The sequence below is a fragment of the Lethenteron reissneri genome, chromosome 35 (assembly GCF_015708825.2).
Source record: "Lethenteron reissneri isolate LAM-NWPU_2019-01 chromosome 35, ASM1570882v1, whole genome shotgun sequence".
NCBI classification, from domain to species: Eukaryota; Metazoa; Chordata; class Hyperoartia; order Petromyzontiformes; family Petromyzontidae; genus Lethenteron; species Lethenteron reissneri.
This window is the reverse complement of record NC_083813.1, coordinates 11,120,287-11,192,375: the sequence shown is the minus strand read 5'-3', so window position 1 is coordinate 11,192,375 and position 72,089 is coordinate 11,120,287.

Sequence of the window (72,089 nt, the reverse complement as noted above, 5' to 3'; positions counted from 1 at the left end):
TTTAATAAACCAAATTGACTGCACTGTGAATATCAAACCTGCCTAAACACACAAACAATAAACCCCACAATCATTGCGTTGCTCCTTCATCGGGTCAACGTTTCAGGTCAAGTTAATCTGTTGATTCAGGCGAGAGAATTTAGAAGGGCCATTGCCCGAAACGTCGCCGATTATCTTTTGTCCCCCTTTAAGGCTGCAGTCTTTATTATTCTTATTCATAATCTTCTTCTTATTCATATTCTTCTTACTATTATTATTACTATTCATATTTTTCTTATTCACGTTCTTCTCATTATTATTCTTATTCATATTCGTCTTCTTATTCTTCTTCTTTATGACGTTTGAAAAAAGCAAAGAGGCTGCAATTATATTTGAAACATTTGTGCGAATCATTTCACGGCGTCCTGGGGTGGTAGCTGAGTGGGGTTAGCACAGTCGCTCCACAGGAACAATAAGTCCGCGAGAATTGTCGACAATCAGAGACATCGTCTTGACTGCTCTCAGAAGTAAGTGGCAGTGGCGCTGTAAGTACATTATCAGCCCTAGGGGGTGCGGCAATCGGTCACGTGGGGCCCCAACATTTTGATTTGTCTCGCACGGTCGCACCTAGAGGCTATTATACATCCCGGCTCCTCTTGCCTCATCACGTCGTTACGCTCACGGTCTCGAACATGTAACGCTGTTGGGGCGCTCCGTTTTAAATACTTGATTTCCACACTGTTGTTGTTATTGTTGAAAACAAATCTCATGGTGGTAGTAGGTTTTTACCCTTTAAACTGGTACAAAAACTGACACCTATATACAAGGCATCATGTTTGCAATAACCACAACACAAGCAGTCAAAATGCAAACAAAAAGAAAAGAACAATGATAATGATATGCATTGTCATTGAAGTTGATTGGTCCACACCCGAGACAGCTTTTCTTAGAGCCTAGTCTCCATTGGTGTTGGACCAGATGACGCCAAAAGGCGTACAACTCAAAAACAGCGCACTATCAGAGTATTGAGAGCTCGGGGTAAACTTCAAGGACAGTGCATATCATTATCAGAGTTGTTTTCTTTTCGTTTGCATTTTGACTGCTTGTGTTGTGGTTATTGCAAACATGATGCCTTGTATAAAGGTGTCAGTTTTTGTACCAGTTTAAAGGGTAAAAACTACTACTATATTTTGCCACTGGTAAAGGAGATGTCTCATAGTGTAAATCTCATGGTGGTTGTCAAGAAGGCCCCAACTCGTAGCTTTGGTCACAAGGGGGTGGGGGGGGGGGGCAAGGCACCCCCTGGCTCCACGCTCGTTACGCAGCTGATAAGTGGGGCTTGTGCAGGACTAAGCCATGGCTAGAAGGTTCCACGATGGTCGAAACTTATAACGGAGGGATGGCTCCGAGGAGTGGAACGCGTACACCAGAGTGTAAGGGCACTCCGAAGGGAGAGACGGAGCTGTGAAATTAAGTTCGTGCGCAGGTGCTGCTGCTGCGTGGATCGTGACATTGTGTGGTGGATTGACCATGGCTGCTGCTGCTGATGATGATGACGATGATCATGATGATGATTCGTTCGCATTGAATAATTTATGCGGAATCTTACAACCTAAAATCCAACAGCGATTATTTCCCTAGTGGGACATTACAACATCCCTTCGCGAGATTCGAGGTGCATGGTGGTGGGGGGGCGGTGAGGGGGGGGGGGGTGAGCAACATAAATAATGCGAAAGCAAATCAATGATAACTTTGAGCTTTGCGAATATTATTATTTTTACTTGTTCCACCCTCGCCATCTGAGTGACTGCGGCTCCTTCTGTAAGCGAGCACGTGGGCTCCTGCGCTCGCCCGCTCGCCCGCCCGCCTCTCTCCGCGAGCCGGAGTCACCACGGAGGCTGCTGCTGCTGCGGGGAGGGGGGGGCACGAATCGTCGTCGTGTTGATTTTGTGCCGCGGCCTCGGGTTTGGCTGGGACTTGAGTACAAACTTCTGTCCGATGTCTAAAGCGGGGGGGGGGGGGGGGGGAGTCTCCGGGGACATTCCTTGTGTAACTGAGAACATGTGTGCGCGTGTCCACACTCGTGGGTGTATGCGTGCGTGCACTCTGGAGACGGTGTGTGTGTGTGTGCGTGTGTACGCTGGGTGGGGGGAGCGGTAGCGCAGCGGTTAGCGCTACGCTGCGCTACGAACCCGGCGACCCGGGCTAAATTCCCGCTTGCGGCCAAAACCGGTGACGATGATTTGAACCGGTCCTGGGCCTCCCCGAGGTCGACTCATCCTCAAATGAGTACCTGGTGTGGTGCGTAAACATCGCCACTGGGGAGACAAAGGCGGGTCGGGCGTGGTGTTGGCCACCCACCCCCTCGTGTGCCGTGCCGGACTTCATCAGTGCTCGCTAACAGCATTTGTCCCTTCAGTCTGTTCAAGGTTTTTGGGGGACATTTGCCTTTGTGTGTGTGTATACTGGGTTGTTGTGTACGTGGGTGTGTGTACACTGGTCTATGTGTATGCTGTGGGGTGTATGCGTGTGTACATATAGGGCTTGTGTAACTGTGGGGGAGCGGTGGCGCAATGGTTAGCGCACTCCGCTACGGTTCATAAAAGTGACGATTAGGCAAACCGGTCCTGGGCCTCCCCGGGGTGGACTCAGCCTCAAATAAAAACCCAGTGCAATGTGTAAACATCGCCACCGGGGAGACAAAGGTGGCCGGGCGTGGTGTTGGCTGTCCACGGCACCCGCTCGTGCACCATGTCGGCCTTCATGGATAGGTGCTGCTCGCTAGCAGCACTTGTCCCAGAACTCTGTTAAAAGGCTATACGGGGGTATTTCTTCGTGGTTTTTTTGTGAGGATCGAGGGAGTGTGGGTAAGTGGTTAGTGTGTGTGAGCGGTGGGGGTTGGGGTTGTACAACCGAACAAATCACCGTATCTGGTCCGTCTGCTGGATTTACTGACTTTTTTTCGTGCCAATTCCGGCTCCAAATACGAAACTGGTCCGCTCCGGTTCACTCCACTGACCGCAAGGGCGTGATGTATTTATTGGCCGGAGGATGATCGCGTTAAACATCCCCCCCAACCCCCCCCTGTCCACTCTTCCCGCCCCACCACTCCTCCTACCCTGCCCCCCCTCCTCATCTCAACCCCTCACCGTGACCGATTCGAATAACCCTGCAAGTGTGAGAGGCTATCGCACACAAACAGCGTGCGCACGTTGCACACGTTGACGTACAATGAGTTGTACGTTGCGGCGAGCGTCGTTGGCCACGTCGGTGCTTTTGATCCGAGAGCTTTAAGTTGAGAGTCGTGGGCGCATTTCTTTCGTGACATCGATATTACAGGTACTTTAGAGTGATGAAAATTACTCTTTGATTCTTTCGGTAAAGTCACGTAGGTATAACATAAAATACGTGACTTTACCGAAAGAACCAAAGAGTATGGATTCCGGCATTCACGAAAGCTTCAAATCAAGAATGATGACAATTGACAATCTATATACTCTACATCTAAATCAGCTCAAGCCTCCCGTAAACCACGTGACCTCTGTGCGTGGCCACTCCCACTGAACCCCTCCCTCGCCCCGCCCACTGCGATAACAGACGCCGCTCCGTGCAGCAGTAGCAGCGGCAGCAGCGTGGAGACCCTGACGCAGCCTCTCCCTCTCCACCTTCTCCCGTTTCTCCGCTCATCCACCATCCTCTACCTTTCGACTCCCATTCCCTCTCCCCTTCCTTTTTCTTTCCATCCACGCATTGAGTATATGGTGCAGTGCTGTGGCTGTGGTGCAGTGTTGAGTCTATGGTGCAGTCTTGAGTCTATGGGCAGTGTTGTGTCTATGGTGCAGTGTTGAGTCTATAGTGCAGTGCTGAGTCTATAGTACAGTGTGAGTATATGCTGCAGTGTTGTATCTACGGGCAGTGTTGAGTTTACGGTGCACTGTTGAGTCTATGGGCAGTGCTGAGTCTATGGGCACCGTTGAGTCTATGGGCAGTGCTGAGTCTATGGGCAGTTTTGAGTCTATGGTCAGTGCTGAGTCGATGGACAGTGTTGAGTCTATGGGCAGTTTTCAGTTTATGGGCAGTGCTGAGTCTGTGGGCAGCGCTGCGTAATGTACAAGGGAAGTTGATTCCAGTGAGGGGTGCAAGGGGAAAGAAGAACCGAACACGGGGATTGGGCACAGAGACATCGAGAAGATTGGGAACGAAGAGGACGAGAGGGAACGTGGGTCTCTGGGCCCTGTGATCGGCAATTTGTGTTTGAAAGAGACAATTTCGGAGTAGAAGCGGCGCTCATCCTGCTGTGTCAGATGTCACGTCTGTGCTGCGTACCTCTCTGCTGTAGCTCGTAGTCGGTTCAAGATCATGCCAATCAACATCTTACAATCCGGTGCATCGGTTGTGGTACGATGCTGGTGATGATGATGATTACGACGATTTGGATTTAAACATATTTTTATTCATAACGATTATTATTCGCAAAGCGCCCTTTTTAAACAATGTGTCTCAGAACGTTGTCAGTCAGTGGAGTGACGATGCATTTTCAAACACTCCAATTCTACTCGGTGGTCAATAGGCGTGTAGCAAACAATCTAAACTGAAGAATTACACCGCTCTCCAGGTCAGGTCACGTCCTCTCAAAGAGCAAAACAAAAACAATCGTTGTCTATATATGTTTGGTGTAACATCTTATCCACCCGTACTACTAGGAATCGTGGCACCGTGAGTTATACCATGGGGTCGGAAACCGACGTAACAAGAGAGACATTTTTTGTTCAAATTTGTAAAAAAAAATATATAAGAGCAGCAATGTTACACCTGAATAACGTCGCGACGACCCTTAATAAATAACGTCACGAAGCAGTCCTTGAAGAGACTCGTGCGGCTCCATAGCCGCATGTTTTGCCAAACCCCCCAATCCCACCCCGCAACGCCGAGTTATACGCTTGAAGACGAGTGAGCATCCCTCAATAAATCAATAACTGCAGGAGGGATGACAAGGGGGAGATATTGGAGATGTTTTTGTGTGATGCTGGATGAGCCTGGCCCAGCCAGATGCTGCAGCAGCAGCAGCAGCAGCCTTGTGTTGTGAGCACGCGCTCTGACAGATGACTGCAAAATGTAGCCGCGAATCTGGAGCGCGCAATGCCCTCCTACGCAGGACAGAGCCGTGATTTAGCTGCCCCTCTACCCCTCCAACCCTCCCTCGCCCGCCTCCACCATCCAAAATCCAGAGCGAGGGACGCTGTGATTATGATAACATCTCTCTTGAACTGTGAAACTTTTTGTCGATGTCCCATTGCGGTTTCAAGAATCATAAGTATCTCTAACCTTTTCACCTACAGTTCCCCTCCGAATTTCGTAGAAAAAAAAATTGCGTGGTTATACTCCCACATTTTGACAATAAACTTTGCTTCTGCGATGACAAATGTTCGTGGCGCTCATCCCCGCCAACATTTTTTATTGTTATTTTGGAGCCCTCGTTCTATCGTCTTACGGTCTTAACATCTCTAGCGGGCGGAACAAGGGCATCATTCACTCTCCCCACTCAGCCGAGAGCGGGTTTCTGTTGCTCCGGGTGAGAGGCGTTTGCCGTTAAATTAGCCAGGAATTCTTTGAGCTAGACATTTGTCTTGGAGGGTGGTGGGTTTCGTTGTAGTTGTTGTTGAGTTCCTCTCCCTTGCCCTCCACTAATTCCAAAAAAGTTTCTGTTGGCGTTGTCCTGTGAAGGAAGCAGGCCTGTTGAAATATTTGCTTTCGTGTCTCGTTAACAAGACACCGAAATGGGGAAAGGAAAACAAAATCGGTAAAAACACAGTCACAATTTATTTTTGTTATAAAAAAATATCTCTCAAACAGGTTTAACATTTTGTTTGTTAACCACGCAGTGGTTGCGTGCAGTCGTCAGCAGCTCACCGCGATTTGCAATTCAGAGACCGGTCGACGGTTCGATTTTCTATCTCCCATCGCGGCAGTCGCAACAATGGGGAACGTTTCTTAAATCCCAACCCCCCCCCTCCCAACCGCCCCCGGCACCACCTCGGCCCCAGGCAGCAGCAACAGCAATGGGTTTCCCACAGGTAGCAGCGTGGTGGGGTAAAGTGTGGGTACGCCCCACATCTTCCAAGACTTTTGGTCAGTATGGTAAGAGAGTAAGACCCAATGACTCACTAGCACTCCTACTTGTGGAAACTCTTCCGCTAGAAGTGGAGCGAGCGCGATTTTTCGGGGCTGTACCTTTGTAGAGGAGTAAAATGGGGACGTGACGTCAGGTGTGCCGTTCAGTGCAATGACGTCACGTCTCCTAGGGTACTTAAGGGAGACCCTGTGATGTAAGCGGGGTCACTGTGGGAACGGGTAGAGTAAGCAGGGTGAAGAGGGAACCAGGGGTAGAGAGAGGGATCGAATAGGGAGTCTGGGGAGAAGCCGTAGAGGTGCTTCTCTCTCCGCTCGGTGGAGTCGGCAGAGTTCACGATCCGACACGAGAGAGAGAGAGAGACCGGAGCTAGCCGGCAGGGACCCGCACTCAGAGTAGGACCCCTAGCCCCTGGGAGTTGTGTACCCTGGTGTGTAATATTGTAACAGCTTTAATAAACCCTGGCGAAAGCCCTTAACTTACCTCCGTCTCCGAGTACGTCCGTCGGAACTTCTCTACACCGTTACCACTTAGCTGAGAAACGATGGAAAACGGACCGTGCGGTGACTTAGGCCTCCATGCCGTTTTGCGCGTTTGCGCATGCGTACCAAGCGTTGCGAACATTTAATTTTTTGTTGTTCGGTTGACGTAGATGCAGAGCGAACCACTGCATTGGCCCATGCAGGTGTTCAAGCCTGGAAAACCGCGTACGGAGCAGCGGGAGAGTGCATCGCTGTGATGTGCCCTTCGTATATGTGGATCGGGCATCGCGTCGTGATACGTTTCGCATTTTACTGGACACGGCTATCAGTTCCTGACAATCGGAACCCTCGATCGATTCTGAAAACCGGTCAACTGGTTTACCGGTTACTGCAAAACAGACCTGCGATGAACCCATTCAGAAATATATATTCCAGAGCAGTGTACCCAATGTGTCGGAGAACTTGACCACGTGCCCTGCAACGTGGGCGCAATGCATGATGGTCGTGGCGATGCGTTTCATTGTCGGAGCTGGAATTGTAACCCAATTAAGTGCAACACCAAATTCAAACGTGAGATGTATTTTTGTTTCACAGAACTTCTCTCGATAAATCCTTCAAGAGGCCCTTTCATCCTTTACGCTATAGGGGGGTCACACTCCCACACACTCTACTATGAGACTGCTTGAGCAATGACAATCACGCTCATATGTTGGATGTAAGCCAAATGAAGCGTCATGCAAAATATCGTTTATGTCACATGGCAATCAAATCGAAGTATTTAATAATTATCTGCACTCGAATAAATGAATACATTTCTCATTTTTTTTTGCATGTGCAGTTGTTGATGCTCAGACTGAGACCAGAACGTTTTGGTTTCATTGTTTAACTCAGGTGGGAGAACGCAAGAGACACCAGGATGAGTCTCGTTTGCAAGAGTGGCCTTTGGGCATTGTTCTGCCAGTGGCGAGGAGAGATGATTGCTGCTGCTGTTGTGTGTAATCCCAATTAAGTAATTTGCGGGTAATTGTTTGGATGTTGGTAAATCTGGACACTGACGCCGGCGCAGGGAGTCTTTAACGTCCACTGTGAAGCGAACGACGCTAATATTACGGTTAATACACCCGCGGTAACAATCAACTCGCTATACTTGAATGCAGCGCCATAGCGTTGTTGGTTAGAGCCCTGGGACAATCAATTAAATGCCCCCCCCCCACCCTCCCATAATCATCTTCTCTGGTTTTTAGGCTCTTGGGTCTGCGCGAGTCCCGGTGCAGTTGCACTGCCTGCACACTCGCTCACGACTCACCGATAGCTACGCCACAACTTACATCGTCACAATTGGACAGCTAAACAACAACAAAAACCCGGATTCGAACCAACGGGCCTGGCCGTGCCGGCTCAGCGACTCTGACCTCCAAGCCGCCCGGCCACCTCTAGATTTGTGTCCTATCAAGGGAAGTGGAGGAGGGAAAGAGAGTGGGAGAGAGAGAGAGAGACAGAGTGGGAGAGAGAGAGAGCTGTGGATGATCCCACGAATGTTCCCTCCAGGGGTCCACCCGGAGTCCGCGTGCCGTTCCGTGACTTTGGGTCGCGGCGGGACGAGAAGCGCCGTTTTTTGCTGCGGCCTGCAAAATGTTTGCGATGAAATTCAGCCCCCCCCCCACCCCTCACCCCTCACACCCCCCGCACCAACCCACCAACCCCTGCCCTCCCCACAGAACTACACCAAACCCCCCCCCCTCCACACTCTCGCGCAAAAAATAAAAAATATATAAACGGAATAAAATAAAAAACGGAGCGTGATGAATTCGCATCGCTTCTGCTCCCCGTTATCTCCGTCCGCAGCCAAAGTTGCCGTTTCCCAAACTTATTGCAGCCTGGGGGCATTGGCGGGCGTTTTGTGCGGAAGGTGGTGGGTGGGGGGGTGGTGGCGGTGGTGGTGGGTGGGGAGGGTGGTGGTGGTGGGTGGGTGGGGTGGTGGTGGTGGGTGGGTGGGGGGTGGTGTTGGGTGGAGGGGTGGGTGGGGAGGGTGGTGGTGGGTGGTTTTGTGGTGGTAGTGGGTGGGTGGGGGGGGTGGTGGTGGGTGGGGAGAGTGGTGGTGGTGGTGGTGGGTTGGTGGTGGTGGTGGGTGGGTGGGGTCGTGGTGTTGGGTGGGGGGGTGGTGGTGGTGGGTGGGGGGTGGTGGTGGTGGGTGGGTGGGGGGCTGGTGTTGGTGGTGGGTGGGGTGGTGGTAGTGGGTGGGTGAGGGGGTGGTGTTGGGTGGGGTGGTGGTGGTGGGTGGGTTGGTGGTGGTGGTGGTGGAGGGTGGGTGGTGGTGGTGGGTGCTCGCGCCCGCCCGCTCGCTCCCTCTCCCGCTTCGCCCGCTACCCTTGCACTGCGGCTCCCTTCTGCGTGGAGAACAAAAGCCCAAAATGTGGAAATGAACTTAAGGCTTTGTGCTCGAATAAGAAACTGGATTCACGCCGACGCGTGGTGACACGGGATTGGTGGGCCCTTGGGTTTCGTATCCACCCCCCCTCCAAAAAAAGACGTGGCGTCGTCAGTGGCTGCTGTTTACTCGATTCGATAGATTCGTTAAGTCTTCAACTAATAATACTATTGTAGTAATGATGATGATGATAACAATGGCAGGGAGAGTTACAAGGTGCAGCCCCTGCAAGTGCTTGCTAATGCCACCACTGGTCAAAGTGCCTCCAACGAGAAGTCCCTCTTTAGCGAGCAGCTGCAGACGACGTTTTGGGCCACTGTGGACAGACGCCTTCAAGGATCCGAATCATTGTCAGAATCTCTAGTTAGACCGGCGGAATCAGATGAGCTATGAAGCTATTTTTCACAGATGTCCAGCAGGGGGCGAATCAGCAAGCCTTGGAGTAGGTGGCAGTGGGCCACGTGTTATATTTACCACCGCGTGCACTCGAACTGCCGCCCGTTTATACTGTCGGTTGGATAGAGAAGCGGGTAGGGGATTTACAAAAAAAAACAACAACCTTCCATCATTGTTTTTTACTGCCGCTCCGGCAGATCGATCCGGTGACCTATGGATGGGAGGGCCAGTTCGCTGAATAATAATTATCTGCAGCTCTTTGTCTCTCCACTGCTGGATGACGGCCTCCCCGAGCCGCGTTTGTTGGCGGGGGGATGTTTAACCGTACTTTTGATACCCGCTCACGACAAATGAACATGTAAAAAAAGGCGATTACCTGAACCGATGCTGGGCCTCCCCTAGGTCGACTCGGCCTTAAATTAGTATCAGGCGTGGTGCTGGCCACCCCACCTCCTCGTGTGCGGTGCCAGCCTTCAAAAATGCTACCCGCTTACAGCGATCTGGCCCAATAGTCTGCTGAGGCTATATGGGGGACCTTTGCATTTGCCATACAGGTCAGTGCGTGTTGTAAGAGCCCACAACACTGGTTTAAAATATAAATCCTCACCCCGAATCGAACCGAGGTGGTTGCCGCATTCACAGTGCAGTTCGTTATGAGGTGCAAAATTCCCATTGTGGTGTTGGCTTTGGCAGTGGTGGCGGTGGTGGTGGTGGTGGACGGGCATGGCGGAATGTGTCTAGGGGAATTGGCGTTCATGTGCGAAAGATCATCTATGCCCATCGGTACAATATCTCACATCCGCGAGAGTACATAAAATGAAAACATGCGTTCAAATATTTAAACACGAGGTGGAAGGATTACGCCGTGCGTGTGAGCACGCGCGTGGGCGCGTGCGTCCAGTAATCTGGCAAACGGTGCGTGATGCCAGAAAACGCTGTAACTAATAAATGCCAGCAGAGAACATCTCAGGGAAGGCTTGCAGAGAGATAGAGAGAGCATGGATGTCAGCCTTAAATGAGTATGTATGTGTTTCCACTGGTTTTCACATTCATACCCAAATATATATTTATTTTAAATTTGGAACATTTAGAGCTTGGTCCGACATTTTAGGTCATCCCAATATTTCGTGTTCATTTGTTTCCGATTGATCCGAAGCGCGGGGTCATGGGAAATGATTTCACCCTTCCACCACTGCACCAAAGGCCACTCACTGACCAGCGTGATGAGGTATTGCCAAACACGACTCCACCATCGCTTCCACGCCCCACTCCTTGACGCTTTCAATTCGCCATGTGGAGGTCATCATCGTCGTCCAGCAGTGCATTGAACAAATGTCTGTAAATCGGTATCATTCTTATCATTGCAGCAGTTGATCGCGTGTGGTGAATATAAAGCGTGGCCACTTCCACTTCTATCCAAGACGTCTGCCCAGCGTGGAAGAGTTTCTCCCTCGAGTCGAGTGGAGGCCCTGCTGCCAGCGACGGTAAAAGCACATCATTGCAGGGTTGTGCATTTATCATCAAGGACTAGAGCAGTGGTTCTCATTTCTTTCGGGCTAATGTACCCCCTTGTTAAATTGTGTTTCAACCGAGTACCCCCCCCCCCCCCTTGCCTGATCCAGCATGGTTTTAGGTTACCACGTGAATTAACATTTTATCGTAGTTCTTTTATATTGGCAGCTTCATACGTTATTATCCCCCAATGAATCGCACGTATTATATAATTTCACAACATCCATAAATCACCACGCGTACCCGCTGGGGCATTGCCACGTACCCCCAGGGGTCCGCGTACCCCCGGTTGAGAAGCTCTAGACGAGAGGACTACGAGAGCAGGGAGAGAGAGAGGGAGGTAGGGAATAAAAAAGGTGAAAAACGTGTATGGATGATCGCAGAGGAATGGCTACAGAGGGCGAGACACGGGGACGCGGGCACGGGCAGGGCACCCGGTCGTCACAGTGGATTCCCGCAGTGCGCAATGGTTCATTGAGGAAGCTCGCGGAGTGGTGACCTTCCACTTGGAGGGGGGGGGGGGTCCTTGCGAATAGCCACAGCGCTTGGTGCGGTTCGGGGGGTCTGTTGGCGAGGGGGGATAGCAGCGGTGAGGATCTAAATCATAGGTGCGGGAACTCTCTGTTATCCTTAGCGAGGCCCGGATAGGACTGTCAAATACGTGGCTACGTGGGGAGTGTTTGAGTCGTGGACTATCGCAGGGTTTACCGAGTCCCTGATCTACATAACCAGTATCAGCGATTATAGCCGGAACACCACATCCAGTATAGCGCTCGCTATGGGCTGTGGATACGCGTCACGTGTCCACTTCAGTGCGCCAACGACCCGAAACGTATTCTTCATGAGCCATGATCAGTCCGCTGCTGGATGGAGGCCTCCCCAAGTCGTCGTCATCTCTCACCGGGGTGCCATGCTGCTGCTACCCATCTCACTCGTTGTTTCATCTCCGCGGTGTTGTTGTTTTTGTTGTTGTCTCGTTTAAATCACGGTTGCGGTTATCAACAACAACAACAACAAAACCGCCGTTAATCCGGTAATAACCCCACATATCTGTAGTACACATATCAAGGTGGATGTAATGCATAATTACACACGGCCTGCGTACCCCAGGGCGCGGACTAAGCGCGCATCGATTTTTGCCTCGTCCGACGCAGACATTGCGAGCACCCACTACACTGAAGTAAAAAAACAACTGGGGGGGTGGAGGCGGGGGGTGAGTGGGGGGGTGGAGGGATGAGTGGGGGGGTGGTGCTCAGCTCACCTCTCCGCCCCTCCGTGTCCCCCCGTGGGGTCATGGGCCACCCTCGCCGGCCCACCGGGGGGGGGGGGTGCCTGGCGCGTGGTAAATGGATATTGATGCGGGGGCCGCTTTGCAGGCGCTGGTGCTATAATGAGCCTGACCTGCTGCGGCCCGCCCAATATTTAGATAAACTGCGCCCTCTTTAATGAGATACCTTTGCTACTGAGGGATGGGTTTGTGGATGTTGGGATGAATCGTGTTGGGGGGAGGGTGGGGTTGGGGGCGCGGGGGGTGCTGTTTTGTGTGTGTGCTATGGCCGATGTGGGAGGAGAAGGAGGAGGAGGAGGTGAGAGATGTGAGCACGAGAGTAGAGGATGGTTGCCTTTGGTAAGGTGCGGGGAGTGTCGTGTACGGTGGCGGCGAAGGTGTGGAATGTATGGTCTGAGGGTCAAGTCCGTTCTCATTGCCACGGCTTCAACGTCGCGGAATGGTGCCTGTGCGTGCGCGCGCGCGCGTGTGCAGGATTGTGTGTGCGTGCAGGATTGTGTGTGTGGTGCAGGATTGTGTGTGTGTGCAGTGTTGTGTGTGTACGCGTATGTGTGTGTGGGGAGCGGTAGCGCGCTGCGCTACGAACCCGGCGACCCGGGTTCGATTCGCGCTCACGGACAACACCAGAGTGACGATTATTTGAAACGGTCATGGGCCTCCCCTGGGTCGACTCAGCCTCAAATGAGTACCTGGTGCGTTGTGTAAACATCGTCACTGGGGAGACAAAGGCGTCCGGGCGTGGTGTTGGCCACCCACCCCCTCGTGCGCCGTTCCGGCCTTCATAGGTGCTCGCTAACAGCACTTGACCCAACAGTCGGTTACGGCTATACAGGGGACCTTTGTCTTTGTATTGCGTGTATGACCGTCTCTCCAGTGGCGATGTTTACACATCGCAAGAGGTAACTCATTTGAGGCTGAGTCGACCTAGGGGAGCCCAGGATCTGGTTTAGATAATCGTCACTGGCCGGGCATGGTGCTGGCCACAGCACTTGCCCCAAAAGTATTTTAAGGCTATAGGGGCATCGTTGTCTTTGTGTACGCATGCATACGCGTGGTTGCGTGTGTGACTGCGCGTGCGTGTGTATTTATGTAAGCGCGTGTTTGTGTGTATGACTGTGTGTATGACTGTGTGTGTGTATGCGTGTGTTTGCGTGTATGACTGCGTGTGCATGCAAGCGTGTGTGCGTGTCTGCGCGTGTCAGTGTATGACTGTGCGTGTGTGTATGCATGCGTGTGTTTGCGTGTATGACTGCGTGTGTGCGCGCGTGTATGACTGTGCGTGTGTGTGTATGTTAGGTGCTCGCTAATAGCACTTGCCCCAATAGTCTGTTGAGGCTATCGGGGGGGCATATTTGTCTTTGTATGTACGTATGAGCGAGCGCGCGCGCATGTGCGTACGTGCGTTCCTGCGCCGTGTGAACATAGCGCCTACTCACGTAACTCTCTGGGAGTGTTGAACGCGAGTGCGTGCGTGGTTAACGCTGCTTTAAAATCAAAATTGCTTTTATTCATCTTCATGATGTGTGCGGATCTCGCTGTATTTCATTTTTCACCTGGGCAAAGTGGCAGAGCGACGCTGATTTGTGCCGCTCGTTTCCACGCCCCCTCCACCCCAACCCCCGCCCACACTTAGCTGGAGCGCGTTTAAACGGGGGGGGAGAGGGTGGGGGGTGCGTAATAAATAAAATAAATAAATTACTCTCCCCCCCACCCCAGCCCCCCCCCCCCGTCTAATGAGAAGCTACGGCTCCCTATCCCGTAACAGCTGAATCAGCCCTCCCCATTTCCCTATAATCGGGATTCCCTTTTTGTATAGGAACAAAAGTGGCCTTGGGGAGAGCAGAGGGACGCGTGTGGGGTGTGTGTCTGTCTGTGCGCGTGTCTGTGTGCGTGCGCGTGTGGTGTGTGTGTCTGTGTGCGTGCGTGCGCGTGTGTGTCTGTGTGAGTTCGCGTGTGGTGTGTGTGCGTGCGCGTGTGTGTCTGTGTGCGTGCGTGCGCGTGTGTGTCTGTGTGCGTGCGCGTGTGTGCGCGTGTGTGTCTGTGTGCGTGCGCGTGTGTGTGTGTGTGCGTGCGCATGATGGGGGGAGCGGTAGTGTAGTGGTTAGAGCGCTGCGTTACGAACCCAGCGACCCGTCGAGTTCGATTCCCGGCTCACGGCCAACACCGGTCGACTAAACCTCAAATGAGTGACTGGCGCGTCGTGTAAACATCACCACAAGGGAGACAAAGGCGTGGTGCTGGTCACACCTCCCCCTCCCTCGTGTGCCGTGCCGGCCTTAATAGGTGCTACACGCTAGCAGCGCTTGCCCCAACAGTCTATCAAGGCTACACGGGGGATCTTTGTCGTGGTGTATGTCTGTGCGTGCGGGGAGCGGTGGTGCAGCGGTGAGCTCGCCGTGCTCTGAAACCGGCGTCCCAAGTTCGATTCGCGCCCACGGCCACCGTCGGCAATGAATACCGGGTCCTGGGTCGATCTTGGCCTTCCGCTAGGTCGACTCGGCATTAAACGAGTACCTGGTCGCGGTGTGTAAACATCAGCACGGGCGAAACCAAGCCCCTCGTGTAGCGTACTGGCCTTAATAGGTGCTCGCTAACATCACTTTCCTGTTAATGCTGCAGTGCAGGGGGAGAGGGATTTTTGTGGTGTGCAAACATTTCTACTGGGAAGACAAAGGCGGCCGGGAGACAAAAGAGGGCACGACTGATGTGTGTGTATCCGTGGGTGGGGAGCGGTGGTGCTGCGGTTAGCGCGCTGCACAACGAACCCGACAACTCGAGTTCGGTTCCCGCTCACGGTCAACACCAGTGACGATTATCTGAACCGGTCCTGGACCTCCCTTAGGTCGACTCAGCCTCAAATGAGTACCGAGTGCGGGGTGTGTAAACATCACCACTAGGGAGACAAAGGCGGCCGGGCGTGGTGCTGGCCAGCCACCCCCTCGTCCACCGTTCCGGCCTTCATAGGTGTTCGATAAAAGCACTTGCCCCAAAAGTATGTTAAGGCTATACGGGGATCTTTGTCTTGTTTAATAAAAAAGCGCTCGCTAACCGCACTTGCCCTTGCAGTCTTTTGAGGCTATACGGAGGTGGGGGGTCTTTGTTTGTGTAAATATAGAGTATCGGCGCGGTGGTTAGCGCACTGTGCTACGAAGCTTAGCGACATGGGTTTAATTCCCGGCGACGGCTAATGTTAGTGTGTTTTCCTTCCCCCGCACCGTTGGCTACGTACGATGCGAAAGAAGTTCAATATACATGCATACATTCATACATAACATCCGTGACGACTGGATATCTGACCATGATCCTGTCCACCTGGTGTTGTCTCAACATCGACCTTTGTCTGGGGAGACAAAGACGGGCTTTTAATAGATCCTTACCAACACCCCTTGCCCCAACAGCTTCTGTCGTCAATTCATGGGATCTTTGCCTTTGCGATGTATTAGCAACGCATGCGTGTGATTCGGCGGATGCATTCATATGCGTGGGAACAACATCCTCATCATCAGCGGCAGTCATGAGCATTAACTGATGATGGGCTATCGTCTGATTGCACCCAATCACGTGTGTCCCGAGAACGAGGTTCAACGTGCGTACGCATGTGATAGCATGGACGCAGCATGCATACCAGGTGCCATAGGCAGCCACAGAGCTTCTCGCTGTGCACGGAACGTGACGGTGGCTGATCGAGACCGGGACAGCGCGGACCTGAGTGAGACTCCACACGTCTGTGCACGTCACGAGGTTGTGTTTTAGTTTTTTTAAACCATACTTCACCACGATGGTCAGTGCGGATTTATGTAGGCGGGGAGCATAGACGTTACAGTACAACAATGGATGTGGCTGCTTTGCCCTCCACGTAACCCCCCCCTCCCGCCCCACTATGACACAACCTGTGCTTGGTGATCACCATCCGCGAACTATCCAGACTCAAATATTCTCAACGAAACAATTTGTTTTTTAGTTTATCAGATAAGGCCCCACTGAGCTATGTAGCTATTTTTACCAGAAGCGACCTGGCCACAAATAATAGCTCAACGAAGTGGCGCGTATCACGTGGAAATATACAGCAGTAGCCGTATACTCTGAACGCACATGTTTCTAAATGTGGATGGAAAAACCGGAGGACCCAGAGAAAAATCCACGCCGCCACGGGGAGGGAGAGAGAGATACGTGAAAACTCTGAATATATATAGCAGGCGTCCGGGTCGGTATCGAACTCACGACCTCCTGCATACCTGGCGATGCAGTTAACATCTCGCCACGCTGCTTAGCTTATGGAATCAGACTGGTGTATACATCAGTTACCAGTGTAGATAATATCGAAACGCAGCACACTGCATATATATAATCGTCTAAGGTTGCTACCGTAGTCGTGGTGTAATGGTTAGCAGATTGGACTTGCAATCATCCGGATGATTCCGGTTCGATCTCCCGGTTCGGCAGTCCAAACGGTGGCCACGTTTCTTGAATTCCCCCCGTCACAGGCCTCTGTTCACACAGGAGAACACCACGGTGGAGGGGGAGGGGGCACACCAAGGTTTGTCGATCACCAGGTCGCGTGTATGGTGATCAGCGTGGAGGAAGAGTAGGCCAAAATGCCCTCTAGGGAGGGGGTGCTAGAGCTTGACTTGCTCAAGCCACCGACAGTGGCTTGAGCAAGTTATTGCAGCGCTGCACTTCTACCTTTCACAAAGACAAAGATCTCCCGTATAACCTTCACAGACTGCTCGTGCAAGTGCTGTTAGCGAGCTCCTACGAAGGCCGGCACGGCACATGAGGGGGTGGATGGCCAGCACCACGCACAGTACCCGGTACTCATTTGAGGATGATCCTACCTACATTTAGGCCCAGGACCGGTTCAGCTCATCGCCACCACTGTTGGGTGACCGTGCCTGCGAATCGAACTGTGGTGGCCGGGTTGGTAGCACAGCGCGCTAACCGCTGCACGACTGCATTATCACACACACACATCACCCTCCCTGAATAAAATCATCCTCTCGCGTGCACGCATGCCGATACGACCCCTTGAGGGTGGTGAGTGAGTGAGTCTCATCTCGTAGCCGCGAGGCGACGAGGCGAACTTAATTATCGCCTGTACCTGCCCACGAAGTGTAAGAGAAAGAGAGAGCGAGCGAGAGAGTTATTAACACAGAAACAACAACAACGAGCTGAATTGTAGCCCCCGGGATGGGAGAGAGATGGTGGGGGAGAGCGAGGGAGACGGGCAGGCGAGACACGAGAAAGAGAGAGATACAGAGAGATAGGCAGGGCTTGAGCAGGGTTGAATGGATACAGTGGCGGCTCTCTTGAGACCTATTCAGATTTACTAGAAACAAATGTAACGAATGTGGGTGGTGTTTTTGTTTTTGTTTGCATCAACGTATGGCCCTGTTGAAAAAGCTTGAAATTTCATGCCCATGGAATGTTGTCATATTTGTAGAGTTGTTTATCGTGGGAGTTGGGGATGCCAACACGTACCACCCCCACGTCCCCTGCTGAAGAGTCAGCTCCGGTTGCCACCGTCTATGTGACATTTAAACAGGAGGCTTCGTGGTTACAGGGAATGATACATATCCTACAATGGCAGGGGATGGTGAGGGCTACACGTGAAGGCGTCGTCATGTGCCGTGTATTTCTTTACGTGACTGAGAAAAGTCAGCGGCTCTTGTCGTATCGCGGGGAAGCCGATTCGCATTTACAGACTTCCCAAAAAATACAACAGCAATTGTCGGACCGATCTTTTTTACACGCTTGCTTTTAACTCACTCTGTCTGTTGTTGTCGTTGTTGTTGTAGTCTCAAATGTTGTAACTCAATTTTAACCTACTTCCCAATGTGCTATCGACTGCAAACTTGGTATACTAATGTCACACTGATGACAATACTATATTCTATCATACAAAAAAATATATATTTTTTAACATTCTTTTTTACATGTTATGTTTTGGCTTGGGTCTAATTGTCCACGATCAACTGACGTTGGCTGTAATTGGCCACGGTCCTTTAAGTTATGGCAAGCTTCGGGGCCACTTCCTGGAGTCGTGGAGTTCTGCCATTACTAGTACATTTCATAAAAGCGTGTTTAAAAAAAAGTTATTTAAATTGTTACGTATTTTTAACAGCAGTGGGGCGGTTTCCTCTTCAAAGTCCACCAGAGTGCGGACAGCGACCCGAACCACCGCATGGCGAATGGTGGTGGCTGGTGGCAATCGACGTTCAGTCCACACTCAACACGCTCCCACAGGCAGCCGCTAGAGGCGCTAACACCTGCAGGCTGGAACGCGCGTGCGAGTGATTAGAGCTCGCCCCATATAGGGGCCGTCCATAAATGACGTCACGCACCTAAGGGGGGAGGGTCAGACATTTGTGACCCTGACACCTGTATATTTGGAGTTTGCATGTTTTCTCTCTCGCCTGGATTTTTTTCTCCGTTCCTCTGGTTTTCCCCTCCGCAATTAGAATCAACGTGCGTTTAGAGTTTTTTGCTACGGTAAATTTCGACGTGATAAGCTACATAGCTCAGTGGGACCTCACCTGGTAAAATAAAACAGTTTATATATATATTTTTTTATAAAATCCCCAATTCTTCTGGCCGGCGTGGAAGAGTAGGCCAAACAGATAAAAAAAATCCTGCTGTAGGACCCCGCCAGAGCTGCTTATTGTAGTGGAGGTCTTTTCGGACACTTGCAGGTGCTGCGCTTTCACCTCTCCCGCTTGGTGAATTGCAGGTGCGGTGTGGGTAGGAGCGGACGTGTGACGCGGGGATGGATGCGTCATTCATTCTGCTTTAATATTACTTACCAAATATAATCTGTTTTTGAAACGGTTCTTCGTCGTCCGTAACGGGGCAAAGCGGGGGGGGGGGGGGTAGAGAGATGATATTGTAGTATTGATTTTGTTTCTTTCCTTTGGGCCACAAAACACGTGCTAGATTAGCTGCCGGGCCGCGCGATGGATGGGGAGAGGGGAAGGTGGCGACCTCGGTCAGTGTGCCCGCCAAAGCACACCCATACACACACACCGCGATGTGCACACTCATACACACACCGCGACGCACACGCACACACACACAGATCCCCCGTATAGCCTTTAAGAGACTGTTTGGGCAAGTCCTGTTAGCAAGCACTTATGAAGGTCGGCACGGCAAGCGATGGGGTGGGTGGCAAACACCACGGATGGCCGCCTTTGTCTCCCTAGTGGCGATGTTTACACGCTGCTCCAGGTACTAATTTGAGGTTGAGCCGACCTAGGAGAGGCCCAGGACCGGTTTAGATAATCGTCACTGGTTGCTGGTCGTGAGCGGGAATCGAACTCCGGTCGGCGGGTACGTAGTGCAGCGCGCTAACTGCTACACTAACCGCTCCACACACACACACACACAAAGATCCCCCGTATAGCCTTAGCAGACTGTAGGGGCAAGTGTTGTTAGCGAGCACCTATGAAGGCGGGAACCGTACACGAGAGGGTGGGTGGCCAGCACCACGCCCGACCGCCTTTCTCTCCCCAGTGGCGATGTTTACACACTGAAACATTTGAGACTGAGTCGACCTAGGGGAGGCCCAGAACCGGTTCAGATTATCGTCACTGGTATTGGCCGTGAGCGGGAATCGAATCCGGGTCGCCGGGTTCATAGCACAGCGTGCTAACTGCTACACTACCGCTCCCCACAGCCTCACACACACACACAGCCTCACACACATGCACGTCTTCTCTGGTCCTTGAACATTCACGACATAATGCCCCTCATAGTAGGAGTAATACAGCCGTGGCATTTATGTATCCAGAAGAAGAGTGTGCGGTGAGTCACAAGACCGCTTGCCAAGTGTGCCCGAGTCGGGGTAGTTAACCAATTAGTGTAATGAGTAATGTCTTGGCTTTGAATAACAAAAGCAAACAAAAAATGTGACTGGAATTCCGATTTAACAAAAAAAACGGCGCAAACGCCACGCAGAAGAAAAGAGGACCGGGTGGCTTGACTGTGCCTCATTCTCGACGGGCCAGAGCAACCAACAACGCTTCAATAAAGTCATTGTCAGTGGAAGTAGTAATAACAATATCTCATACAGAGGGGGCCTTTACCAATCCATTGCTAGTGGGTGTACACAGCTGCTGTGTTGGTGGTGGTGGCGGCGGCGGTGGATGATTGACCATACTTCACCGAGGTACTCCTCCCCAGTGCACGTTGGGTGGCTAAGAGGATGGAGGGTGGCGATCTCAAGGATTGATTTCAGATATCACTCGCCCGCTGATCGTTAGCCGTGCTTGTTGGGATTCAAGTTCGGGTCGGTGGTTCCGCAGCATGAACCAGTAACCCCCCCCGATCCTTATCGTAATAATAATAATAATGAGAATCATTGATTATCCAGGAAAGCCCCCTCTTGAGACTAATTTTCTAGAGGGTCCTGCTACACTGGAGAGTTTGTGAGCTCATGATTCTCGGTCTTTCCGCCGATCCGTGTCAGTGATCTGTAAAAAATTGCATCGCACCCCCCACCCCCCTCTGGCACACCACATCCAGTATACCATCATCTCGCTATTGCTGTGGCTGCTGCCAGTCACACGCCAATTCGATCCGGGGAGAAAATAAATATATATTTACGCATCCGGCACACCACATCCAGTGACACCCTCTCGCTCTGGCCGTGGATACTATTCGTCACGTGTCACCTACTCCAGAGGCCACCATTCGACCCGGCAAATATATTTTCGCAAACGCAGGACACCACGTCCAGTAACACCCTCTCGACGCAACGACTACGACTACTGCTGCTGCTACCGGTAGTGTCACGTGCACATTCCCCGGTCAACGAGTAACCGGCGCAAAAAAATGTCAGCTCAGAAATTAAGCCCTTGCTGATCTTTGGGAGGGCGGGCTGGCGAGAAGGGGGTGGGGTTTAAAACTAGGTTGAGTGTTTGTCTCGCACAAAGAGCTGTTTCACAACACGAGTGGCTCACGTGCCAATAGAATCGCGGATAGCAGAGCACACAAAGTGGCTCTTAGCGTGGAGACGGGACGAGAGCGGTGGTGACGATGGTGGTGTTGGTGGTGGTGTCAAAACAGCCACGGCTCTCTCGCGTGACTCAACACAAGCGCCACCACCACCACCGCCGCAGTAGCAACAACAACCGCTGTGCCGCTACAGCAGCGCAGGAAAACAACACAACAGGGTAGAGGAAGGGAGTAAAACGACATCGGACAACGTGGAGCGAGAGAGACTGGGACCAGAGAGAAGTCGAACAGAGACCGTTGCTAAGGCAGCAGTGGCGAGTCTCCCGTGGGTCCTCTTGTTTGACGAGTTCTGAATTGCAGTTTGCCGTGCAGGGGGTCTGACTCCGCTAAGGTTGTTTGCAGGGAGAATTGTGTGGGTGATGTGGGTTATTGTGGGGGTCGGGGGGGGGTTGAGGTGACACACCCCCTTGACCCCCACCCCCCGTGCAATTCTTTCCAATGATTCTAGATTTGAAGTTTTCGTGACTGCAAGGATCCATATTCTTTGTTTTTTTCGGTAAAGTCACGTAGGTGAAAACTAAATAAAAAAATAAAAATTAAACAACATTTTTTTTTTCACCTACGTGACTTTACCGAAAAATGAACAAAGAATATCTTTCCAATGATGCTGAATGGGAGAGGCGATGTAGCTGAGGGCGACGGATGGGGGTGGGCGAGGGTCCGTCTGCCACAGTTTGCCGAGCAATCAGCCCAGACAGGGCAAGCAGCCAGGGACAGCAACGAACAGTACGAGCAAAGTTGTCAGAGATAAGAGTGCAAGCGCGTTTCTTGAATAGAGCAAGGTTATACGAGCTTGCGGGGTGGGTGGGTGGGGGGTAGGTGATGGGAGGAGGAGGAGGAGGAGGATGGAGGGGGGGGGATTCCAGTCTAAGTGCGAGGGAAGGAGCGGAAAGAGACGCGTTGTGGTCTGCAGTGTGGTGAGTGGGTGGGTGAGTCGGTGGGTGATTGTGTGGTTGGGTGAGGTAATAGGAGAGTTATTGGAGGGGGGGGGGGGTGGTTGGGTGAGTGGGAAGCGGTGGGGCAACGATTAATGCGCTGCGCTACAATCCCGGCGACCCGAGTTCGATTCCCGCTCACGGCCAACACCAGTGACTTTTTTTCTGAACCGGTTCTGGGCGTCCCCTAGGTTGACTCGGCCTCAAATGAGTGCCTGGTGCAGTGTGTAAATAACATCGCCACTACGGAGACCAAGGCGGCCGGGCGTGGTGTTGTCCACCCACCCCCTCATGTGCAGCTCCGCTCTTCAAAGGTGCTCGCTAAGAGCACGTGTCCCAACAGTCTGTTAAGCCTATAAGGAGGACAATTGTCTTTGTTTGGGTGAGTTAATGTCTGAGCTGGAGGATGTGTGAGCGAGTGGGTGGTGGGTGGTTGAATGAGTGGCTGTGAACTGCAGTCTGGTGGAGGCGGTGGTTTGAACGCGCTGTGTGGATGAGTCGAACCGGTCAGTGTCTGGTAGACAGCACGGCTGAGAGACGGTGCCTGCAAACGAAACGAACTTAACGGGAGCGAGGAAACGGGACGAAACAGAGGCCCCGGAGCTCAGAGATTGGCAGCGCAGGACAACGATGCCACAGCCATGCGGTACAAAGCAGACAGACAGCTTAGACAGGCCCGTCATATGACACCCACGAGACTGACCGACTGAACGAACGATTTTCTTTTACATCGAAATCGTTATCCTGAATCTAGCCAAGGTGGGGGCGGGGGGGTGTAGTGGAAGGATGGTGGGGGGGGTACAGAGGGGGGGGGGGACGTGAATCATTACACGCCAACTTACTAGACAGCCATGGGGGGCGCTCTGGTGCTGGGAGGTTGTTAGGAAGATGGCAGAGAGGGTGGGGGCGAGAAGTTGGAGGGGTTGGGGTTGGGGGGGGGGCAGAGGTTTTGGGGGTTGGGAGGGGGGTGGGTTGTTGGTGGCGCGCGCAGCAGGAGAGGGGGGGGGCAGAGATTTGTCGGGTTGGGTGGATGGGAGGCTTGGGGGGGGGCTATGCGTAGAAGGTTGAAGGGGTGGTGGGGGGGGGGGGTTCAGGGCGGGGGGGGGTGGAAGATTTTAGGAGGGTGGTGGTGGTCAGAGTGGGATTGAGGTGGGGGTTGCTGGGCGTGGTGGGGGTTAGAGGGGGTGACGTGGTGGGGCTGCCCCCCCCCCCCCGTGTGTGTGAATGTGGTGGCTGTTGTTGCGGCTGCTGTTGGGTGCCAGCGACGCGAAGAAGACGGCACAAAGGGGGGAGCCATAGGCCGCGCGTGTTCGCGAGTGCGCGCCTCTTGTGTGTGTGTGCCGAGGTGGCCATTGTAAGACGGTGAATAGGGGGGCCACGGGGGGTTGGTTGGTTAGAGGGGGGGGGGGGTGACGGAGGGGGGTAAGTCTGCACTGTAATGACAAGATTTGCCATGTGACGCTGACTCATAGGCTCTTGGGGGGGTTGAGTGGGCAGGGCGGGTTTCGAGGTGGGGGGTATTTTTGTGCGGGGGGGAGTGGAAGGAAGTGATGGTGGTAAGGCTGCAAGGTTTAACACCAGCCGTGACTATTAGGCCCTCCGAGTCTCGAGTTTGAAGTCGGCTTCACTTCACCGGCTGGAGAAGACGCGAGACAATTGTTAGAATCTGGGGTTGGGATGGGCGATGGCCTCTAGCAGGCACGAGAGAGAGAGACGCGCGTGCCATCGGCGAATGTCGAGGCTGTTTCGCGGGGGTGAATGTTACGCAAAACAATTCCCCGCGGCCTGAACGTTTCGACGGCAAGAAGAAACGGGAGGACCCAGATAGCAAGCGACTGAACAGGACGAACCGACACAACGCGAACGAGGCGACGGCACAAGACAGCCAGCAGCACAATCCAGAGATAAGGAGAACAAACTGGATGAGAGAACAGAGGTCAATATCCACCAGGTCTGTCTGTGCTGGAGACCCAGAGACACGTTATGCACACTCCCCGGTACACCACGTGCAGCGGCGATGTGTCTCGCTGTGGCTCGTGGCTACTCTAACCAAGAGCCACCCAACTCCCGAGTTTACCCAGCGACGCGGGAATGGAAATACTTCGTGAGAAATTATTGATACCCTAGGAGGGTGCAAAGGATTCGGTACGACTAGACCAGCGGTTCTTAACCTTCACTGCAGCCTTGCACCTCTTTGGTTCTCGATGTTAAAACATGTTTTTTGGGTCTTTCGGTAAAGTCACGAAACGTCGAAGATTTGTGTAATAAAATGTGTTCTACGTGAGCTTTAAGTCCAGATTTTACATGTTACATGTTTATTAATGCAGAGGTTTCATGAAACAAAGTCATTCTACTTACGTGTGCCGTGCTTAATTTGTGTTCTGATTTTTTACCTTCTAAAAAAACCTGGCCACGTCTCGCACCCCCAGAATGGGCATCTCGCCACCCCCAGGGTGTGCTTGCACCCCAGGTTAAGAACCACTAAACTAGACAATTGTACAGAAGATAGACAACACTGCGAATGAGACCGTACGGATCATGCACTTCGTGGTAGTGTTCTTGTGACACGTGCGGATAGAAAGGTTCAGCACGATTTGCTGGAGAACGATGGGCGGTGGTGGAGGCGGCTCGGCTGCACGTGGTTAGCTGTAATGCAGCGCCACTGTGGAGACAGCAGCAAGGAGGGGGGGGGGTTGGTGGATCACGGCGCAGATGTTGGGAAACTCCCTTCCCCGTGTGTATGAGCGGAGCGTAGATGCCATACACTCGGCTCGCCAGGAGAAGGCGGTACAGCAAATAATGTGGACTCCACCTTTTGTTCCGTCTTCATGGGATAGAGTGTTTCCCCTTCGCACCCGTGCTCAGCTCTCGTCAAGGGGCATACACCAGCACGCGAGCTCCTCGCAACGGCGGCTTTTGGCTAGACCATCGAACAAAGACGGTGGGCACCGCATCGCACGCTTTCTGTGGCCGTCTGGAACGCCTCTTCCTTCCGATGTTAGGACACCACTGGAGCGGTGCAATTTTAAACTTAGATTGGAAACGAATTTATTTGAGAACTGCTTTTTGTGTTGAGTTCGTTGTCCTTCCTCCGTACCTTCCGATTAGCACGGTTGGCTGCATACGGTGCGAAAGAAGTTCAACATACATACTCATTAATTGGCAGATATCAACTTAAAATGAAGAGGGACTCAGAGCGTGTGCAATGGTTGGCCGTGGGATCACCGCGTGGCTGCTGATGCTGCCTCTCCGGTCTGGGACCTCCGAGTCAAAATAAAATATGTATCTATACAGGAGGAATCCGATGAGCTTTGAAGCGCTTGCAGATGTCCACTCACCAGTGCCGGATTATCCTAGTGGCAAACGTAGCTACATATGCTACAGGCCCCACACTTTCAAGGACCCCACGCTAAATGCTTTCAAGCTATCAATTCCGGTTCAGTAATTCTGCACTTGCTCTATTACTATAGTACTATACCGCCTTCAACTTTTATGAACGACTGGGTGTTTTTAATTTATCGATTTGTCGTATTATCTGGCTGTATAGCAAATAACAAAATACAATTACTTTACTATGCAAGTAAAAAAATGTGTGTTTTAATATTTACGTGTTTTTTTCATGGCCCCTTTATAACATGAAATGCTACAGGCCCCCACACTGGCTTAACCAGGCACTGCCACTCACTGCGGTTGGAAGCGGCTGAAATCCGGATTCGAACCCAGGATTTACAGCGGTGCTGACTCAGCGTGTCTGACCTCTCTCTCTGTGTGCCATGCTGTGGCTATCTCAGACTCACACTAGAGCGACATTGTCATGTGTTTGCGTGCGTGCGTGCGTTTAATGTATCAATTAAAAACAAGACAGAGAGTATCAATGCGTGCCCGTTAGCGAACAAAAAATCCGTACGCCCTACCAGTACAGAGTGACCCACAGCCTTGAGTCGGATTCGTCAGCGCGCGTCTACGACTAAGCAGTGTTTGTTTGTGGTGACCGAGGAGAGAGGTGGAGGGGGGGGGGTAAATGAAGGGGGGGGGGGGCGGAGGGTGAAGGGCAAGGCGATGGGGAGGAGGCGATGAGAGGGAGTTGGGATGGGGCGGGGAAAGTCAGGGGGGACTTGGGGGGGAAAAAAAAACCTTTGTGAGCCAAGTCCCGTGACTGCATGAGCTGTTATCAAAGGGAGTATTTGAAGAAGGCCTGTGTGTGTGTCTTTGTGCGTCCGTCTGTGTGCGTGTGTCTTTTGTCTGTGTGCTTGTATGTGTGTCGTTGTGTGTGTCTGTGTGTGTTTCTGTCTTTGTGTGCTTGTCTTTGTGTGTGTGCCTGTGTGTGTCTGTCTGTGTGCCGGTGTGTCTTTATGTCTGTGTGTCTCTGTGTGTCTGTCTGTGTGCCTGTGTGTGTGTGTATCTTTGTGTGTTGTTGGTGCGATGCGTAAACATCGCCACTGGGAAGACACTCGCCCCATAAGTCTGTTAAGGTTAATTTGATTCTCGCTCATGGTCAGAGCCGAGTAGCTTTTGCGGTGTTTAATAATTTCCACTGGGGAGACAAAGGCGGCTGGGAGTGGTACTGGCCACACCATCGCCACTTGTGCCGTTGCTTTCATTGGTGCTCGCTAACAGCACTTGTCCCAACAGCCTGTGGAGACGACACGGGGGGTCTCTGTCTTTGTGAGTACTTATATTAGTGGCTGTGTACGTCGGTGTGCGTGTCTGTGTGTGTGTCTGTGAGTGTGTGTGTCTGTGAGTGTGTGTGTCTGTGTGTGTGTAGAGAGCGGTAGTGTAGCGGTTAGCGCGCTGTGCTTCGAACCTGGCGACCCGGGTTCGTTTCCCGCTCACGGTCAACACCAGTGACGATTATCCGAACCGGTCCTAGGCCTCCCCTAGGTCGACTCAGCCTCAAATGAGCACCTGGTACGGTGTGTAAACATCGTCACATGGGGAGACAAAGGCGGCCGGGTGTGGTGTTGGCCACCCACCCCCTTGTGTGCCGTGCCGGCCTTCATAGGTGCTCGCTAACAGCACTTGCCCCACCAGTCTGTTAGGGCTACGCGGTTAACATGAATTAGTGTGTGTGGGAGGGAGTGGTAGTGCAGTGGTTAGCGTCGCTGCACTGCGAAACCGGCGACCTGAGTTCAACTCAGGCCCTTGACTAATAACAGTGGCGATTACATCACCCGATCCTGGCCCTCCTGTAGGTCAATTCAGCCTTGAATTGAGTACCCGGTGCAGTGTGTAAACATCAGTACGGGGGGAGACAAAGGCGGTCGGACGTGGTTGCTGGCCACCCACTGCACTTCCCCCAACAGTATATTAAGTCTATAGGGGCGGGGGGGGGGGGGTCTTTGTCTCGTGAATGCCAAAGTAACCATACCTCCTGGGTGCTTGGCAGTCGGTAAAACGTCGGTGGCTCTGAGCAATGCCATGGGGGGGGGGGGGGGGGCGATCATTACAACAGTGGCCAACGGGGGCCTCCAGACGGGTGCGAGGGAGCTGGTTAACTCCTCCACCTACAATTCAGTTGCCAAGAGAGCACAAAGAAAAGATCAAAACAAGCCTGTGCCGGAGGCCTCGTGGGGACAGGCGCCGATGACGTGTCCTGGCCAATCCCCATTTGGCAACGCCAGGAGACTGAACGTCACCCTCCCCTCCCCCGCCGCTCATCCTTAACTCATTCTCGGGGTTCCTCCACAAACAGCAAGAAACCACTGCGCTTGGCCACGCGGAATGTTCGACAATGGCTAAGGAGAGGCTGCCATTCCTCTGTCGGGAGCTGGACTGGTACCGCCCGGAACTCTGTGAACTTGCAGGAGATCTGTGGTGGGCTGCTTCTGGCTCCAGTCACGACGAGCGGGTGAATAGTCCTCCATTTGGGGCAATAGGAGACTGCCAAAAAGCAACAACAACAACAACAACACAAACCACATAATGAAGGGGGCTATACGGGGGATCTTTGTCTTTGTGTACCAAAGGCAGCGGAGATAACAACCGCCGCCCAGCGACGGCGGTGAATGGCGTTGGTAGCGCTGGTGCCAGGCTAGGTGCACTTTGAGGCTATCACTTGAAGAGTGGAAGGCTCGCGCTGCTGCCAGGAGGTCACGGGACAGGTGGCATGGGTAGGTGCCTGGCCCGTGCACCAACTTGTGCTCCCCACTGCGCCACGTCGCTGCGTTTTTATACCGATCCGCCCGGCGCTCCGCTCGTTGTTGTGAGCGTCGCTCCTCCGTTGTCTTTGGAGGGCGACTGCCTCAAATTTGCCGACTCACACAAATAAAGATCCTCTCGAGTCGATCTAGGCGCGGCGCAGGAGTTGTTCAGATAATCGTCACCGGTGTTGGCCGTGAGCGGGAATCGAACTTGGGGGGCTGGGTTCGTCAGCACGGTGCGCTCACTGCTCCCCTACCCGCTGAAACGTGCACGAAGAGAAAGACCCCCTTCATCATAATCTTTAACATACTTTTCTGGGGCAAAGGCTATTAGGTTGGCACGGCACACGAGGGGGTTGGTGGCTAGCACCACGCCCGGCCCCCGTTTGAGGCTGAGTCGACGTATGGGTAGCCCAAGACCAGTTCACATAACCATCACTGGTATTGGCCGTGAGCGGGAATCGAACTCGGATCGTCGAGTTCATAGTACAGCGCGCTAACTGCTACACTACCGCTCTCCAACAACAACAACCGCCGTTCACCATTGAGTGGCGGCGACGTCACCACGGCGCTCGTGCCAGGCTAGGTGCACTTTGAGGCCACGTGAAGTGTCGAAGGCCCGCCAGCAGAAGGTCACGGCACAGACCCAGCGAGTGCCACGGGTTCACTGACCGAGATGACTGACTGATGCGCCACCCGTGCCCCCCCCCCCGACTGTGCCAACTCGCTGCGTTCTTAGCGCCCGGCGCTCTGCTCGTCGCTGTGAGCGTCGGCTCCTTTGCCCTCCGTTGTTGCTGGAGGGCGACTCCCTCAAACTGCTCAGACAAACACACGCCCACGTGCACGCGTATAGAACCCCCCCCCCTCCCATCAACCCTTCACGAACATCGACACGGTGGTCGCATCGCATCAATGATGGTCCCCCCCGGCCCCCTCCTCACCCACCAACCCTGTCTCGCTCACTCAAAACTCCGCAGCACGTGCCCGCGCGCACGCGCGACACAATGAGCCCGCAGTAACGACGGCTGTGGCCGTCCGCTCAGCGAATCCCAAGAAGACCCTCCTCGAGTGGGTGGGTGGGTGGTGGGGGTGACTCAGTGTCAGCTGTCGAGACGGGAGGCATCTCGAGCCTCAGCGCGTTCGGCGCCCGGCACTGCGGTCGTGCACGATGAGCTTGCTCCAAGACTACGGAACAGGCACGGAACGAAGGCGTTACACAGACACACAACATCACGTGTCCCTCATTGCGCGGCAACCCTGAGAGAAGAAAAGAAAATCCACGTGTGCGAGGGAGAAACACGTTATCCCATGCAGATGGAACAGGTGGAATGCGCATTTTTTTTTGCTGTACCGCCGTGGCCCCCCACCACCCCTCAAGACTTCCACCGGAAATGAGTTTTGCAACATCTGTGCGTGATCCGCCAACCCTGGCTGCCTCCTCCTCCTCCACATGGAGTGCTGGACTAGAGACCCGCATGCGTAGCCACAGTACACCACAAGCCGTTCACCACCCCCCACGTGCACTACACCACGCACACTACACAGAGCATAGCCTCGGGTTGTCAAAGTCATTTTGATTTGCATTATCGGTAACTGAAAAAAAGAGTAAAAAGAAATGGTTACCGGTTTTTGCCGAACGTATAGTTTGTGTTTACTTGCTGATCGCCCTGGACATCTGTAAAACAGGGCTTCATAGCTCAATCGGATTCCTCCACTATAAATCCAGAGTCTGATCCTCACCATTGGTACCTCTCATCTGGTCCAACCCATGTGAGACTAGGCTCTGAGGAAAGCTGTCTCGGGTGTGGACCAATCAACTTCAAGGACAGTGCATATATTATCAGAGTTGTGTTTTTTTTTGCATTATGACTGCAGGTATTGTGGTATATGCCAACATGACTCCTCGTAAAAAAGGTGTCAGTTTTGTTGCCAGATAAAAGGGTAAAAAAAAATTATCACGAGTCTGATCCTGTTTTCACCTTAACTGATCAATGAAGGTAGCCATCACATTGGTTGTGCGTCGTGATTAAGTCGCTGATTCGATTCCATCTCCCAGCCGTGTGGACAGCATTGGGCACGTGTCGAGCTAATGCTTGCGTCGAGGCGACGATCTCGTCGCGTGGTGGTGGAGGGTTCTTGACACGAACGTAGCTTCGCTTAAACTATACCACGTGGCCTTACCCAAGGATGCATACCAACTCGGTGCGTTCGTTCGTCATTGACACATTCCCTTAATTGGTGACGTTTCGGACAAGAGCCCTGGTCTTCGTAGCACGTAAAGAAGGGCCATTGACCGTAACATCGCCGATTATATTTATTAATGTTAAGTCCATTTAAGGGGCGGTCCATAAATTACGTCACAAGATTTTTGACGATTTTTGACCCCCCCCCCCCCCCTTCGTCACACGGCGTCACAAAAAGTCAGACCCCCCCTCAAATATGACGTCAGTTCTGACCTCCCCCCCAATTTTTTTTTAAATATGCTTCAAATCGCTTTAAACTATTGTCATTGTAGTGCGTATTTAATGTGCCGCTGCACTCTGATGTTGTAGGAGAAAACATTTATTAAAAAGTCTATTTAATTCAGTAAAACGTGTTGTCTATATTTATTTAAAGTTGCGCATTTTGATGTGACGTCACATTTATCACCACCCCCCTCGTCACACATCGTCACAAATGTCTGACCCCCCCCCCCCCCCAGCTGCGTGACGTCATTTATGGACGGCTCCTAAGGCCACGCACACTGTGATTTGGACAAACCTACAGACAGGTATGGATCGTACGCAGTTATTGAAACTAAACTAAAAGCTATTTTCATTGTAGAAGAACTAAAAGCTATTTTCATTCAGAAGCAATCTGGGCACAAATAAATAAATATAAACGAAGTTGGCTCATCACGTGGAAATTTATGGCACCCAAACACACTAAACGAATGTTTATTCTAAATGTGGAGGGAAAAACCGGAGTACCTGGAGAAACATCCACGCGACCACGGGGGAGAGAGACTTTTGACTTCTAAACAACTTTTATTGCCACCAGCAGCAACAGCACTGGAGGCGATTCCGATATGAAATAAAGTCACCAGCAAACAAATAAACGCTATAAATCCACGCGCTGTGGCGCTAAATGCACCGCGCACATCACGAAAGAAAAGTCACGTGCTTGTGGTGGTGGTCATCGCGCACGCCACGGTGATGCTGGAAGGTGACACTGATGGCTGCTCTGTGCTTCCAGTGTTCAGGGGGCTGCTAAAGGCGCGGCTCCGGCTGGAGCACGCATACAACACACATGTCGGTGATGTGCAAGTCTTCTTCAAACGCTGGGGAGCCGGAAAAGCCCTCTGTACCAGCGTGGACGGCACCCTCATATTCACCTTCTGAAGCGCTCGCTTGTCACGGGTGAGAGAGAGAGAGAGAGAAAGACACGCAAACTCCAAATATACAGCAGCGTCAGGGTCAGGATCGAACCCACGGCTTCCTGTATACCATGCGAGGTAGTTGATAATCGCCTAGCCACCGTGTCGGCCACTGCAGCCCTACAGTTTGGAGTTGAAGTTTGCAGAGTTTCTGTCGTCGTCCGCGCCAGGAGGCGAGTTCTCTGTGGGCGAAGCGAGAGAGTGAGTGCATGCATCGCCCAAATCACCCTTCATATTGCACGGTGTACTCATTCCGTCGCGACTACAGCCAGCGCTGTCCACAGAGGGGGGCGGAGAGAGGGGCCTCGGGGCCTCGGGGGGCAAATCGGCACTCCGTGGGTGACCCCTTCACCCCACCCAAGCCCTAACGCCTTCAAACTTACATAACCAGCACTATCATATATGATTCATAATGAAGAATGTTGTTTTTTTTTTATTTGGGGGGTGGGGGGGGGTTAGATCGCGTAAATATATAAACGTGTCTTAATCCACCACCAACCGACGCAGCCAATTAGTGAGGTTTGGCACGTAAACAAAGCGTGCCAATTCGTTACTGCTTCAACACCCTCCCCGGTGTGTTGGAGGGTAAAGGCAACACCATTTGCGATTCGAGTCCGACGTTTCGCTGGCGGTTGCAACAGCGGGCGTCAACGTCTCGATTTTTTTTTTTGCCTTCTCGACACCCTCCCAGCCCCCCAAAGCGGGGGACCCGGGGCGGCCTCCGCCCTCGATTCGCCGTGGCAATCGGGACGGCTCTGGCCTGCCCCACCAATCTCTTCTCCCTGGACGACGACCACGACGATGCGAGTCCCGTGAATTGGGTGGCCGCGCGCCTTCGCGCCGGCCTCGTTGAGTTATCGGCCTCGTCGAGAATAGCCTGTTACCGAGCGACGCGTTTTACAACCGTTCTGTTCAAAAGCTGCTGTGCGCGGCGTCTCGTGTACGTATATATATATAATTAGCACAACCTCCTGCGTCAGCGTTAGCGCATCCATCTCGTTGTTTAATAGAGAGAGAGAAAAAAACACGTACATATACTTTGTTTGAACGCAATCGTAGTCGTAGTCAGCAGCCGTGATCTATCCACTGCTGAATAAAAGCCAACCCCCTCCCCAAACCCACCTCCGGCCAATCATCCACGCAGCATCCAGGGAAGGAGTGGCAACAGCACCATCGGTCCTGAAGCAAATGTGACAAACGGGGAGCAGGACGGGTGCCTTTGCGTGTCGTCCTCCCGACTCTAGCGTCACCCCCCGTGGCACGTGCTGTACCAACAAGGCCCGCGTGCCACTGGCTGCCCACTTTAGGCCTTCAGTGCTGCCCCATGACGTGCGGCCCCCGCCACGACACGAAGAGTGACGACACCCCCCCTCACCCCCCCCCCCCCCGTGCCGCTGTCAAATCCTAATGCTTTCAGATGTGTGCCGGCTCTCGCACCGATGTCTTATCGGGGGGGTGGGGGAGTTGCCCGCCCCCTGGAAATTAGTGAAGAACATTGGACTAGACCGTAGCAATTAGGAAGGAGGAGGGGGGGGGAAGTGGAGGGGGGGTAACTTCTATAGCCCCCACCCCCTCTCCTCGTCCCCCCCACCGACGCTAGAGGGCTGAGTAAGATGGGATGGGACGAGAGTGGTGAGTGAGGGTCTCGATGGGAGCTGGCGGGCAGTGTGATGATGATGATGAGGAGGAGGGTGGCGGTGGAGGAGATCAAGCGGAGGTGTCGGCGTTGTTTTGCTTCGCTGAGATCGGAGTAATGCGCTTAGGGGGTAGATGAAAGGATGATGCCGTCTCAAGGAGGGACATCTCCCCGTGTGTGTTTGCGCGCCCCCCCCCCCATCCCTCCTCCTCCGCCACCCACTCCAACATATGGCGTGTGTGCGTACACGTGCGTGCGTGTGTGTACGCGAGAAGGCGTGTGCTTATCTTAGCAAAGGGGATGCGGGAATAGGGGAGGGTTGGCTCTCTCGTGACGAAGCGCGCAGCCTCGAGTCGCGATGACACGTGGGCCGAAAGGCTTGTGATCATTGTGACTTAAGACACGCAATCTTCTCAATGGCTCATTTTCATGAGTATACACGGAAATCCATACCTCCATCTAGCCCGTTCAACAGACTGTTGATGCGATCGCTATTAGCCAGGACATGGTGGTATGTCCTAAGCTAAACTATTTTTTGTTATTTTACCAGGTAAGGCCCACTGAGCGATGCAGCTCCTTTTTGGAAGCGACCTGGCTCTCACAAACGATAGCTCAGCGAAGCGGCTCATCTAGCAGCCAAATACTCTTCGTGCGTGTTCCTAAGTGTGGCGAGGAAAACCGGAGGACTCGGAGAAAAATCCACGCGGCCACGGGGAGAGAGACATGGAAACTCAAAAGACACAGCAGCAGGCGTCAGGGTCGGGATCACACCCACGACCACCTGTGTAGCAGGCGAGGTAGTTAACATTTCGTCACCGTGTCCTGAACCACGCCTGCCCGCCCTTTGTCTCCCGGAGTGCTGTTCACGTTTACACCGCATTTGTTGAAGGTTGTGTTGGTCGAGGGACAGTGCAGATGTCACTTTGTGCTGATGTTAGTTGAGAGGTCACGGGACGCAGACCGAGATGCTATGGGTTGACTGAGATAACCGCCAGAGGCAACTTGCTGCGCTTTAGCCGCCAGGCGATCCGCTCATTGTTGTGAGCGTCGCTCCTCTGCCCTCCGTTGTTGCTGGAGGGCGACTGCCTCCAACTGCCCAGTAGCGTCCTTCACGAGCCTCCTCCATAAGGGCCGATCTTTATAATGCTGGTAACGGTGATCGGCAAGTCCACTCAGCTCCATATCCTTCTGTACCCCATCAGCACATCTCTGCTGGAGCCTATGCCTCTGACGTACTCACCCACGCACTCACATATCAGTCCATGTCTTCTCTATCTCAGGTCGTGCCCGTTTAGCCCCCTCTATCCAGCCAAGCAAGTTGCTTAGATATGCGATTGTTGGGCATGCGGGATCCGCAGCCTCGCCTGCTGAAGGAGCTCACCGATTCCCAAAGCGGCGGTGTGGCCAGAACCACGCCCGACCGCCTTTGTTTCTCCAGTGCCAATGTTTACTCACCTCACCAGGTACTCATTTGAGTTTGAGTCGACCTCGAGCATGCCCACGACCGGTTCAGATAATCGTCACCGGTGCTGGTGGCCACGAGCGCGAATCGAAATTGGGTTACCCTGTTCGTAGCGTGGCGCGCTCACCGCTGCGCCACCGTTCCCCACAGAGACAGCGATCCGTGTCAACGCATCGGTGCGGTCTACCAGACACTGACTGGTTCCACTCGTCCACAGTGTGTTCGAACGACAACCTCCACCGGACTGCAGTTCACAATCACCCACTCACCCACCCACCTACACACTCACCCACCCACTCACCCACCCACCCACTCACCCACCCACTCACCCACTCACCCACCCACCCACTCGCCCACCCACTCACCCACCCACCCACTCACCCACCCACTCACTCACTCACCCACCCCCCACCCACTCACCCACCCACCAACTCACCCACCCATACACTCACCCACCCACCAACTCACCCACCCATACACTCACCCACCCACCCACTCACCCACCCACCCACTCACCCACTCACCCACTTTCTCACCCACCCACTCGCCCACCTACTCACCCACCCACCCGCTCACCCACCCACTCACCCACCCCCCACTCGCCCACCCCCCATTCGCCCACACATCCTCCCGCTCAGACACTCACTCACCCAAACACAGACAAACGTCCTCCTTATAGGCTTCACAGACTGTTGGGGCTCGTGCTGTTAGGGAGCACCTGTGAAGGGCGGAACGGCACTCGAAGGGGCGGGCGGACAACACCACGTCCGGCCGCCTTTGTCTCCCCAGTGGCGATGTTTAAACACCGCACCAGGTACTCATTTGAGGCTGAGTCGACCCAGGGGAGGCCCACGACAGGTTCATATAGTCGTCACTGCTGTTGGCCGTGAGCGGGAATCAAAACTCGCGTCATCGCGTTCTTAGCGCGCAACGCGCTAACCGCTGCACTACCGCTCCCCGCACATACACACACATACACACACATACACACACACACGCACACACACACATACACACACATACGCACACACAGGCGCACACACACACATACACACACATACACACACACAGGCGCACACACACACATACACACACATACACACACACACGCACACACACGCGCACACACACACACCTAATTAAATAGCTGCTTAAGTGGATCTCGGAGTGTGAGAGCTCGGCGTGCAAGACTGGCTCACACCGGCGCGCGCAGCGTGGGCGCGTGACACTTCGTCTGAACGCTGCCAGCCTCGCACCCTCGCCAAAGGCTCCCTCCTCTTTCTCCTCCTCCTCCGTCTCCTCCTCCTCATCCTCCTCATCCTCCTTCTCCTCCTCATCTTCCTCATCCTCCGTCTCCTCCTTCTCTTCCTCCTCCTCCTCCTTCTCCTCCTTTTCCTCCTCATCCTCCTCATCCTCCTCCTCCTCCGAGGATTGCCCACATATCAAAATCCCCACCCCCCGCGCGTGCACACCGAGCCCCGCCGTAGAAGCCTCTGTGTTGATACACTCCGTGTGGTGTGTGCAGTGACATCACACATCACCACCACCACCACCGCTGTCATCGTCGTCATCACCAGTCATCGCTAGACATGTTCTATCCACTGCTGGATAAAACGCCCCCCCCCTCCATCCCAAACACTCCACCCCCCAAATGACACCGACGCTTATTAAAATGAAAATAAATATTAAAAAAACAACATCTCACTCAAGCCAAGCGGTTCAATCAAAGACCAGCGGTTTCATCATCATCAGCATCAGCAGCAGCAGCCATGGTCTATTCACCGCTGGATGAAGGCCTCTCCACGAAGCCTCAACACCAACCTCAACCCCAGTCACTCACACCACCCCCCAACTCTTCCCTCGCTGCCCCCACAGCACCATACCGTCACTACACATCGCGAGACACTTTAATCGCAGACTTCCACACCCCCCCCCCCCTTCTCAAAACAAATCGACGTCGCGAAAAATCGCGGCGCCGTGAATTACCCGGTGCGGCGGTGGTTGAGGAGCGGTGGCGCAGCGGTTAGCGCGCCGCGCTACAAACCCGAGTTCGATTCCCGCTCACGACCACCAATATCAGTGGCGAATTTTTGAACCGATCCACGGCCTCCTGTAGGTCCACTCAGCCTCCGTTGGGTACCTGGTGCGGTGTATAAACATCGCCACTGGGTGGGAGGGGGGAGAGACAAAGGCTACTACTGCCAAACATCCGCGTCTTGTGCCGTGCCGGCCTTCATAGGTGCGACTTGTTAACATCACTTGCCCCAACAGTCTGTTAGGGCTAATTGGGGGGGCGCTGGGATCTTTGTCTTTGATGGTTGGGGTGGGTGGTGGTGGTGGTGGTGGTGGCGCTCTGGCTCGGTGGGGCGGGGGTAGATGGCGCAGAATGAAACGATATCGAGTGCGGGAGAAGAAGCGTATGAAGGAGGAGCTATTGCCGTCGTCTTAATCCACAGTCTTAATTAACGGGGCTAATCGCTCCGCGCCGAGACGAACTTTGTAATCTGCTGTCTGCGCGATGGCGATAGCAGAGGCGGCTTAATGAAGGGGGGTATCCACGTGTCCTGTCCTTGACGCCGACGTTTGTGGACGACTTATCTTGTTTGGAGTGCAAAATAACGACGGGGAGAACAAAGAGAGATCCAAGACTAACGCCCCCCCCCAAAAAAAACTCCACATTTTAACAAAAGGGGAAGCGGTAACGATGCATACACCTAACAAAAAAAGCAATTGCTGATCAATCGAGTCCACTGGGCCAGAAACAGCTAGCAGCCAGCCACAAACAGCACAAGCCCCTGACGTTTCGATCGCGACACAAGCGGTCGTCATTAGGAAAAGGGGGTGAGCTTTTAGCTCCATGATGTAGAGTTTTGGTGAGGGAATTCTTCTGGGATGGATGGTGGTGGGAGTCATGTTATAGATCATCCGTATGGGTGGCTTTCCCGTAGACAGAATGTCCCATTGACCCATCTGGTCTCTTTTCTATTAAAACGTCCAAGAATGGTAGCTTGCTATCCTCTACGGCGAGGGTTTCCACGCAACCATTATATATTTTAACAAACGTCGAGACAAGAAGGCTCATCTGTTCGAGTCGCTCACATTCCTGAAGAGATTCTGCGAGTCTAAGGTAATAGCGATCGCCTTTATATTGACATCTGCTGCTGTCACTTCTCCCAATGATAAACGGATCTTGTTCATGGCGGGCTCAGCCCTGATCTCAGAGAGAATAAGGTTGCTCAGATTTGAACTAGATAATTTAGACAAGAATCTCCTGAAATCATACTTAATATTGACGGAAAAAATGTCTACATCTGATTTGGAACATGTAGATAACATGACAGCCTCTTCAGCCGCCTCAATGTCAGCTAAATGCAAAGATAACTTGATTTCCAAGTTCAACCTCCTTTCCAAGAAGAAGCCAGATCCACACGTTAAGAAGTTAGGTGTTGACAAGATTGTCATCAATCAGCGTAACAGTCTAATTTCAGATAGCCTAAAATCGGTTCTAGCTAAAGGGTTGAATTTCGCAGTCACCCCTAAACACATCCCAGTTGATGATATCATTGCCCAGGTTGACGTAGCCATTAAAGGTTTGAGACACATTACTGCAGACGTGGCAAGACTGAATGCTGATGCATCGGCTTTGGTGAGACACTGACTCACCAACACTTACTTCACCTGGAATGGAACATTATACAAACAAGTTGAAGGTACCTCAATGGGTTCTCCCTTATCTCCAGTTCTAGCTAATGTTTTCACGGAAAATGTTGAGACAGATGCCATCCAGGCATCCACTCTACGTCCGTCCTTGTGGAAGAGGTACGTAGATGACACGTTCGTCATCTGGCCACATGGCCGACCAGCTCTGAACCATTTCCTCAACCACATCAATTCCATAGACCCAGCCATCAAATTCACCATGGAGGTGGAAAAGGATGGCAAGCTACCATTCTTAGATGATTTAATCGAAAAGAGACCAGATAGCTCATTGGGACATTCTGTCTACAGGAAAGCCGCTCATACGGACGATCTAAAACATGACTCCCAACATCATCCATCCTAGAAGAATTCCCTCTTCACAATAGAGCTAGGAGCTAACCCTCTTTTGCTTATGGACGACCGCTTGTGTTGTGATCAAAACGTCGTATTATTTTGTTATTTTCTTTGAACCTATCTATGTGACTTCACCGAAAAACCCAAAGAATATTAATTCCTTTGTGTCCATCTCGGGGACTTCCGTCTCGGCCTGTCTTCCCTTCCTCATCTTTACCATCACCACCATCACCATCACCACCATCGCCAACACCATCACCACCATCACCACCATCGCCATCATCACCACCATCACCACCATCAACACCATCACCATCATCACCATCACCACCATTGCCAAAACCACCACCATCACCATCATCGTTAACACCATCAGCACCACCGCCACCACCACCATCACCACAATCACCACCATCACCATCAACACCATCACCGCCAACACCACCATCACCGCCATCGCCACCATCGTCAACACCATCACCACCACCACCATCACCACCATCGCCAGCACCACCACCATCACCAACATCGCCATCAACACCATCACCACCATCACCACCAACAACACCAACACCACCACCATCGCCAACAACAGCAGCGGCGGTAGCGGTCGCATCACCAATCACGGCCGTGTAGTTAGCGCAGCGTTTAGCGCAATTAGCCCGCTAAACGCGTTACAGTTAGTGGTTTAATTTGCGTCACTTATCAGTATAGATTGGAGGGGGATGAGGGTGCTAAGTGCACGGCGCCTCGTACCATCATCATCATCACCACCACGGAGCTGTCGGGATAATGAGAGGAGCATTGTTAGTGCGCGTCGGGGTACAGTGGTTGCAGCAATCCTCTCGATCCTCGCTGCTAGGATTCCACATCGTAAGCAGCAGCATCATCATCATCAGCAGCAATCATCATAATCACCAGCAATCAGAATCAGCCGCAGTAATCATCATTATACACACGTGTGTGCACGAGACGAAACAGGTGTGTGTGTGTGTGCATAACCTTAACAGACTGTTGGGGCAAGTGTTGTTAGCGAGCACCTATGAAGGCCAACACGGCACACGAGGAGTGGGTGGACAACACCACGCCCGGCCGCCTTTGTCTCTGTAGTGGCGATGTTTTTAAACAGCACCAAGTACTCATTTGAGGCCGAGTTGACCTAGGGGAGGAGGCCCAGAACCGGTTCAGACAATCATCACCCGTGTTGGCCGTGAGTGAGAATCGATCTCGTAGCGCAGCGCGTACATTCAGCACGAGACCAACACGACATGTACACGCAGACACACACACACGCACTCATACACACTCGTACACACAACAACAACCGCCATTCGCCACTAAGTGGTGGTGACGTCACCACGACGCTTGTGCCAGGCTGTGTGCACGTTGAGGCCACGTGAAGTGTCGAACGCCCGCTGGCAAGAGGTTACGGGGCTGACCCAGGTGCCACGGGTCGACTGGCTGAGATGACTGGCTGATGCACCACCTGCGCCCCTACTGTGTCAACTGACTGTACTTTAGTCACCCGGCACTCCGCTCGTTGTTGTGAGCGTCGCTCTTCCCCCCTCCGTTATTGTTGGAGGGCGACTGCCTCCAACTGCCTAGTAGCGTCCTTCACGAATCTCCTCCACAGAGGCCGATCTTGACACCGATGGTACCAGTCATAGGCAAGTCCACTCAGCTCCACATCCTCCTGTACCATATCACTTCATCTCTTTAGCCTGTGCCGCGCCCGCCCAGCCCCCTTGATCCGGCCGAACAAAAGCTGTTTAGGCATTCGGTGGCTTGGCATGCGCGCTACATGGCCCAGCCAACACAGCCTTGCCTGCCCGAGGAGCTCACCGATGGGACTTTGTCCAGATCTTTCAAGAATATGTGAGCTCCTTACACAATCCAACCTGGTCAAACTCAAGATGGATCGTAGGCAAGTCAGCCCAAACATTTCCAACCGGCGAATATGTTCCATTAGGAGAGTCCACGTTTCGCAAGCGTAGAGAAGGGAGAGAATGACTGTGGCCGAGAAGACCTGAAGCTTCGTGCGGAGCGACAGACCAGGTAGCTTACACACAGCGTTACGCAACCGATGAAAAGATAATGCCGCTCGAATGATTCGGAGTGAGACCTCTGCTGTCAAACCGGAACCGGTCATGAGTACACTACCCAGGTATGGGAAACTCTCCACTCTCTCCACAACTGCCCCATCACTAATTGGGAGCTGTGGGGTGCAGTGTCCGATGGTACAATATACCCAGGCCGGTGCTTAGTTTTGGTGGGGTTGTGGTAAGTCTCCACCTCTTAGAGGCAGGCTCCAGGTTCAGCAGCAGCGCCTCCAACTCCTCCTCTGAGTGAGCAGCAAATACCAGATCACCGGCAAACATAACATGGTTGAGCAATAGGGAGCCATCCCTTGACCGCACCCGGGCATCGATCAGCCTCCCATTGTATCTGTACCAGATGTAAATTCCTCCGGTACAGTTATTTAAGGCTTCACGATCTACGTGATTTAAATAAATGTTAAATAATGTAGGAGCCAGAGCACATCCCTGTCGCACCCCAAAGTGAACAGGGAATTGCTCCGACTCCCGGCCACGTAGTTTTAACCGGGCCCGCTCACCATCATGAAGGTCTTTAATGATCATTAGCAATGGGTCAGGGACTCCAAAAGCACGAAGAACAACCCAGATCCCAGGCCTACTGATGGTATCATAGGCCTTGACCAGGTCAATAAAGCAGCGATGGAGGTTTTGTTGGAATTCCCTACACCTCTGCTGTAGCAGACGGACAGAAAATATGGCATCTGTGCTGGACAGTCCATTCCTGAAACCACATTGGGGCTCCGCAAGCCTCTCCCAGCGTGCCTGGCAAGGCGATGTTGAATAATCCTTGCCAGGACCTTTCCCGGCACACTGAGGAGTGATATGCCCCTGTAGTTGTTACATTATGTGTGGTTCCCTTTCTTAAAAAAGGGGGACCACCAGGGCATCCTTCAAATCCTGCGAAACCCGTCCAGTGGTCCAGACTGTTGTTATGATGTCATGTAGGGCAGTATGTGCACAAATGCGTGTCCACACACAGACACATGTACACACACACACACAGACACATGTACACACACCCACAGACACCACACGCACAGACACACAAACAAAGACAAAGATCCAACAGTATAGCCTGAACAGACTGTTGGGGCAAGTGCTGTTAGCGAGCACCTATGAAGGCCGCCACGGCACACAAGGGGGTAGGTGGCCAACACCTCGCCCGGACGCCTTTGTCTCCCTAGTGGCGAATATTACACATCGCACCAGCTACTCATTTGAGGCAGAGTCGACCTAGTGGAGGCCCGGACCGGTTCAGATAATCGCCACTGATGTTGGCCGTGAACGGGAATCGAACTCGGGACGCCGGGTTCGTAGCGCAGCACGCTAACCGCTACAGCACCAATCCCCACACAGACACACACCACACACGCGTAGACACATGTGTACACATGTACACACATTTACACACACAGAAATACAGACACACGTGCACACACACACATACAAACACACATGTACACACACCACACATACATGTCCACACAGACACACATGTACACACCACAGACACACACACATGTACATACACACACCATACACACACACACGTCCACACAGACATACATGTACACACCACAGACACGCACACACACATGTACACACACACACACCCTCCGCCGCCACGCGTAAATCCACGCAAGCGACTCCTTGTGCCGCGCCCGAGTCTTCAATCAGCGCAATTAAAACTTAGCGTGACGCTTTCCAGAAAACAAGATTTAGGGAAATCACGGCGGGAAGTTTAATTACAACGAGCCCCTGCCTCATAAAACTTTTAATAAACGCGCAGAAAAAAATAAATCCCCCGCCCGCTCGCCCGCCCGCCCCTGCAGAATGTAATCGACGACTCCATCCCCATCGCGCGTTACCGGCTCGCGCCCCGCGGCGCCCCTGATTGTAGTTTCAGATGAAAGCCCCGCTGGGCGCCGCGATGCCGCTACCTCCCCGGTACGCGCGTAGTGGTTTGCGCCGCTTGGTTGTGGTGGTGGTGGTAGTGGTGGTGGTGGTCGTGGTGGTCGTGGTGGTGGTGGTAGTGGTGGTGGTAGTGGTGGTAGTGGTGGTGGTGGTAATGGTGGTGGTGGTAGTGGTGGTGGTGGTAGTGGTGGTGGTAATGGTGGTAGTGGTGGTGGTAGTTGTGGTGGTAGTGGTGGTGATGGTAGTGGTGGTGGTGGTGGTGATAGTAGTGGTGGTGGTGGTAGTGGTGGTGGTAGTGGCAGTCGCCCTCCAACAACAACGGAGGGCGGAGGAGCGACGCTCACAACAACGAGCGGATCGTCGGGTGGCTAAAGCACGGCCAGTTGGCACAGTAGGGGGTACAGGCGGTGCATCAGCAGTCATCTCAGTCAGTCGACCTGTCGCACCTGCTGGCTCTGCCCCTTGACCTCCTGCCAGCGTGCTTTCGACACTTTACGTGGCCTCAAGGTGCACATAGCCTGGCACAAGCGTCGTGGTGACGTCACCGCCACTTAGTGGCGAATGGCGTTTGTTGTTCTTGTTGGTAGTGGTGGTGGTAGTGGTGTTGTCGATTCTCGCGGGTATCGGCGGTGCGGCGGTTTTTGCGCCGCGCAGAAATCTGCGCTCCGTGCGCCTGGCGACGCGAGTTGGGTTCCCGCTCACGACCACCGAACCAAAGTGACGAGGATCTTTAACCGATGTCTGGGCTCCCCCTACTACCCTCCTTCCACCCCACCCCCCAGAGGTCGACTCAGCTTCACGTGAGCGCTGTGCCTGGTGAGATGTGTGGCCATCGGCACGAGGGAGACAAAGGCGGTCGGGCGTGGTGCTGTGTACCGTGCCGGCCTTCATAGGTGCTAATCGTAGAACAGCGCTTGCCCCAACAGTCTGTCGAAGGCGACACGGGGGATCTTTGTTTTGTCGATGCTGCTTGCTGCTGTTGTTGTTGTTGCGTTGGCAGTGGTGCCCCGCAACGAACGAACAACACCAACAACAAAAACAAAAACAAACTCAAATACGTTCGTCCGTAACGCTGAGATTTAAAACAAATATAAACAATTAGCGACGTTTCGGGAAATAGCCCTAAATTAGCACTACGTGCTGTACCGACCCATGACTGTCATAATATAAGAATAATATAATGTGATAATATCATGCATTATGCTTTCATAGTTTTGATGACACCAACGTTTTCAGGCACGTGCTTTTTACCTTGAGCCGCGAAGCGCATTTCTCGTTTGGTCATACTTCCCCAAGGGGCCGTCCATAAATGACGTCACGCGATTTTGTACGATTTTTGACCCCCCCCTCCTTCGTCACAATAAGTCAGACCCCCCTCTCAAATATGACGTCACAAAGCTCTGCCCCCCCCCCCAAATAAAACATGCTTCAAATCGCTTTAAACTATTGTCACTGTAGTGCGTATTTAATGTGCCGCTGCACTCAGATGTTGTAGGAGAAAACATTTATGAAAACGTCTATTTACTTAAGTAGAACGTGTTGTCTATATTTATTTAAAGTTGCGCATTTTTACACATTTCTCAACCCCCCCCCCCCCCTCGTCACGCATCGTTACAAATGTGTGACCCCCCCCTCCCCCTAGGTGCGTGACGTCATTTATGGACGGCCCCCAAGCCGGTCATTGCGGCTTGGTGACAGTAGCGAGAGAAAGTCCAAGGACCGATGCAGACGCCACTCGCCACTGATGTCAGCTGTGGCCTGGAATCGAACTTCATAGCGCAGTGCGCTAATCACTGCGCCACCGCTCTGCCCGTTACAGCAGCCATTGCTCGCTGCGGTGCAAGGCTCTCCTCCGCTCAAGAAGTGCGCTCTACAGAGAGACTCCCGGTCTAGACTGGGGTGTGCAGCATTGGCCTACTCTTCCACGTTGGTCACACGTCCTTGTGGGCGTACCCACACTCGACCCCAACCACACTCGACCAGCCGATGCAACTATGTACGTTGGACTTCTTTCGCACCGTACGCAGCCAACCGTGCTAATAGGAGGTGCGGGTGGACAGAGGCTTCATATAAAATATACAACTTCCGCGCCCGGAGATCGAACACAACGGGCGATCCTCCGCAATTTGTTTGTAAAAGTCGGCTTCAATCTGCTCTCTTGCGTTTAGTTTGCCGGCCTTTTCCCGCACTTCCAGTTGGCGTGGTTGGCTACGGTGCGGATGCGAAATAAGTTCAACATCCCCTACCTACCTACGCGCACACAGACGCGCGCGGTTCAGCAGTCGCGCCGTGTGCGTCTGACGACGCTAGCCACTGCTGACGCAGCAAGCCGCACGTGTACAACTCAAGGAGGAGGAGGAGACACGGGCTTATCCATTAATGTCATCACGAGTAACACGTATGGGGTAATTAATCCGGTATTAGGCGCTCCGCTCGTCGGGAGAGCCGCCACGGGGGAGCGCGCGGAGAGACGCGCTTCGAGCAGCCGGAGCGACGTCGCGGGCACGAGCCAACTCCACTCCAGGGCGCCGTGTTCCGGCCCCATTGGCAAAGGTCGCACCCGAAAGAAAGACTCACGCAACAGCAGCAACAACAGCAAAGGCTTTGCCACGGTGTCGATGAAGTTACACAGATGTGGTGGACACGCGCATAAGACAAAGATCCCCCGTGTAGCCTTAACAGACTGTTGGGGCAAGTGCTGTTAGCGAGCACCTATGAAAGCCGGCACGGCACACGAGGGGGGTGGGTGGCCAACACCATGCACGGCCGCCTTTGTTTCCCTAGTGGCGATGTTTTACACACAGAACCTAGTACTCATTTGAGGCTGAGTCGACATAGGGGAGGCCCAGGACCGGTTCGGATAATCGTCACTGGTGTTGGTCGTGAGCGGGAATCGAACCCGGGTCGCCAGATTCGTAGCGCAACGTAGCGCTAACCGCTACACTACCGCTCCTCACTTGTGGACACGCACGAACACACACCGGATTATAAGACGCACATAACAGCGTTTGCTGTATCATATGGATGGGAAGAACTGCGTCTTATAATCCGGACATTCGCGATAATGGAATTGCGGGGGGGGGGGGTTCTGATTGGCTCAGCGTACGTTGATCTCATTGGCTGAGCGAATGATGGGGGCGGGAACGTTTCTTTGGCCGGGGCTGCTGCGTGTCAAGCGCTTTGTAGATCTTTTGATTTTCTAAATTTTTGCTTCGGAAGCATTTTCTCCAGGACGAAGCTATAACGAATCGGCAAACCTCCGGGTAGCGCCAGACGAGGTCTACATGTTATCCCGTTTAATTATCTTGAACTAAAATTTGTATTTTAAAGTACGGTTTTATTAAAACAGAAATGATGATGCAAAGGAAAACAAATGTGAAGGGGTCAATTCGCTTGGGGGTCACGAGACATCTATGAATACTATATATTTTTATTATCATAATTATCAAACGACATCTATGAATAATACATATTTTTATTATTATAATTAGCATAACTTTTTTTGAATGCTGGCAAAGTCTGAACTTGTTTTTCAGTGACGTCACCAGTCTCTTCAGGAGTTGCACGTGGGGCTTGCCTGCGTCCCCACTTCAAGTTGAGTTGTAACAGATCCGTGTTTTTATTGTAGCTGCGAGTAAGTTTACGCAGCCAATGTGAAACACACTTCCTCCACTTGGGTCTTTCTCTCACAAGAAGACAAGAACCTCCCCCCCCGTGACCCCCACCCCCATCTCTCCGTGTGATCTTATACCGGATGAGGTCATATGTCTCAATTTCCTCAAACAATCTATCTGCCTGCACGTGGAAGGAGAACGTAGGAGCCCTTTGGTTAGACTTCACACACACATACAAAGACTATGACAAAGGGGCAATGCTGAAGTTAAACATCACACGGCCATTGCTCATCAACATCATGTTCATTGTATCCTTATGTGTAGCCTTTTCAAAGGATATTTTATGTTATATATTATCGATGTGTTTGTTCACCGCACCCCCCCCCCCCCACCCCAATTGTGATATCGGTACCATGCCATGAGACGGAGATCATTCAGAACTCTGACAGAGCCGGTGCAGGCCGTCGCATAAGACAACGTCCCGCAAACAACACGTGCAAGCAGCGGTCTCTAACAGGCCACACGGGGGAGAATCTGTGTCTCTGTGCTTGCAACGGGAGGAACGGGGCAATGCAAGGACAACCAGCGCCGTTGCTCCCGGTGAGGTCACGTGCCAGTCAGTGGCTGACGGGGGGGGCGGGAGGGTGCACGCGCAAGGTTCGAACGCTCCTTCTGAGTTTGAGCACAGCGGCTCCATCCCTCCACTCCTTTCATCCCCCCACCCTCACCCCTGCCATGCCTCCCACCTCCTCAACCCGCCCCCCCCACCACTCATCCCTCTACCCCTTGCGTGACCTTGCCGTGTCTGAAAAGCAAATATGGAGGGGGCCCCAACTACCGTTCTGTATCTCCACATACAAACACAAATATTCATCAGTCCATCAAATAAAACTCTGCCTCCGTTTAGACCGGCACGGAGTTTGCTGTTGTTTAGACCGGTACAGAGTTTGCTGTTGTTCAGACCGGCACGGACTTTGCTGTTGTTTAGACCGGTACAGAGTTTGCTGTTGTTTAGACCGGTACAGAGTTTGCTGTTGTTCAGACCGGTACAGAGTTTGCTGTTGTTTAGACCGGTACAGAGTTTGCTGTTGTTCAGACCGGTACAGAGTTTGCTGTTGTTTAGACCGGTACAAAGTTTGCTGTTGTTTAGACCGGTACAGAGTTTGCTGTTGTTTAGACCGGTACAGAGTTTGTTGTTGTTTAGACCTTAAAGAGTTTGTTGTTGTTTACACCGGCACGGAGTTTGCTGTTGTTTAGACCGGTACAGAGTTTGCTGTTGTTTAGACCGGTACAGAGTTTGCTGTTGCTCAAATTAATAAGTTTCTCGCCAACGACATTTCTCCCCACCAGTCTTTGAAGGATGTTAAATCTGAGACCTGTGTCTAACTGTTGTGTGCGTGTTTAATTTTCGTTTGCGTTTCCAGCCATCCACGCAACGTGCTGCCTGAGTTTATCTGGACTTCTGTGAAAAAAAGAGCTTGATCGCTCATCGGATTCCTCCAGTATGAATACGCACTCTGATTCTCATATCATCGTTTACCTAACGTGCTAGACCTCGTATCGCCTTCAACGGAGCCACTGCTATTCCTGAGGTAGCCAAGAGACATCGTAGCCGTCCAAGCCTCGGCACCACGGTGGCGAGATGTTAATCACCTCGCCTGGAATACAGGAGGTCGTCGGTTCGATTCTGACCCCGATGCCTGTTGCATATTTGAAGTTTGCGTTTTGTGTCTTTCCCTGTGGCTGCGTGGATTTTTCCCTCCACATTAAGAAATTTTCACTTAAATTATTTGGCTACTATAAATTTCCACGTGATAAGTCACCCCCATCGCCCCCAGCATACGGGGCCCGGGGCCATCCCCAAGATTCTTCGTACCCTAGGGGCGGCTCTGGCGGCACCGATACCAGTCATACACTCCCAGCCCGGTGTGGTGAGGTATGGCCAAACAGCGTCCACGACGGTAAAGACCTACATATGACCCGCCACCCACGTTCCTCCCAAGTGTGACGTCGGTTGGCTAGGCAGGCGTATGGGTAATGATGTCATTTATAACGCGCACAATACAGCAGCACATGACCGTGAATATCTGAACCAAGCTCCAGTGTGGCAGGAGAAAGATGTGGCCTTTACGACGCAGAGGTGTGGGGCATTTAAGTGTCTCTCAGAGGTCGGTGTAGATTGAACGATGATGATGATGACGATGAGGGCCACGCTCCAGATGGCGGGGGCTGCCACGGAGAAACGACACCCGGCAGTGACCACGGTTCCCTGATGCTTAGTTTCGGATGAGGAGGAGGCGAAAAGGAGGTTGTGAGTGGCGTTGTTGCTGCTGCTACGGGGAGTTCCACCCTGAGCTGCAGTGCAGGAGGACAGGTAAGAGAAGAGAGTACAGGTGAGAAAAGAGGGGACATGTGAGAGAAGAGGGGACAAGTGAACGGAGAGAGCGACGTTGAAATAAAATAATGAAAGCTTCAAATCTAGAGCTACGTTGGATGACCGAGAGCAGAGGGCGCGGTGGCAGAGGCAGCAGGAGATCTCGTAGCTGACCCTGCACAGGTTGCTAAGAATCACCGTGAAAGGTGAACGTGGATTGGAGAGGCCTTCATCCAGCAGTGGACTGAACACGGCTGAAGATGCTGATGTTACCATTGGCGTAGACAAATGCAACCGATACGCACACGAAGAAAAACGTTCCCCTGTACAGCCTTCACATAGCTTTGGTGCAAGTCCTGTTAGCGGACGGAGGGGGTGGGTGACCAACACCTGTCCTCTCTTCACACATACACACATCGCACTAGGTACTCAGTTGAGGCTGAGTCGAACTGGCGAAGGCTGATGAACGCGACCGGTTCAGATCATCGTCACTGGTGTTGGCCGTGAGCGGGACTTGAACTCGGGTCGCCGGGTTCGTAGCGCAGTGCGCTAACCGCAGCGCCACCGCCACAAAGATAAAGATCCCCCGTATAACCTAAGCAGACTGTAGGGGCAAGTGCTGTTAGCGAGCACCTATAAAGGCCGGCACGGCACACGAGGGGGTGGGTGGCCAACACCACGCCCGACCGCCTTTGTCTCTCTAGTGGCGTTGTTTACACATCGCACCAGGTACTCATTTGAAGCTGAGTCGACCTAGGGAAGCCCAGGACCGATTCAGATAATCGTCACTGGTGTTGGCCGTGAGATCAAATCGAACTCGAGTCACGAGGTTTGTAGCGCAGCGCGCTAACCGCTACACTACCGCCCCCCCCCCCGCACACACGCGAATGATGTGTAATCTATTCAGAGCACAGCTGGAGAACAACATTACCAAGATCGCATTAACCACGTAATCATAACTTGCTCTGTTAAACAGTATCACATCTGTATCGCCACATGCGACCTGCCCCTGAGATATACACGTACAGAACACGTGTGCGTATATTACACACGCGGAGGAAACGGGAGACTGTATATAACACTTAAATATGTCAATTTTTCCATTTGCCGCAAGAATTAATATCGAGTTCGCTTGGCTGGCGAGAGACTGGGGCCCCTTCGGATAATTGAATAGCGAGCTGCGTGTGAATGGGGGGGAGGGAGGGAGTGAAGTGGGGGGAGGTGGTGGTGGGGTGGGTGGGTGGGTGAGGTGGTGCGGGGAGGATGAGTGTGGTGGTGTGTCGTCCGCTCGTAGTAGTCGTGGTTCGCAGGCGGTATCCGTGGTGGTGTGATCGGAGTGATTGTTGGTCATCTTGGACATTACGTGGATGGTGGGTGTGTCTGTTGGTGGTGGTCGCGGCGATAAGTTGTGAGCGGTTGCGGTGTTGTTTAGAGTGGTGGTGGTGGTGGCGGTGTGTGTGTGTTGACAGTCCTGTTGTTGACCGTTTGTGTGGTGGTGGTGGTGGTGGGGGATGCAAGCGATGTTGGCGATGGTGGTGTAGATGTTGTTGATGGCGATGCTGGGATTTTTTTTGGGGGGGGGGCATTAGGGGTGTTCTGTGCACGATGCTGAACTTCTTTCGCACCGTACGTAGGCAACAGTGCTCATCGGAGGGGCGTCTGTCGTAGAGTTGTCGGCGTGCTTGGGTGTCGTGCTTCCTGGGAAGTGATATTGGTCGCGTGTGAACTTCCTGGGAAGTGATATTGGTCGCGTGTGAACTTGTTACTGACTCGCGCGGAGATGCGATGGACGCTGCAGAAACCAGCTCTTGTACTGGCGCGTACTTCGATGACCGCAGTGGGCTACGTACGGTACGAAAGACGTTCAATATCCGTACTTAAAAGTAGCAACAGCAAACAGCACGGGTGCGTTTATTCCATGGGGGGTGACCTCACGGCTAAAGGAGATCTGACGTGTCAATGCGTGCGTAGCTCGTGTCACGTATGCGTAAGCACTACGATTGTGTGCGTGTGTGTGTGTACGGAAAAGTGTGATGAGATAGTGTGGCGAAGTTGCGGTTAGTGTAGACTGTAGAGGGATGGGCGTGGGTTGTATAGAGAGACAGGATCGTGGTTGTGGTGGGACGGGTGTGGAGAGAGTGTAGCGGATGGATGTGTGTTCAGAGAGTGTGTGGCAATTTAGTGTAGGACATGTGCGGTGAGTGAGTGGGAGTGTAAGAGGGAAGGATGCATGTGCGATGGACTTCTTTCGCACCGTACGTAGCCAACCGTGCTAATCGGAAGTGCGGGGGAAGGACAACAAACGAAACACAACAAAAGCAGTTCTAAAGAAATGAGCTTTAACCTAGACTTAAAAATGCACAGCTTCAGTGGCTTCCGAATATGGGAAGGAAGAACGTTCCAGACGACCGCATAAGCTCATCTGAAAGCGCCCGATGCGGTAACCGTCTTTGTTCGATGGACACGTGTAGAGAAAGCGAGAGAGAGAGATTTTTGACTTTTAACAACTTGTATTGCCGCCAGCAGCAACAGCACTGGAACGATTCCGATATGAAACATACAGTCACCAGCAAACAAAATAATCGCTATAAATCCACGCGTTGTGGCGCTAGATGCAACGTGTACAACATGAAAGAAAAGTCACGTGGTGGTGGTGTTGGTGGTCATCGCGCGCGCCACGACGACGAGCGAGCGCTTCAGAAGGTGAACACGAGGGTGCCGTCCACGCTGGTACAGAGAGGGGCTTTTCCGGCTCCCCAGCGTTCTAAGCGAGAGAGCGAGCGAGAGAGCGCACGGTGGATGAGGGTGTAATAAGGGATGGGGCACGGGCGTTGAGAGAGTGTGGCGAGTTAATAACGGCTAAATGGTCGACCGACCGATGCGCGGAGCCCCCACGCCCCCCACCCCCCCCCCCCCCCGCCTCCCCCCCCTTAATAGGAGCGGGCCGCATGTTTTACTGCTTCACGCTCCGTCGCTGATAGAATTTAAGGACGATCCCTGCCGCGCGCTATCACGGGCAGCGCTGCATTCACGCAAACGGTAATTGCCAGGGATAGACACCCAGCAAGGCACCATTGCCCCCCCTCTCCCTCCCCACACCCCCCCTCGCCCCCACCTTCCAACCCACCCTTTTGTGTCTCATCCAATACCCCCCCTCGACTCCATCCTCCCATTCCACCATCTACCCCCCCCCGAACCCCCGTCGCCCCCACCGCCACCCGCACCGCCTTTGTATCCACTCAATCTCCTTATCATCGCCACCGATGGCCACTTCTCGCAAGAGGCTTTGCGTTCATTTTTTTTGGGTACAAAATGGGTTGCTCATCTTTGAGTATGCGACGGGAGCTGCGGCAGCCATGTAACGATCAGCACCCTGGATTTGCAAAGCAGAAGACGCCGGCTCCATTCAATTTCCCGGCGCGGCAGATCACACACGTTTCTCAAACCCATCTCTGCCCCCCCCCCCATGCACCCCGCCTCTGTTCACCCTGCAGTATAAATGGGCACCACCATCGTCAGCTGATCAGCAGATCACGTGTGTTACGGTAAAATGTGATTTCGCTGCCACCTATTCCAAGACATCTGGCCAGCGTGGAAAAGTAGGCTGGAAACGAACCCCATAGAGATGAATTCTGGATTTGAAGCTTTCGTGACTGCAAGGATTCATACTCTTAGTTCTTTCGGTAAAGTCACGTAGGTAAAAAATGAAATTAAACTTAGTAAAAAAAATTCTAATTATTTTATTATTATAGCTATTTATTTTATTATTTTATTTATTACTTTAATTATTTTTAATTTCAATTTTTTTACCTACGTGACTTTACCGAAAAAACTAAGAGCATGGACCCGTAGAGATGCTCTTCTAAGAGCTCCCTCTGGCAGAGGTTCCTTCTGCCAGCAGTGACGCGAGCGAGCGATTGCAGGGCTGCGCCTTCACCTTTGAGACTAAACGGCCGCTGCTGCAACGCCATCTCTTCTTCACACTGCCCCATCGCCTAGATGCATTTGCTTCACTTGGCGTCATCGCAATCACTCGCCGTCACCGTGAGCGTAAGCAAAGGCTATTCCACTGGTGGATGAAGGACTCCGCAATCAATTTCCATCTCTGAAGATTGCGCGGTGTTACCGTTCAATTTTTTTTTTTTGCGGTGGCTTTGGTTGGTTTACTGTCGTCATCATCATCACCGTGACCATGAGCGTACGCGATGATTATTCCACTGCTGCACGAAGACCTCCCCAAGTCATTATAATATATCGGGATCGGGCGGTGTTTCCGTAAAAGCGATATAGTTTTGCGTTGGGTTCCGTTTGATTACTCTCATCATCATCATCATCACTATGAGCTGAAACTATGATTGTCCTCCAATTATCACAGTTGGTTACCTACATACAAAATCTACTGCTGGATGAAGGCTTCCGCCAATCAATTAGAATTGAAACTTCGTGACCCGTCCGTGGCTTCTGATAATTATCATCTCTGAGGATCACGCGGTATTACCGTTGAAGCGATATACATATTAAACTCATGCTTAGCGGTGGGTTTGATTCGACCCGCGGGTGAATGGAGGCGTCGGTGTGCCGAGAGGAAACTTCGTGATCCCTCCGTGGCTCCTGCCGATTTCCCCACCGCGCCCGCTTAATATTCACCGGTGTCTCCGTTGGGGGGCAGAAAGGGGATGTAAATAATGCGACTCTTTAAAATAATCCTCAAAAAGACAAAGCCTCGTAGCCTCAACAGACTGTTGGGGTAAGTGCTGTGAGCGAGTAGCACTCACGAAGGCCGGCACGGCACACGAGGGGGTGGGTGGCGAGCACCAAGCTCGACCAAACAGTGCCAATGTTTTTTTTACACGCCGCGCCAGGTACTCATTTGAGGCTGAGTCCACCTAGGGGAGGCCCAGGACTGCTACGCTCTGTGTGCTGGGTGGTTTTTCGGGAGGTCGGTGCGGTGTATTGTGGGTAACAGTGGGGCATTGTGGGAGAAGGGAAAGGGCGTCGGGAGTTGATGGAATTTTTTTTATAACACGTTTTCTTAGGAATCTCTGTCTGTGGACATCTATAAAACACGTCTTAAAAACGAAGTGATGCACCTCTTTCAATCCGACTATTGGTTAAGTTAGTGATTGTCTTTCAGCCTTGATTTTATAATTGCGCCGTTTTTGTTTTGAGATTTTCTCGAGTTCAGTTTGTGCCGATCTTTCGCTGCTGCGCCTTGTACAGCGCTTTAAAGTCATCGATGAAAGCTGCAATAAAACAACGCTTCTGAGCTCAAATGGGCTTTACTCGGGAAATATACTTCACAATTGCAGTATTATTACGATGATGAGCAGTGGGGCATTTTGGGTGAAGAAAGTGTGGCTGAAATAGAGATGATTGTCTTGTACTTGAAATCGGTGAGCTAACATTGCTGATATTGCTGAGATTCTGAGCTTGATTTCTGGTTTCAACCACCTGTAAAGAGATATCCAGTCTAGTGAACACCAATTACTACACACACAACAACAACTCTGAAATAATTGTTTTCACTTAATGTAACTAATTCCAGCTCTGACAATTCCATCGTTTTTTTAATTGACATTTGACTAGGACTGTTTATAGGGCATGTGTTGGTCGGATGTGTAAACGGCGTATGAATGGACAGGTTTTATGAAGTGACTTCGGATGTAGTGGTTCTGTGACGTTATCTTCCTGGTGCCAATCCCGGACACAGTGCGTTGCACCGCTGGCTGCGGAGGATTATGATTGTCATATTTAAAATCGTGACCATGACACGGGCGGTACAATTAGGGTATAATTGCGGGCTAATGTGAATTTGCTTGACCTGGCAGAAAAAAAAAACCTAGAAGCGCTTTTATGGACTTTTATGGACTCATTTAAACGGCTGTACCTACAGCTAAGTAAAGCGTGTTTAGAAGTGCGGAGAAGGGAATATTATTGCTCCTTTAAGAGGAACATTTCTAATTAAAGAACTTTGACCGCGACTGCATTTGTAAAAAAAAAAAACAATAAAACTGGTCACGACGTCGTCCGTGTGTATGTGTGTGATGGTTATCGCTACTCGGGAGATCAAGGCAGCCAAGCGTGGTGCTGGCCACCCACCCCCTCGTGTCCCGTGCCAGCCTTCATAGGTGCTCTCTAACAGCACTTGCCTCCAACAGTATATTGAAGGCTATCTGGGGGGTCTTTGTCTTTGTGTGCTGGTGGCAGCACTGGCGTGGGTATACATTAAGTAACTTGTGCTGATCATGACAGGAAGGTCGTGTTCACTTTCACGAACCATCCCCCTTTCTCTCCCTCCCGCCCTCCCCTTCGAGAGCTGGGGGGGGCCTTCACTCGAAAAGGGATTGGGATTTGAACCCTGTTTGTACCCAGGCCAGGATTTCTCACTGAAAGTGACCCCTGTTGCTGGTCGACCTGGGAGTAGGCACGTGACTTTATAGCCAGCCAATGCTGTGCGCGTTACAAGTTGACATTATTGTAATTATGATGACGAGCAACTTTGTGTGCCCCGGCTATATCGCCACGGGAAGGCGAAGTCGCGCGCCTCCGATTTTACCGCACCCCCGATTTTACCGCACCCCCGATTAGCACGGTTGGCTACGTACGGTGCGAAATAGGTTCGACATACAGACGGTCGAGTCAAGGATGCGATGCGTATAGGCAAAGAGAAGGGAATGGCAGAGGGGAAAGTAGAAGGGGAGAGGGAGATGAGAGGCGAAGGATGGAGAATCAGCGGAGAAACGGGAGCACTCGGGATCAGAGGAGACGAGGAGAGGGAGAAGGGAGAGGCGGCGTCAGGGCCTCCACGCTGTTGCCGCTGCACGGAGCGGCGTCTGTTTTCACAGGGGGCGGCGACGTGGAGAGTGGGAGGCGGTTCAGAGTGGGGGTGGCCACGCACAAGTCACGTGGTTTTCATTAGGCGTGAGCTGATTTTGAAATACTGAAAAAAGTTTATCAAGCATATTCATGGCACTACGAGCTGCAAGAGTATCACGTTATTGTCCCTCTCCCACACACCGTGGCACGAGACCAGGCGCATAATTTGAATCTAATCTCTGGATAATTTTGAATTTGCATGACCAGGTGGCGTGACTCGCAAAGCCCTCTTCAGTGTTTGGACGTCGTGTGCCGGCCGCTGAGGACCCACTTCCTTGTCATAATCCCATTGCCATCCCGCAACTGGACGGAGGCCTCCACACACCACAGCCACTGCACTCCGTCTCCCTGCGGCTGGGGCGGCTGGAGGACAGCATACGCGTCCTTCAATGCAGTCGAGCCGTCACTCGCACACTCTCGCTCCGCTGCTCAAATCAAGCGCTGGCCTTAACCCATCTCCGCTCTCTAACGTCCCTGCCCCAATCGCCTCTCTTACCCCGACACGAATAAGGTCCCCACAAACACTGGAAGGTTTGAGACGGTAGCTTGCATGCTTGGTGGTGGTGGTGGTATATTACATTGGGGGTAGGGGTGGTGTGGATGTTGTAGGGGGGGGGAAGGGCAGGGGGGGGATGCAGGATGGTTGAGATAAGGGAATAAAAATAATGCAATTTGGTCTGTCTGCTATTTTCATAATATTGCAACTTGCAAGGGTAGGCAATTACAGTTATTAAGCTGTAAAGAGTAGCCGTAAACAGACTCCCCCGTGCTCATTACGGGATCCGGCCGCGCGTCGGGCGCGTAAGGGCCGTTCAGGGACTTACTTTATTGGGCCATTTCTGGAAACGCTCCTTGGCTATTGGTTATTTATTTATTTACCCGCTCCTTTCGGGAAAGAAGCGGGCGCCGAGTATATTAAATTATTTATCAGGGACACAAAAAAAAAAACGCGGCGTTCCCGTCCGTAAGGTCATTTCCTTTTGTGCGTCGGTCGGTCGGTTTGGTTGTTTGGTTTGCTAGCTGCTCTCTTTGTTGCGATAATTTCCGTAAAAAAATGAAAAGGCACAAGAATTAGCGATCGCGAAGAGGCAGCGCAACGTGGACTAATGCGGCGGTGGCGTCTGCACGCCAGCGCACATCGAGACGCGGCGTAGAAACAATGGGGATATTTATTTTGCACGCACGCACACACACAGATAAACATTCATAGGCATTTGCGTAAGTGTACAGGTTTCTATGTGAGTCTTTGGGTCTCTATGTGAGTCTATGTACGTATGTATGCACCGTACGTCGCCAACCGTGCTAATCGGAGGTGTGAGGAGTCCTTGTGTCTCTGCGAGAGTCTGTGGGTCTCTATGTGAGTCGATATTGGTCTCTGTGAGACCCACATAGAGAGAAACATGCACACTCCAAATATTCAACAGGCGTCAGGGTCGGCATCGAACCCACGACCTCCTGTACACCAGGCGAGGTAGTTAACATCTCCTAGCCACCGTGGCGTCGAGTCCCTTGACTCCGTCTGGAACAGCAGTGGCTCCTTTGAAGGCGATACGAGTTCTAGCCCGTGACGTCAACGATGATATCAGAGTGTGTATTCATACTGGAGGAATCCGATGAGCGATCAAGCTCTTTTTTTCACGGAAGTCCAGATAAACCCAGGCAGCGCGTTGCGTGGATGGCTTTAAACGCAAACGAAAATAAAATAAAAACACGCGCACAACAGTTAGACAAAAGACTCCGATTTAACACCCGCGCTCGCCAGAGGGAAGGTCACGAGGCCGCACTTGATTGGGGGAGCAGGGATCCAACAGCGCGGATGGCTGGCAGGAGGACACCAGTTTGCGCTCTCTGGGTGCAGCAGCTAAAGCAGCAACAGTAGAGAGAGAGGTAAGGAGAGAGCGAGAGTAAGGAGAGAGAGAGAGAGCGGCGTTCGATTTCCGGGCCAAACGTGGAATTTCGCACGAGGAGCGACCGCGTCCCCTTTGCGCGCTCTCGTTGTGTTCCTGCCCCCACCACCCCTCTCCTCTACGGGAGCGCACGTCCTGCTGTGGGAGATGGAGCAATGGGAATGTGCTCGCGTGGCGTGGTTTTTATTGCTTGCCGAGACGGATTTTAGTCGCGTTGCAAGACGGCGACACCAGCCAGTGAGACGGATCGTGGCTGGCTGATCGTGATGATGATTGCGGTGGTGATGGTGGTGGTGGTGCTGGCGCTGCGGTTGATTCTGCGACACGGGGAGTGAGTGGCCGCTATAATCCCTAGTCCACTGCACTTGTGTTCCCCTACTGCCTCTCAGCGACCGCGACGCGGATTCCCTAGACAAGGGGACGTGAAGCTCAAACTTGTAAAAAAAAATGACAGACGCCGATAATTAGGCTTGTATATAGGCCGTAACTGTGCTAATGCGTTATTTATTTTAATTCTTAAAAACGGGGAGGCGGGGGGGGGTGGTGGGAAGGAGTTGCATTCTTTATAGCGACGCTTTGTAGAGAACCTTTTAAAACGGCATGGGGTCCGGTAATTATCGGGGAGGTATGATCGCTTCTCGACTCGTCTTTCACACGCCCCCCGCTTTCAAATGCATATTGCATGCGCTGCTCGACAAAAAAAACCCACTGCATTTCTCTAAACCTCAGAAAGAAAAACAAAAACACAGCCCCTTTCCCGACTCTACCCCCCCCCCCCCCCCACCGTTTTCGTCATTGACATCGCCTCGCGCATGCACGATCCACTGCTGGATGAGGGCCTGGTCGTGCTTGACCACGCTGGTCAACGTGCGGTCTGGAAGCGTAGAAGTGCAGTACAACAACAACATAATTTCGATCCAGCACCCTTTGCTGCCCTCTGCGTATCCCGAGTTCCTGTGCGTGATGGGCACCCATCCAAGCGCTCACCGGGATCGGCCTTTTGCTTGGCTTGAGGTGTCATGAGGACGAGGGATGAGTAATAGGTCACGGCATCTGTAGTTGCTGCCACGTTTTCCTGGACCGTCCAATTTAAATAAACCAGGATAAAAAAAATTGTCATCGGTTCTTACACAATTCCATATATATAATGTGCATTCTCTTTGGTTCTTTCGGTAAAGTCGCGTAGGTATAAAATAATATTAATCACGACGTTTCGGGCGCAACACAAGCGTCCGTCAGGTGGGAAAGCATGGTCTGCAGACTGTTTTAAAATGTTTTAAATGGGTGTAGCTCAAGGGTCATAAAGAAGTGGCCGGGGCTAGTGATGTTAATGTGAGAGATTAGCATGTAACTGTAAGATAGGAGAGCGGCCTCCTTAACGAGGGCACGGAAGTGGCTATGTTAATGTGAGGGATTAGCATGATGTTAAAGTGAGAAATTAGAGGGCACGGAAGTGGTTATGTTCATGTGAGAGATTAGCATGATGTTTATGTGAGAAATGAGAGGGCACGGAAGTGGCTATGTTAATGTGAGAGATTAGCGTGATGTTAACGTGAGAAATGAGAGGGCACGGAAGTGGCTATGTTAATGTGAGAGATTAGCATGATGTTAATGTGAGAAATTAGAGGGTACGGAAGTGGCTATGTTAATGTGAGAGATTAGCATGATGTTAACGTGAGAAATGAGAGGGCACGGAAGTGGCTATGTTAATGTGAGAGATTAGCATGATGTTCATGTGAGAAATTAGAGGGCACGGAAGTGGCTATGTTAATGTGAGAGATTAGCATGATGTTAATGTGAGAAATTAGAGGGTACGGAAGTGGCTATGTTAATGTGAGGGATTAGCATGATGTTAACGTGAGAAATGAGAGGGCACGGAAGTGGCTGTGTTAATGTGAGAGATTAGCATGATGTTAGTGTGAGAAATTAGAGGGTATGGAAGTGGCTATGTTAATGTGAGGGATTAGCATGATGTTAACGTGAGAAATGAGAGGGCATGGAAGTGGCTATGTTAATGTGAGGGATTAGCATGATGTTAACGTGAGAAATGAGAGGGCAGGGAAAGTGGCTATGTTAATGTGAGAGATTAGCATGATGTTAATGTGAGAAATTAGAGGGCATGGAAGTGGCTATGTTAATGTGAGGGATTAGCATGATGTTAACGTGAGAAATGAGAGGGCAGGGAAAGTGGCTATGTTAATGTGAGAGATTAGCATGATGTTAATGTGAGAAATTAGAGGGCACGTTAGTGGCTATGTTAATGTGAGGGATTAGCATGATGTTGATGTGAGAAATTAGCATGTAAAAGTAAGCTAGGAGAGCGGCCTCCTAGACGAGGGCACGGAAGTGGCTATGTTAATGTGAGGGATTAGCATGATGTTGATGTGAGAAATTAGCATGTAACTGTATACAAGAAGGAGAAGAAAAGCGGCCTCCTCGACGAGGGAGTGCAACCCAACGGGTGTAATTATTGTTGAGCATGACAATAGATTTCAACGCCGGAATCGATCAGGACAGAGGAGAGAACACGCTTGAGAGTACGCCCTCTGTGGAGATGGAGCGATGATGACTTCGGATCGCGTGCGGGAGCGCGATGGATTGCTGCGTTCGTGGGACCACGACGGCTTGGGGAGCAGGCCTCTGTCCAGCAGTGGGAAGAGCATGGATGACCACTGGTTCAAGTTCAAGTTCATTTATTAGGTATAGCCCTGTGAGCCATTCGGCTCTTGAATCGGGTGCAACCGCAACAAACAAAAAACAAAAACACGAACAAAAAACATCTTAAAGTGACTATGTGACTGAGTGCAAACAGAACATCCATGAAAAGACAGCAAAATATTGCAGAAAAAAACCGTACACCAACGCTGTGTACAAAAATCCCAGTGGGATGCAAGTCAAACAACAACAACAATCGATTAATCGTCACATGCCCGGCGATTGACGGCTGATCAGATTCCGGTTACATCCTCCTTCCGCAAACCCGCACTGACCAGCGTGGTGAAGTATGACCAAACAACCCCTATGACTCCTATGACATCACGTGGAGAGGCCTTCATACAACAGAAATTGACTCAGGTCTAAATTCTGATTTAAAGCTTTCGTGACTGCAGGGATTAATATTCTTGGTTCTTTCGGTAAAGTCACGTAGAAGGGAAATAATAAAATAATATCAACATAAAACAATACAAATTCTTACGACGTTTCGACTGCAACACAAGCAATCGTCATCAGGTGTGAAATCCACAGCAAGATTGCAGTCGAAACGTCGTGAAAATGTTTTTTATTGTTTTATATTTGTATTATTTTATTATTTCCCTTCTACGTGACTTTACCGAAAGCACCAAGTATATGACGCATGTCTGTTAATTCCTAATCTAACCCAAGCATACGCTAACATTGGTAATCATTTTTTCCCATAAGATTGCTTCACTCTGGCCATGAAGGGTTAGGGGATGGAAGGGGCCCGGGGGGGGGGGGGAGTGGAGGGGATGGGGATGACGGTGAGAGGTGGGGGGGGGGGTGTATAGTTGACCGCACGCATTTGCACGGCTCATGAAGTGTGGAGACACGGATCTGTGCCGTTCTACCGATCCCGGAACGCACATTGGGCCGTTCCTGGGCCAAAAAAAACCGCCTGCCCGCCCATCGGTCATGGAAACATTCGAGTGAGATTCGAACCCCAGAGTCTCGGCGGGTACCGGCTGAGTGTTCCAAAGGGGGGGGGGGGGGGGGGGCGTGCAACACTCTTGGCAGTGACGCAACGTGGCTGACACGGGCCCTCGTGTAAGGAATGAAATGGGCCCTCCTACCCCCTGTCCAATTTCCCCACCTTCATAGCCCGGCCCTTTGACACCGGTGCAATTGCACTGCCTGCACACTCGATAGGGACCCCCTCTCCCCCCCCGCCACAGCCAAGTTAGCAAGGGGTTGTGTAATGTGATGTGTGTGGCGTGTTATGTGTGGGTGTGTTGTGTGTGTTGTGTGTGGGATGTGGTGGTGGTGTATTGTGTGTGGTGTGTATGTGGTGGGTGTTTTGTGGTGGTGTGTGTATGTTGGTGGTGTGCTTAGTGTGGTGGTGTCTGTGGCATCCGTCGATCTGGCTTGAGGGGCTCACAAACCAACAGCAACAAAAACAAGCACTCGAATATGAAACGCAAACAAAAAACAGAACGGCAATGCATGTGACACGAGCCACATTGCACCTCGTAACGTGACAACGCTAACAAGAACGTGCTGGGCTTTTGCCTTTTCGGGGCGCGTTCGGGCTGCATTGGGGGCATTAGAGGCAGCGAGGTGTGCACGGACGTGACAGGCTTTTCCTGGATTTCTCGTGGACGAGTTCTGCTGGACGCGTTCCCAGGGCACCGTCTAGGAGACATCTGGAACCGGTGTCACCGCGGAGCCATTTGTTGCGAAATTACCACGAGCAGCCCTGAAAGTTTCAGCAAAAGCCCGGTCTCTGTATTTGTGTTTTATGAATTTGCATCTTTAAATATCTTACCGCTCTGGGAGGGGAGGTGGGTGAGGGGCAGGGAGGGGAGGGGGCGGAGGTGGGGGGGGGGGAAGGAGCGAGATTGGAAATACGGCGGCTGAAAGAAAAAAGAGAAAAGAAGATGACGACAAAAAAAGCTTTTTTAAGAAAATAAATTTGCAGGAAGGAGAGTAATTTACAAAAGAGGTTGGAGAAGCAATTGTGGGGGAATTAGTGTTGCGGGTGATACGTGTCTAGTGTGTGTTATGTGTGTATGTGTGCGCCATTTCCTTAATATCAATAACAATACGTATATTTATATTAAAGCAACAAACAACAGCAACAAACATGGCACTACGCATGGAGCTCGCTTGAAACGACTGCGGTGGGACACATTTGTCCCCTTAGTTTATGATGAATTCTTGAAAGACTCAAGCGGACAGCTCAGCTTCGCGAAACGATTGTCAGCCGTTACGAAGAAATCGTCACGAGAGTTAAAAAATGCCTAAATGCACCCACGCGGTACCCTGACCCTTCCTAACGCTGTGGGTGGGTGGGTGAGTGGGCGCGCGCGTGCGTGCGCGCGTGCGTGACGATGCGCGCGCTGTGTCCGCGTGTTTGTGTGCACACCTCCCCGGTTCAGAGCTCGTACTTCGGGAGCGCAACGGTTCGCGCGCCGCGCCACGAACCCGGTGGCCCGAGGTCGATTGCCGCTCGCGGTCATCGACGCACCGGTGACGATTATCTGAACCGGTCATGGATTTACCCCTAGGTTGACTCAGCCTCAAATGATTACCTGGTGCGGCGTGGAGCAAACATCGCCACTGGGGAGACAAAGGTTGCCGGGCGTGATGCTGGCCACCCACTCCGTCGTGTGTCATGCCGCTCTTCATAGGTGTGCTCGCTAACAGCACTTGCCTCAATAGTCCATTAAGGCTATACGGGAGATATTTGTCTCTGTTACACACGTACGTGCGCGTGCGTGTGTATGTGTGCGCGCGCGCGGATTTGAATGCGCTTGCAACTCCCGTGTCTTTGTGTGTGTGCGCGCGCACGCGTGCCCGTTCGTCCGTGCGTGTGTGTGTGTGATGGCTCTCACAATCCCATTATATTTTCGCAACACTTGAGCGAGCAGGAATGGCTGGATATTATTCCGGATGGATGCGCAACGAGTCTTGCACGCTTCACCGTGCTTCAAAGTCTGGGCCGCCTTGGAAAAAAAAAATAGAAAAAAAAACGGGAAAAATTTACCAGCACGGAATTTCTTTTTTTTCATCCTCCCCCTCTCTCTCTCTCAGTGGCACAGCGAGGAGAGCGAGCGAGCGAGCGAGCGAGAGACACGGATTGACGAAGCCAATGATGATCATGACGATGTGGGTGATGTAGCAGGTCACGCGGGGCGATGTTGTAATGCGCAGGGAAAATGCCCCTTGATTAATACATTTATTCGCCGTTGAAATTTACCACTCGCGTGCGTCCCAAAATTACAAGTGCGCAACACATCGGCGGTGAGCACCCCAGAGCAAGATCCCGAGAGAGTCCGAATCAGTGCTTGGCAGTTGACACTGATGGTGAAAGGATGCGGGGCTGGAGGGGGGTGTGGGGTATGGGGGGGGGGGCTGTAGTGCAAGTCTTAGCCCCTCTGGGGATGTCTGTGCGCGTGCGTGCGTGTGTGGATGTGTGCGTGTGTGGATGTGTGCGTGCGTGCGTGTATCATGGGGAGCGGTAGTGCAACGGTTAGCGCTTTGCACAACAAACCCGGCAGCCCGAGTTCGATTTTCGCTCACGGCAACCAATACTAGTGATGGATTTTCTGATTCGGTACTGGGCCTCCCCTAGATTGACTCGGCCTCGAATGAGCACCTAGTGCGATGTGTAAACATCGCCACCCGGGAGACAAAGGCGGCCGTGCGTGGCGCTGGCCACCCACCACCTCGTGTGCTGTGGCGCAAACAACACTTACCCCAACAACCTCATCGGCTACACGGGGCAACTTTGTCTTTGTATTTGTGTTTAGGTCTTTTTAGGTTATCATGGATTTTAGCCCCCCCCCCATTGAGATATACCGATTGAGTGCCCAGCCCTTGCATTAAATATACCACACACAACAAGAAAGATCGCCCCGTATAGCCTTTGCCAGAGTGTTGAGGCAAATGCTGTTAGCGAGCACGTATGAAGTCTGGCACGGAGCACAATGGGGTGGTGTGGCACAGGCACGCGGTTCGACTCTGACAGGCCACCCTGGTTACTACTGCGGGTGTATTTTATCGCAAAAACCTTTGCCGTCTGCTTCTCGTGTAATGTGAGGTGCTTTGTGTTGCCAATGCATTTAAGCGTTGCTTTTCAAATGCATTTTTTATTGTTACTTAGTAGCAGTGGGGTGACAAACAGAAACAGCTGTAACATATGTTATTGTTATTTTCATTGTGGTGGTTGGTCATGGTTCTCACAGTGGACTATGGGAAGGGTGGGGCGGGGGGGGGAGTGGGAAGGAAGCTATGATAGCAGAGGCCCTCATCCAGCAGTGGAGTGACAATATCAGCCTGTTCACGGACACTGCTGACATTATCAACAGCTGCTGTTCCCAAAATACCATGATGGGGCAAAACGCATTCCGGAAAGTGGCTTTCACAAAACAACAACAACCACAACCACCACAACCACCGGATTGTCTGAGCGACGACCGGCACGCACGTTGAGGAAAGGTAATGAACGCCATGATTGATTAACTTGGGCAATTTATTTATATTAACTTTATAAATCTACACGGGTGCAGATATATTCGTGAAAATGCGCGTAGATATTGTTTTCGCCCCCCCCCAAAATAAAATAATGCAATGCCTTAATTAGCTACGTGTGAAACTAGGGCACAATAATGAGCCAGAATGATGAGTGAGCATGGCACGGAATAACAGCAGGGCTGGGATGTGCACCGGCAGTCTTCACACTGGCAGGAACGGAGTGCGTTGTTGAATGTCAGTTTCATTGTTTCAACTTTGTGAACGCTTTGCCAGCTCTGACCGAGAGCGTGGCTGCAACGCGTTAATGCGTCATCTCCATTGTCCGACTGTCTGTCTGTCTGTAACAGGCTGGCGTAGGGGGGGTGGTGAAGTGGAGTTGTGGGGAATCATGACAACTCTCGCAACGATGATCCATATATGAGTTTATCGTAAAGTTGCCTTGTTATTAATTAAACATGTTTTTTTTTTCCAGGCAGGGCCTACTGAGCTATATAGCAACTTGTTTTCAGAAGCGAATAATAGCTTGACGACGAGGCTCAACACGTGGACATTTACAGCAGCCAAATACGCTAGACGCATGCTTCTAAGTGTGGAGGGTAAAACCGGAGGACCCGGAGGAAAATATCCACGGCGACCACGGGGAAAGAGACATGCAAACTCCAAATATACAGCAGCAGGCGTCAGGGTTTGGATCGAACACACCACCTCCTGTATACCAGGCGAGGTAGTTAACATCTCGCAACCATGACGCCCCTACATGGTGGTAACGGTCAGCACACTGGACTTGGAATCATGGACAACTCTCTTAAATACCTTTAGCCTCTGTCCACCCAGCAGTAGAAATACGTTGGTCGACCGGCAGGTCACGTGTCGTGGGGTACAGTGTGGGTGCTTCCATGTTTTAGTTTTTTTGTTTGTTGCGGTTGCACCCGATTCAAGAGCCAAATGGCTCACAGGGCTTACCTAATAAATGAAACTTGAAACTTGAAAACTTGAAACCACTTGGAAGAGGTCTGTTCAGCGCGGAGTCGGAGGCCACAATAAGTAGAGCGCGTATTAGGCTTTCGCGACCAAAATCATCGACGATAAACGTTGTTTGGGTGAGGTCGCGTAAAAACAAATGTGTCGTTAAACCCGCCACCACCCGACGCAGCCAATTAGTAAGGTATGTCACGTGAACAAAACGTGTCAATGAGTCACTATTTCAGCACACCAGTATGTTGGAGAGTAAATCCTACAACATTTATGAAAGAGGCGGTGGGTTGAGGAGGCAATCGCAAGGATAGACTTTGACCTTTGACCTTTTAAAACTGCCCAGTGGGGGAGCAGGTACCCAGTGTTGCTGTGGTGGTGAAGTGGTGTCTTCCAAATCCCTACTGCAAAGCTACACGGTAGGGCTGTTTGCCACCTCTGACCATGCACAAAAAAACATGGAATATATTACAGGAAGAAGAATATCTCTCAGAAACTGAAGAGGGGAGAACTGTGAATACATCATCTCGAGTGGTGTAAGTACTTTTGTTGTTGTTATTATTATTGTGCAACTGACAAGGCCTGGCATTCGTGATGACTCGTAATGTCCCGGGGAAACTTTCAGATTTCCCAGGAGAGCTGCTAGTTCAACTAGAGGGAACAATCCCGGGAAAACCTGAATAGGTGGCAACCCGAGCACCCGGCCTGCCTTCTCTGTGTATAGTGGTATCCTCTCTAGCCCCAGGGATGAAATTATCTCTGTTATCTCCGCCCATCGCTGATTTTAATGGGCCCTATATCATGGATGTGTGCGTGCACGCGTGTGCTTTGTTAGTAAGCCCCGATTTCAACCGTGTTATTGTGTACATGTATATGCCTGTTGGGGAGCGGTGGCACAGTGGTTAGCGCTCCGCGCAACGAACCCGGCAACACGAGTTTGATTCTCGCTCAAGGCCGCTTACACGAGTAAAAATTATCTGAATAGGTCCTGGGCCTCCCATAGTTCGACTCAACCTCAAATGAGTACTAGGTTCTGTGTGTAAATCATCGCCACTAGGGAGACAAAGGCAGTCGGGCGTGGTGCTGGCCACCCTCCCAGTCGAGTGCCGTGCCGACCTTGAAAGGTGCTCGCTAACACCACTTGTCCCAAAAGTCTGCTAAGGCTACACGGGGGATCTTTGTCACCACACTGCCCAGTTTGGTACTGGTTCAGACATTGCTCGCCACTGATGTTAGCCGTGGCTAGGAGCCTCTTGCAGTAAAAGTGTCCGAGGGAAGTGTGTTCATGGGTGGCTTGTTCGCCGAAAGGGATTTGAAATGAGAAGGTTCCCTCAACCCTTTAGCCATCACCGCCGTCTCAGCCAACTTTGCCACCAGTCCTACTCAGTTCTACCGTTCCCCTCCATTCTTTCGCCCCTGTGTCCGCTCATCCTGTTTCCCTGACGGCCGCTTGAACAGTCGTCTAACCGCACCCAGCTTGGGACTCGTACATGACGCGTCGTCACGGCTGGCAAGGATGATGCCCCGGTGGTTACGAACAATAGCGGAGTGGGAATGAAAAACGTGTACAGGTGCTGGTTTGGGATTATCACATCACAGGATGGGGAAAGACGGGCCAGAGGTCGGGTAGCCATTACATCCAGCTGTAGATTGATAATTGCTGACGACGATGATGAAGTTGATGATTGTGAACTGGAACTGCCCACGTATCCCCGACAGTGACTGTGTCCTCTCCTCGGGCTGTCCGTGATCCGCCGTGAAGTCAGTCCGTCCATCTGTTCAAAAATTGCTCCGTCCGTCTATCCGCTTGCCTATCCGTCTGTTCGTCCATGCGTCCGTTCGTCCATTTTCTCTCTCGTATAAGTGCAAGGCAACAACAACAACGCATCCCGAAGTGCCACAGCGCGCCAGTGAATTCTACTCCGTTAATAACAGCGTGCATCGTCCCCAGACGTATTAGAGAACTGTTTTTCCACGTGTTTTTCTTTATTGCTCGTTCTGCTCTATTGCCAGAGAAGGGAGAGCGGAGCGGAGGTTGCGGTGGGTGGGGGAGGGGCAGGGGAGGATAGGGGGAGGGGTTTATTGGGTGTCAGTGGCAGCTCGGTGGGGGATCATGCTTGGCTTGGAAGGTGCACCTCTCGATTTTTTGTGCTCCCGAGTTCACGGGTTCCGAAACACAAGTAGATGGAGGGAAGTTCCTTGTTGCCAATTTTCAGATTTAATTCCACAGCCCCGCCCCCCCCCCCCCCACAAATTTTGTTTAATTATAATTAAAATGAAAGTCTTAAAATCGGGCCCAAGTATATACGAAATTTCGGACCGATCTGGAATTGTGACGTCGCAGCAGGAAATTACGTTACGGATTAGGGGACGTCCACGCGTTTATACCGCCAGGAGTGGCGTCACGTGGGGTCACCTGGTGACGTCAGTTTCGTCGGCACGACGACGCGTTGAAGTTAGTAAGCAAAGTACAGCTCCGAAATTCTGAAGATAAAACAAAACAATGTTAAACCTTAACAATCCGAACATGTAAAATCTTCAGATGTTTACATCTGCAACGCATCCCGTGTGTAGATGTATAGCAAAGGTGTGGACTTGACAGACATGGTGTTCACGCGAGTTTTTACTAACAGTTTATGAGTGATACTTTTCATAATCTATTTTCATGCCTGATAACAGAGTAAAAAAAAAATAACAAATCGCTCACACGGATTCTATGGACAAACGTGGATAAAAGAAAATCACGCAGCAGAAACAGTGACATCGAACATTAATCAAAAAGCTAAAAACTGAGTTAAGAGACCCCGGAGAGCTGTAGGCTCGGAATGTGCACTGAGAGGCAGAGAAACAGATGCATTAGAGGACACACGCAAGTCTATGAAACTATTTTAAAATACAATATTATAATTTTTATTTTACCAAGTAAGGCCCGCAGAGCTATATCGCTCTTTTTCGGAAGCGACCTGGCCACAAATAATAGCTCAACGAAGTGACTCATCACGTGGACATGTGTAGCAGCCAAATACCCCGAAATGCTCGAAACGAACGTTGATCCTTAACGTGGAAAGGAAAACACCAGAGGACCTGGAGAAAAACCCACGCGACCACGAGGGGAGAGACAAACACACAGGTGTCAGGGATCGGTATCGAACACACGACCCACCGTATTCCAGGCGAGGTAGTTTACATCTCGCTGGCGAGGCGCCAACAAGTCAGAAACCCGCTTGCGTTTGCAAGCTGGTTTTGGGCAGGGCACGTCCCGGCTCGAAGGGATGACGGCCGATGGTCGAGACGAACAAAGGTAACTGCAGCACAAACGCCGGAAAACACAAACACATGGGGGGGGGGGGGGGCGGAGCGGGGGGGATACATCCACCACGTAGACGGAGCGACAAAATCAGCAGTTGGAGCTGGTTCTGGACGGCACCGGGTGAGATAGCCACGGCTGAGTGGGAGGGAGGGAGGCATTCATCGAGCAGTAGATAGACCATGGCCGATGGATGATGGTGGCAGCCGGTGATTTGTGTATCCGATCAAAGGGGAGGGGTCAAGTTGCCCTTCATGCAAAGCGCGCACGTGCCCCGGCCTCGGCATCTACGGCGGAGAACTCGTCAAGTAATAAATAAATAAATCTCCCCCCAAAACGGGTCGCTCGAGGCGCGGATGAAAAGTGTGCCGGAGCCAGGTGCTGTGACCCTTTGCTACATTTGATACAACCTCCCCAGGCCACCCCTCACCCTCACCCAGCCACCCACAACTCCACTGCCAAAGCCCTCTCTGCCTCCGTCAAACCTTCGCCCTCCCACTCACTCACCCACCCAACATCCCCCCCCTCCCACCACCACCCCGAGCAAGCCCTGCCGTCTTAGCGGAACGTTAACCCGTGCTGCTGCTGCTGCTGCTGCACGTGCGGCTTGCTACTCTCGCGGGCTATCGCACGCAACAGCGGCCGTCTGGGCAGTTGGGAAAAGCGGTCTCGGTTTTTTTGGTTTTTGTGGCTCGGGCCAAGAAGGCGGCCGCCGTTGCTCCAGTTCAGCCCACCGTGCTAACTCTTTTTTTCCCCTAGTGCGACTCTGATGGTGCTGATGGTTGCTGGCCGCTTTTGACGTTTTCAGAGGGGAAAAAAAGATGACGGAATAGAAGCAGAGCTGATGCTACTCCCCGTCGGTTTTTGGGTCATACCGCGTGTTGTTTGGTGTCCAACGTTTCGCCCAACGTGCCGGATGAAGGCCTCCCGGTGCTTAACTCCTGCCGGGTTTGTCCCGAGCAGAAAACATGATATATATCCACCCTCGGCACACGACGTCAAGTATACCGGTCGCTATGGCCTTGGCTATTAGTCAATTTCCACTTACTCCAGTGGACCAGCGACTCGCTATATACTCTGTGAGAGATGATACCCCCGGCAAGGAAAATAGCCTCACCCTTGATTTCCGATGGTGTGGGGAAGGAGGTTAGAAGGGGTCTCCTGGGCCCAAACCACTTGGCTGATTGTGTTTCGCACGGCACTGACAGATTCACACGGAGACAAGGCCGGGGGTGTCGGATGGACACACAGGCTGACGGAGGCACGGATGTGTACATAGATGGACAAACACATGGACATATAGACAGACATACAGAGGGACAAACAGATGGATACGGATATGGGTGGAAACACAGACAGTTGGCCAGATGGATGACATGGATGGAAATAACTCCATGCAGATGGACAATGCACAGGGATGGACGAATGGATGAACACACGCAAAAGCGGATAGATGGATGGACAGCGAGTAGGTATGGAGACACGGATGGATGGCCGAACAGACACACAGACAGATGGACACTGAACTTAAAGACAGACACTCAGATGGCGAGATGGACGGACGTACGTACGTATGTACAAAAACAACGATAGCCCTATAGCCATAGCAGACGTTTGGGGTAAATGCCGTTAGCGAGCACCTACTTAGGCTGGCGCGACAAACAAGGGGGTGCGTGACCAGCACCACGCCTGGCCGCCTTTGTCTCCCCATTGGCGATGTTTACACACCCCAAGAGGAAACATATTTGAGGCCAATTCGACCTCGGGAGGCCCAGGAGTGGTTCAGACAACCGTCACCGGTGTTGGTTCGCCGTGAGCGGGAATCGAACTCGGGTGATTGTCGGGGTTGTCGCGCAGCGCACTAATCGCCGCACAACCACACGACACGACACGACACAACACAACAACCCCCCCCCTTACCTACCCCCCCCCCCCCCCCGTTGAGCGTTGCCAGACTGTTGAAGCAAGTGGACTTTTCCACAAATCTGGCTGTCGCCTGATGAAGCTAGTTGTAATAACAGGCAAAACGTCGTATTCGGATTGTAAATGTTGTGGCTTGGCTCTCCAACCCACCGGTGATGCTGCACTAGTATACTACACTATACACTACACTATACACTACACTACTATACACTACACTATTCACTACACTATACACTACTATACACTACACTATTCACTACACTATACACTAATATACACTACACTATACACTACCCTATACACTACTATACACTACACTATAAACTACACTATACACTAGTGCTGTACTAGTGACGAATCGACACGTTCTGTTCACGTGACAACCCTTGCTAGTTGGCTGTGTCGGGTGGTGGCGGGTTTTAACGACACATTTATATATTTACGCGATCGAACCCAAACACTCTGCAAAACGGAAGCAAGTGCTGTTCGCGAATAGCAGCCGGGCACGGCATGCCAGGTGGGTGCGTGGCACGGCACGGTACGGGAGGTGGGTGACACGGCACGCGAGGTGGGTGACACGGCACGGTACGGCACGCCAGGTGGATGGGTGGCACGGCACGCGATGTGGGTAGGTGGCACGGCACGGCACGCGATGTGGGTGGGCGGCACGGCACGGCACGGCGCACAGACAGACAGACACAGCGAGCGAGACAGCCGTGCTCACTGCAACGGTGGCCGGCGCAGGGAACGGGTTAAGGTGCGATGCCCCAGCCCAGGGCCGGCCCCTTCTCTCCCCGTTTAGCTGTAATATGATGGGTGGCGTGAACTCTCTTTCCACTCCATTACCGACTAGCGGCTAACGGCCCGGGAGATGGCTCCCGCGCTGCCGCTAAAGCTCGCTTCCTTTGCCCGCAAAGCGAACCTGACGGGGTCTTGCGATGTATCATCGTGCTGGCCCGGCAGCAGCAAGCAGCGCGGTGGGGTAGGGGAGGGGGCGGGGGGGCACTGGGGGATGGGGGATTTGTGGAG